This window comes from Myxocyprinus asiaticus, chromosome 39 (assembly GCF_019703515.2).
Source record: "Myxocyprinus asiaticus isolate MX2 ecotype Aquarium Trade chromosome 39, UBuf_Myxa_2, whole genome shotgun sequence".
NCBI lineage: Eukaryota > Metazoa > Chordata > Actinopteri > Cypriniformes > Catostomidae > Myxocyprinus > Myxocyprinus asiaticus.
The window spans coordinates 4,925,670-4,988,193 of NC_059382.1; the positions used below are offsets into that span (position 1 = coordinate 4,925,670).

At 37.6% G+C, this 62,524-nt stretch overlaps 2 protein-coding genes across 4 annotated transcripts; both read left to right on the forward strand.

The window, feature by feature from the left end:
- Nucleotides 1-9,747: 9,747 nt before the first annotated feature.
- Nucleotides 9,748-30,061, forward strand: LOC127430145 (ubiquitin carboxyl-terminal hydrolase 16-like). Of its 3 annotated transcripts, none has more exons than XM_051679667.1 (17): nucleotides 9,748-9,882; nucleotides 10,228-10,310; nucleotides 10,402-10,580; nucleotides 11,088-11,191; nucleotides 11,277-11,392; nucleotides 13,436-13,644; nucleotides 13,740-13,838; nucleotides 13,935-14,065; nucleotides 17,923-18,010; nucleotides 18,247-18,328; nucleotides 18,534-18,679; nucleotides 20,099-20,272; nucleotides 20,630-21,290; nucleotides 26,286-26,380; nucleotides 28,284-28,370; nucleotides 28,551-28,698; nucleotides 29,128-30,061. In XM_051679667.1, the coding sequence occupies exons 2-17, from the start codon at nucleotides 10,250-10,252 to the stop codon at nucleotides 29,247-29,249; spliced, it is 2,502 nt and encodes an 833-aa protein (XP_051535627.1). In that variant the 5' UTR covers nucleotides 9,748-9,882; nucleotides 10,228-10,249; the 3' UTR covers nucleotides 29,250-30,061. The 3 variants fall into 3 exon arrangements, with proteins under 3 accessions (XP_051535627.1, XP_051535625.1, XP_051535626.1); XM_051679665.1 differs by having other exon boundaries at nucleotides 29,125-30,060; XM_051679666.1 differs by having other exon boundaries at nucleotides 9,761-9,882; nucleotides 10,244-10,310; nucleotides 29,125-30,060.
- A 3,091-nt stretch (nucleotides 30,062-33,152) lies between these two features.
- Nucleotides 33,153-56,116, forward strand: ccdc150 (coiled-coil domain containing 150). Its single transcript, XM_051679356.1, has 25 exons — nucleotides 33,153-33,513; nucleotides 33,773-33,951; nucleotides 35,679-35,780; nucleotides 36,084-36,213; nucleotides 36,366-36,409; nucleotides 36,497-36,589; nucleotides 38,378-38,485; nucleotides 41,708-41,832; nucleotides 43,195-43,372; nucleotides 44,078-44,146; nucleotides 44,339-44,431; nucleotides 44,523-44,606; nucleotides 44,802-44,900; nucleotides 45,131-45,193; nucleotides 45,285-45,350; nucleotides 45,482-45,606; nucleotides 47,483-47,567; nucleotides 47,662-47,786; nucleotides 48,154-48,268; nucleotides 48,357-48,527; nucleotides 51,588-51,656; nucleotides 52,420-52,551; nucleotides 53,392-53,478; nucleotides 53,921-54,070; nucleotides 55,018-56,116. Exons 1-25 carry the CDS (start codon nucleotides 33,153-33,155, stop codon nucleotides 55,147-55,149), a joined length of 2,985 nt encoding a protein of 994 aa, XP_051535316.1. The 3' UTR covers nucleotides 55,150-56,116.
- Nucleotides 56,117-62,524: the final 6,408 nt, after the last annotated feature.

Here is a 62,524-nt window from a genome sequence, read left to right on the forward strand (position 1 = left end):
GATAAGTTGATAGGTTGATTGCAGTGGATACTACTGATCAATGGAAACCAAACCTGCTAATGCGTCCTATCGTTTGTCAGTGATGAAGATGGTCTTTCAACACGTGTGCAGTCTGTGAACGACTCGAATCAGAACACACAGCAGCCTACACAAAAACGCATCGAAAATGTACCATGGCATTACCATGTTTTTAGGACATGTACCATTAACTGGGAGCACCATGACAATATATGAATTTGGTAATCATATATCAAAGTACAATGGCAGTACCATGATATTCTTTGAATTACCTTAATGCACCATGTCCTGTAAATACAATGGTATGTGAATATTGTAACCATATGCCAAAATACCATGGTAGTATCATGGTATTATTTGAAGTACACTGAATGATCATGTTAATAGAATATTTTATGAATGGTAACTATATATCAAAATACCATGGTATTACCATCTGATTCAAGTTTTTGTACAGATGTCACCCCACACACAAGAAAGATGGCCTCTGAACATCCATCCATCCATCCATCCATCCATCCATCTATCTATCTATCTATCACTCTTTCTGTCTTTTCTATCTATCCATCCATCTATCCATCCATCATCTGTCCATCCATCCATCCATCCATCCATCCATCCATCTATCTCCCAAACAACTAGACTATCAACACATTTGTGTGCGGGTCAAAAGAAATATACTAATACAATACATTGTTTGTTACAAAACAAAACAGTTTAAATGAATGCATAATTCAGAAGAATGTAATAAATCCTCTACGTTGTTTACATTTCTGTTGAAAACTTTAACCGCTGCATTTTGGCTCTATCTGGTGGCCATGTTAGTGAACCATGGTCTGCATTGCTCTCCTGGTTTTACAAAAGCGTTTTCTGTTTTCTTTGCCTACTACATTTAACTCTTATGCACTGTTAGGTCATTCTGACCAAAATAAATTTTGTTTCTTTAACACATTTTTTTTTTAAAATGGTCTACTTCATTTGAGTGGCTCGAGGCTTGGTTACTTTTCCTACATTTGCCATTTGAACACACTAATTTTTATACAGTACCATGGTTTTGATAAACATCATGTAAATAAGTATTTTAGATGCTTTGTCTATGACATGCTCTGTGCATCTGTCTGAAAAATAAAATTGAAGTAACAAATGTAGCAAGCTACTTTTGGTGTATAGTGTAACTTGCTACTTTTTCTGAAGTGTAGCTTTCAGTTTAGCTTAACTAATTTTTAAGCCAAATATTTAGTAGCTTAGCAATTTTGAGTAGCTTGCCCAACACTACAGTAATGTACTTATTAATTTGTTTAGCATGCAACCATGTCTTTGTTATGACTTTACTGCCAAAGAAACCATTAAGTAAACTGATCAATAACTGGGTTTCCATCAATATGTATATTTTTGCACATTTTAAGATATTACATAAAAACTGCTGAATGGAAACACCAAAATGCACATAACAAACGTATATGCTCACTTGAGGTGGATAAAAATTTTATTCGACAAGAAAAAATGTGCATAAACTCTGATGGAAACACATTTAATGAATAAACTCCTATTTAATTAATTGAGAATGCAAGATGTGCATAAAAAAGTAATGTGACTGAATAACTCATTCATAACTGGACTAATCAGCGGAGCAATCATCACATCTGAAATGTTGCTCTGGTCATTCTGAAATAGCAGTGTCTAGAAAATACAAGGCCTTCATAGAGTTTGCTGAGAAAATAAGTATACAAACTGAATAACAGGTTTATTGATACTTTTTTCAAAAAAAAAAAAAAAAAAAAAAATATATATATATATATATATATATATATATATATATATATATATATATATATATATATATAAATTATAGATCCTCATGGCAAAGACATAAGGAGGAGCGCTCACACATAGTCCTCCCAGAACGCACTGTTGCTCCCAGACAAAGTTCTTTACAGTGTTTTGTCTGCATGCTCGAAACCGCAAGTATTTTATTAATACAAGAGTCACAGTGGCTATAATTTCTCTGGAAGTAACGATTTTGTTCTTTTGACACGTTGGATGGAAACATGGCTTTATTTGCACATTGTTTTTGTGATATTATGTTTTTTGCATAAATTAAATTCACAACTTGGATTGAAACAAAGCTATTATAGTAATTGTTCATTGCTATTGATTTTTTCAATTGATTAATAAATTAAGTATAGTTCATCCCCATCACTGAATTCCCTTTTAGTGTTTTTAAATTACAGTCTTTTCATTTGTAGTGCATAGAACTACTATTGTAGTATTTTGGTTTACTTGCATTGTCCGCTGAGGCTGTATTTTGTAATGTAAAAATAAGTGTCTTTAATTGAACTCAAATCAGCCATATCACGAGTTTCACCTCTTAAATTAATATGTGTAGTAAAATACAAGCATTAAGGTGTAACGGATAAAACACTTGAAACATCATATTAAAATATGTAATAGTGTTGTTTTTCTTCCTCAAAGCATGTAATATCTCAGTTATAAATGTTTAAACAAATAACAATTTCAACAAGAAAATGGCACGTCATGATTGTGGCTTCACTGGTGAAATTCTCACGGTGATCACAGAAAAGCAGGTAACCTATAACCTTAAGATTAATCCGCCCAGTGAGCAGTGCAGAAACACAACTCACGTAAAACATTCCATTGCAAATTGCTTGCAATTTTAGGTTTAAACCATAGATGTCGCTAGAGAACCCAAAGTTCCACAGTGCCGTTTTAATGTTCAGTGCCCTACCCCTGAATGCAAACTTTACACAAACCTCTCTGCATTGTTAGATTTTCATAAAAATATTATTTAGTTTGTTTATTAAGCTGTCTTACTATCCTTATAGGGACATTTGGTCCTGACACGCACACTACAGTGTGTGTTCACTGTGGGGTCATTGTATCTTCAGTCTCTGTTGATTCTGTTGAGAATTCTGTTGAGTATCTGTAGTGGCTCCTTTTTCATCACCATTCAAGTGTTCTAAAATTAACAACACACAGACTGTCACTAATCCAGTATGGGGCATTACTGTCAATCTACTCATTAACATTCACTTTAAGAAAATCCTAAAAACAAACTATTAGCACCATCAGACAAAGATATTAAAGATTATGAATTCTCTCATCATTTACTCACCCTTATGCTGTCTCAAACTCACATGACCTTCTTTCTTCTGTGGAACACAAACACAGTTATTTTGATGGAGATTTGATGTGAAAATGTCCACATAATGCAAATAAACAGCATTTAGTCTGTGAGTAAAACAATATGCCTAATTATCAGGTTCAATGACTGAATGTGTTTACTACGAGTGTGACAAAACGTCATTTTATGGGCATGTGAGGAGCTGCTTTTGACAACAGTCTAGTGTTTGTTAGAAAATCCTCTGAATTGGCAACTTTAAAATGCTATCTCTATGATTGATGTTTCCATCTGTTTTTGTGTAAGCATATGTGTTCTGGTGTGCATGTGTTTGACCGGCCGACATCAATTACGTCTAGATTATTTATATGAGTCACTTCAGATTATAAATTACAGGACCTTTCAGATGATGAAAAAAAAGGTGACTTAAATTCAGAAAAATACGGTAACCTAATGACACTGGCGTTTTGAGGAACGAGGGGGAGATGTGAGCATTTCACCGTGTTTGGAAGGAGGAGCACAAAACTGTTGTCAATTCAACTATACAGAAACAACAACACATAGAGGGGAATTCACTTAAAATGAATGGACTAGGGATGTTTCGTTTGTGAACAAATCAGTCTTTTTTAATAAATCTATCAAAGTGAACAAATCATTTTCATTGGCGAATATAATGAATGAGTCTATCAACTCGTTCGTGAATGAGGATCTGCTGACTGACTGAACGAGAAGAGGCATATCATTCGTATAGTTCGGCAATCTCGTTTAACAAAAAAAATGGGTCGGATGAATTATATATAAAAGTGACTCATGACTATACATTACAATGACATAAGGATGTTATTGAAACTCCTTAATTATTTTCTAGGCAAGTGTAACAGTGGCCAGCTGATAGATAGCTGTGCAATGTGTATAAACCTCACTCTCCTGACCTCAAAAGTTGCACTAGTTACTGCCGTTGGAGGTTGTAGCCTTCAGCCTCCTTGTTAGGGCACCTGCCTCCCATGCCAGAGATGATGGATCGAGTCCCGTATGGAGCAGGTAGAACAGGAGTGTCACAGTGGTGCTGTGACCTGGATGGAGTGAGGTTTAGGGGGGTGAGTGTAACGGGAGCCAGCTGATAGATAGCTGTGCAATGTGTATAAACCTCACTCTCCTGACCTCAAGAGGTGCACTAGCGACTGATGCTAGAGGCTTTAGCCTCCTTGTTAGCACACCCGCCTCCCATGCCGGAGATGCCGGTTCAAGTCCCATACGGAGTTGGTAGAACAGGAGCGTCACAATGGTGCCGTGACCCGGATGGAGTGAGGTTTAGGGGGGTGAGTGTAACGGGAGCCAGCTGATAGATAGCTGTGCAATGTGTATAAACCTCACTCTCCTGACCTCAAAAGGGGCACTAGTTACTAATGCTGGAGGTTGTAGCCTTTAGCCTCCTTGTTAGTGCACCCGCCTTCCATGCTGGAGATGCCGGTTTGAGTCCCGTATGGAGTAGGTAGAACAGGAGCATCACACAAGTATTGTTGTCTTTTTTTTTTTTTTTTTGTATAGGTTGATATAAGGTCATGCTCAGTAGTTCAAAATGCACAAACACAACGTACAAAGTTTACACATGATAACAATATAACATAAATCATTCTATGATCCTTTAGTCTCTTGTAGTCTTGTTTAATTATAGGCCAAGCCCCGAAGGTTTCTCTTCATGTAATCCTAGTCTGACTCAGTGTTCAGTGAAGGGGGCTCTGTGGGGGCCAGGCCATCTGTTGCAGTTGCATCCGTGGCTCCCTGTTCTTCTATTCTATTCTATTCGCAAAAAGAATATTTGGGAGTCTAACATTTATATTTCCTATTGACACACTAAAGCTGAAGATTTAAATAACCATCTTAAGACAAATGTGTTTGTGAAACATCTTATTTGCCTAAGACTTTTGCACAGTACTGTCTATATACTGTGTATAAATCGTGATTAATAATCATAAATAAACCCTAAAATGTAAATCGTTGTGATTAAAGTTTGAGCAAAATTATCATGATTATCATTTTAACCATTATCGAGCAGCCCATCATCTTATAATAAATTACTATGTAAGATGTTACAGAAAATACAATATCATTTATAAAAATCAAAGACATTTTTAGAAGTCTTTTTTTTTTTCAGTTGTTTTAACAAATGTTTACACTAGCAATAGCAAATACATAGCAAGTCAGATAAATTTCTGTATGATAATTTAAAGCTAATTTAAAGAATATTATTAATCATTTATTACTTTTCAGTTGATCACTTTAGAAATCCTGTAGAGCAGGGGTTTTCAAACATTTAGATGCCAAGAACACCCAATATGAAACAGCTCCCTTGCGAGGGACCCCCTTCCTAAAATATAAAACCAGCTTTAGATTTTTATGTATAAAAACCCAATTTTACTGTGTAAGAAAAATAGTAAGTACTAAAGCCAAAAAATGATTAAAATATATTCTGTAAAATATTATCTAGATAAATATATCTTTTGTATTAAGTTTACAGTGTGTGTTTTTCTTATGTTATTTCACTATTAATGTTTGTTTATAAACCCGAATAGAAACATTCAAGTGTATTTGTTTAGTGTATTCACAACAATATTGTTCCAAAGTAGTTTTACTGACAATATGGCCTTATAAACCCCATTGAGCAAGCTAAAGGTTCAAGAAATAATTTTTCCTCATGAACTTACAGAATGCAGATTTTTATTTTTATTTATTTATTACAGTTAAAAACTATGGCTGTCAATAGAATATAATAATCACGATTAATCACATGATTTGTTTTACTAGAGATGCACTGATATGGAAATGCTGGGCTGATAATGATTATTCACAGATCAAGTTTTAATTTTCATCTTTTAACCTGAAACTGATAACTAATAAATTAAAAGCTATTCATTTGAAAAATAGCTGTTATTTAAAAGCTTGTAATCTGGACTTAATCTAATCAACTCTTTACTACAGCTTTTAGACTATTTAAGGTCTGGCGGATGTAACATGATCCAGAAATGTGACTATATTGCAGATGTGTGCTGATGTGTATGACAGATTAAATGACAATACACTTACGTACAACACAATTACATGGAGCCAAAGAATGCTTAATTTAATTCTTGTATGTGCCCATTTATATGAGGATCAACGGTAATCCTGATAAATCGCTAACAGAGAAAGAATAACAAACTTCTAATAGATGTATTAATGCATTAAACCAAAATCAAGCGAAGCATTTAACGAACACTGAACAACAGAATACACAATACAAACACTAATGCTGTAATATGTATGCCTGCAAGCCAGACTGTGTGTTCAGTGGTGGATTGTGTGTGTTTTGTATGTGCATGCATTGCTCCATGATTGCTCAAATGATACAGTCATCTACGTGCATGCAAAGTCAAAACATCAAGCTGCATCTTTAAGTAGCAATGAAAGTTTTTTTGGACTGGATGAATTATTATATATGACTCTGAAAGTCTCTAAAAGAATTTGCATGTATTTTTCTATTAAGAAGAATTATATTACTCCACCTGAGATCATAGGGAAAGGTCACGAGTGGAAGTGGTACAACATTTTTAATATTTAGGTGTGCTTCTTGATGGTATATCTTTGAAAAACATATTTTAAAAAATCACAGGGATTGTAAAATATAATCTTAATCAGTTAAAATTGATCAGGAATCAAATAAGCACTGATGGCAGCAAAATTATGCATGCATTCAAGTCTAATTTGTCTTATTGTGTTACAACTTGGTCTCAGGCTAGCTATACCAATATGAAACCTCTGTATAGATTGTATAAACACTTAAGGTACTTCACAAGAAAATGAATTCTTACCACCATTGTAATATTATTAGAGGTAACTGTATTATTAAATATAGTTTGGTAGATTTGTTTTTTCAGTTAGAGCAGTAGAATATTGGAATTCCCTGCGGATAAATATTAGAGAGTGTAGTACTTTAAAAATGTTTAAATTAGGTATTAAAAATTGGCTGAAAGAAAAACAGTCATGATCATTAGATCGAGCTGGTATGATTGGTGTATATTGATGTGATTGTGAATTGCATTATGTTGTATATATTGTCTGTATATGTGGTATTTTTAGAATGTTTAACTTTGTATAGGGTAATTATTGTTATTGTTATTATTATTATTGATCAATTGTGATTACACATGGCTTTCCAGGGCAGTACTGCAACTGCCACCGAGGGACTGCGGTTGAAATGTAGCTTCTAGCTAATACTGTTACAATACATTTATTGTGAATTGTCCCTAAACAAACAAACATTGTGCAAATACATGTCTCATTCACAGATGCTTGTTACAGCGCTCATCTGTGGCAGTTCCATTTTAGAATTTAGTATATGTTATCATAGTAATCATAATGGAATATGTAAAAAATATCATACAGATTAGTCATGTGTCACTAAGTATGACATACTGGATTACTGTCATGAGTGACTATCAGAGAGAATATCTTACCATAGTTTCTCCAGTTTACAGTGAGGATTCTCCAGGCCAGCAGAGAGCAGCTTCACTCCTGAATCTCCTAGATTATTATGAGACAGATCCAGTTGTCTCAGGTGTGAGGGGTTTGATCTCAGAGCTGAAGCCAGAGCAGCTCTGTAGGTCCATACAATGCAATGAATGGTGGCCAGAACTCTGAAGGTCCAAAATAAGACTCCAGTGGTTTAAAATGTAATTCCTTTTTCAATATAAATCTTGAACGCAGTCTCTTTGGCGATCGTGATTTCAAGCTCGGTTACACGCTCTGTGTGTGCGTCAACCACTAAAAAGTGTAAATGGTCTGCACTTATATAGCCCCTTTTTTAACCTTAGTGGTTCTACAAAGTGCTTTACACTGTGTCTCATTCACCCACTCACACACCAATGACAGCAGAGCTGCCATGCATGGCACTAGCCTGCCACTGGGAACAACTTGAGGTTCAGTGTCTTGCCCAAGGACACTTTGGCATGTGGAGTCATGTGGGCCGGTAATCGAACTGCTAACCCTGTGATTAGTGGACAACCCACTCTACCACCTGAGCCACAGCTGCCCATGTGTAATTGAGCTTGAAATCATGATCGTGCCTAGAGACCTCAGTGGCAACATATACAGTGAAAAAGGAGTTTGTGACGAGGAGGAGGGCATGGATGAGGTGTAAGGATGGACGCCTGGTGATGAATCATCCCAATCAGCCAGGAGAGGGATAAAGAGGAGCCAAAGATGCCAGTTTGAGAGAGAGAGAGAGAGAGAGAGAGAGAGAGAGAGAGAGAGAGAGAGAGAGATGCACACAGAGTTGTGTGTGTGCGTCAGTGTTTGTGTTGTGTCAGATTAAAAGTCTTCGTGTTTGTTCATCCGGTTCCCACCTCCTCCTGTCCAATAAGCAAGAGACCTTTTTGTTACACTGGTGCCAAAACCCGGGACTTTGGAGGAGACCACGCTGTCCTGGAGACCTCGCTGATGGCTCAAGAACGCGACGCCGAGGATACACGATCTGGTGGTACTGGAGCGGTTCATCAGTGGGCTACCAATGTGGTCCACCAAGGGGCGGCGGAAGCCACTGCCGTCCGGCAGGTGTTCCAGCTGGCTGAGGACTGGGGGCGGCGGCATGATCGGGAACAGGAGTTTTTTCTTTCCCTTCTCTCTTTTTCTTTTTTCATCCAGCTCATGTTCCCAGGGGGCGGGGAATGGCCGGAAGGGCAACACCCCCCCTCCAGGAATGGGGTGGGGAGTAAGTCAGGCCAGATGGTTCCCCGGCCTGAATCGGGCATTGCGTGTAGGTGACGAGAAGGAAAGTGTGGTGGTGCCGTAAGGATGGACACCTGGCGCTGAATCATCCCAATCAGCCAGGAGAGGGATAAAGAGGCCGGAGACACCAGTTCGAGAGAGAGAGAGAGAGAGAGATGCACATGGAGTTGTGTGAGCATCAGTGTTTGTGTTGTGTCAAATTAAAAGTCTTCCTGATTGTTCAGCCGGTTCCCGCCTCCTCCTTTCCGATAAGCAAGACACCTTTTTGTCACAGAGATATATTTTGGTCTGTTCTCACCCAAAACCGATTGGAACGCTTCAGAAGACATTGATTAAACCACTGGAGTTATGGATTACTTTTATGTTGCCTTTATGTGATATTTGGACCTTCAGAGTTTTGGCCACCATTCAATTGCATTGTATGGACCTACAGAGCTGAGATGTAGTTCTAAAAATCTTCATTTTTGTTCTACAGAAGAAAGTCATACACATCTGGGATGGCATGAGGGTGAGTAAATGATAAGAGAATTTTCATTTTTGGGTGATCTCTCTCTCTCTCTCTCTCTCTCTCTCTATACATAAACAGTTATGTGTGTTTGGATATTATACAAGTAAAATAAATAGTTCATAAATTCAGCTTAAATACTTGGAGTGCAGCGTTTAGTGGATGTCAGTAATTTTCTGACATTTATTTTTATTACCTGATAATTTATTTACTTACTTAAAATATGCAAAGTAAATGCTGCAGCAGACGTATGTGTCGAGGTTTGTGATTCCACAGGCGCGTCATCAAGTCATCGAGACTTTTATTTTGAAGTTTATTTTAGCGTTTTAGCACGTCACCCGGAAACCCACAGCGCAGTTGGTTGACATGCTTTACACGATATTTTATATTTAGTTATTTTCGCTACAGATTATTTGATTACGAATCTTTAGATGGATGTATTAAAGAGCGCATAATTGTAAGTGATTTTGCTGGCTTCATAAGTTGACTAAAATGTTTTTTTTTGTCATCTTTCTGATTTAAAATAACAGCTTTTGCAGGTCATCTCCATTTTGAATGCTAAATATAACACAATAATTGCTGGATACTGGTCTGGGAATCCCTTAAACTCGTCTTAAACTGAAGTTACGTTTATTGTTTATCATACTATTTTTTTCAAAAAATTTTCATCAAAGCTAACAACCTGCTTCCACCATATTCAGTCCGTCTTTGTCGTTGACTCTTTATAATAAAAGTATAATAAGCTAATATTATGATCGTCTTTGCTGTTAATATGCACATGCTATTTTAAAAACTCATCCAGGTGTTTGTTGTAACAGACCAGAATGGGTAAAAAGAAGGGGAAAGATAGAAGTCCCAGAGGAGACAGTAACACTGACATAGCAGGTATGTGTATGACAGCTTGTCCTGTATAATTCAATGCTTGCAGTAAACAATTGTTAAACCTAACACGTGATTTGATTTGTTGCTTTGTAAGGGATTTCCTGCACTCACATCCGTAAAGGAATAGACCAAAGCTTACTGAAGAAAGCTGGTTTGAATGAACACTGGAGTTTGTGTCAGGACTGTGAACCAGAGAAACCAGATGAGATATCAGAAGATGAACTTCATAAAGAAAGTCCTGCCATGTGGATGTGTCTGAAATGTGGCCACAGAGTGAGTGATCAGATTGGCTGTTTGGAATGGAATACTTGCTTACTGAATGTGTTACATCTGTTTTACGATCTGTTATTCAAAATAAATAAATTAAGTGAAACTGTAGGCATTATTCCACAATAAATGTTTCAATCATTAGTATGCTATTAGTATTATCACATGATACATGACCTCATGCTGTTTGTTTAATTGAGCAAGTGGAGTTCAGTGATCATCTTGGAAGATTTTTATTTTATTTTGCATATTTTAACCCAATTTAATAAAATAAAATAAAATAAATAATAATAATAATAACTTCATAAAAAAAATAATAAATACAAATAATAATAATATGTCTTACATTTTGGCAGTCCAATTAAATGAGTAAAAATAAAGCTGTTAAAAATGACGGCTGTAATTACTGCATTCGTCACACTGGAAATGGATTTAATTTTGGGATACAGTATTCCGCACAATAATTTCCCTTTTATACATTTTGGCGAATTTGCATGTGATGATCTTTGTCAGGGCTGTGGGAGATCTTCAGAGAATCAACATGCGATCAAACACTACGAGACCCCACGATCTGAACCACACTGTTTAGTGCTCAGTCTGGACGTCTGGAGTGTCTGGTAGGCGACACACACCCATCTTACTGAAATATGTCAGCGTTTGTGTATTGAGATCTCTGACTCTCTGCTCTGGTGTGTCACAAAGGTGTTATATCTGTGATGAAGAAGTTCAGTATTCCAGCACGGGGCAGCTGGCACAGTTGGTAACAAACATTAGAAAACAAGCTCTGGCAGATCCCAGCAAGAAAACCACCAACAGGAGTAAGTGCCACTTTTTGTTTTTGCAATTACTTCTGCCTTTGCGTTTTTCACACAGTTTTAGAGATTTTAGAATCAAGTCCAGTCATATACAGTACTGTCAGTAGTGGTACATCAGCCAATATTGATGTTCGAGAAAGCGCTGGCCTGATATAATGCCATTATAAACGTGATATAATTTATTTATAGCAAATGAGACATGTCAAAATAGTTTTTGTATTTTTGCATTTATGTTTATGTTAATAGTGTTAAGTTAAAATTCACTCTGCTGTCGAGTTGTTCCAAACACTTCTGTTAATTGCTTATCAATTGATGTACTGCTATTCTCAAAATGGCCAAATATTGGTGAGGGACGCACTACGATAAAATATTTATTATAAGTGACTTAATATTTAATCAGTCCCTTCAGGATGTTTAATGCAAATTCAACCGCTCTCCGCATTATTTGTGGTAGCTTGCACTATTGAATAATTTGCACACTTTTTTTGCATAAACCGTGAATCTGAGGTAATTAGATCTCCACGTCTGTCAGCAGCAAAACAAATGCTTGAAAAGTTTAATGCAGTCGAGACATCTCCAACAGCGCAGCCGCAATTCCATTACCACGTAGTGTTGCAAACTGTCCCATATTAGCCGAGACATCCAAAATGATGACGGCCCATACAGGGTGCCTGTAGTCCTTGTCTAAACTTTCGTGGGACCACGGATGATGTGTGTACATCACAGCTAGCATTTAATCTTCAATTGCTCTTCAGGAGCTGCTCTAAATGGACCGAGGTGCGGGTTCATTTGGAGTGCTCACATAATGCACTGTTGCACCGGAAAATGAGACACAAAAACATGGCTTTCATGTCATATATTCGCTTAAAATTATTAAAATGTCATTTGAATTTAGGGTGCTCAATAATTGCTGTTATCTCAAATAATCATGGTTAGATGACCACAATCATAAACGCAACAGGTCTAATTTTTTTTTCTTCCCTTTTTTCACCCAATTTGGAATGCCCAATTCCCAGTGCGCTTTTAAGACCTTGTGGTCGCGTAGCGATTCGCCTCAATCCGGGTGGCGGAGGATGAATCCCAGTTTCCTCCGCGTCTGAGACCATAAACCCACGCATCTTATCACGTGGCTTGTTGAGCGCGTTGCTACGGAGACATAGCGCATGGGGCGCGCTCAACTCACCACGCGCCCCACCGAGAACGAACCATATTATAGCGACCACGAGGAGGTTACCCCATGTAACTCTACCCTCCCTAGCAACTGGGCCAATTTGGTTGCTTAGGAGACCTGGCTGGAGTCACTCAGCACGCACTAGCGAACTAGCGAACTCCAGGGGTGGTAGCCAGCGTATTTTACCACTGAGCTACCCAGGCCCCCCAACAGGTGTAATTCTTAACACATCTGTAATTTTAGTTTACATTTTTATTGTAGGTTTACTATTATAACCATACCAAAGTTTACTTGCATTGTCTGAGGCAGACAATTTTAATATAAAAAAAGAACTCGTAATAGTCATATCATGGGTTTCATCTCTTAAATGTGTAGTGTTTTTGTGTGTAATTATATTTTTTTCCCTTGCTAACTGCATATTCAGTTATTATTCACTAAACTATTTTTTTGTGACTTTTCACTGCGAAACATTGCAAAAAATGATGTAAATGGCATCGCAATGTTTGGGAAAGTTAAGAAATAAAGTGCTGGTGGGACTAACATTTGTTTGAATGATTGGAGGGAGTTGAGCCGATACCTCTTTTCACACTTCCTCTGTGTTTGATTCCTGTTTTTGTCCATTTGTATTTACCACCGCAACATGCAAATTATATATCATCATTAGCAGTTCACTCCATTGATTTAAAGCAGATTATGTTCATACCGACTGTAACCCATACTCCAGACTACCTTTTCAAGTGTACCCGGGAACGGTTCGCTGCTGTGCACCAGAGTCTGGAAAACCACACTTGGGCACTAGTTTCTGTTAAAAAAAAAAATAAAATACATTTTTATATTTGCATAATGGAATAATATGCATACTAATTGCTCTACAGAGAATAAGAAGGAAGAGAGTGTATTGGAGAATTCTGTTGAGCAGACACTGGAAGAAGAAAAAGGGAACAAAGAGAACCAAAAGACCAACTCAAAACACGAAGACAGTCCCAAAAAGTTGAAATCAGCTGCTACAGATGGTTCTGGTTTCATGCCTGTCAAGGGTCTCAGTAATCTGGGCAACACCTGTTTCTTCAATGCAGTTGTGCAGGTAAGAAAACCATAAACGCAAGAGTCCAAAACACTGGAACTATTGAAAAAAGTCTACAAATATGTGATGTTTCTCTTTCTCTGTCTAAATGGCAGAATTTATCGCAGACGCAACATTTGAGACATTTGTTGAACCAGATTACAGATGAGAAGAGCTGCCGTCTCACCATCACACCTGCACTGTCCTCTGAGCTGGTACTGATGCCATCACAAGACTCTCAGTGAATTCCTCTCAGTCTCCTTTTCTTAAATTAAAGGGGGAAAATGACTTTGATCACATTACGTTTTCAGGAGCCTCTTCAGATCCAGCTGGAAAGGCCCAGGTCACTCACGCTGGCTTTGTGTCAACTGCTGAATGAAATCCAGGAGACCAAGAAAGGTGTCGTGACCCCTAAAGAACTCTTCACACAAGTGTGTACAAAGTAAGTACCTGCACAAAATTGTGTTCTCATGGTAGATGCCCCATATAACCAGAGGAAGTCTGTGTGTTTTATCACGGAAAACGATATTTATTTATTCATTCGGTATTTATTAGCCTATATGACAATGTTTAGTTTATAGTGTTTATATTGTAATACACTGTAGATGATTGTAAGAGTACATTTTTTTGTTTCCCATATGTGATTGTTTGAGCTGTGAGCAGAGACATTTCAAAAAAGAGTCCCCAGTGTATTTAAGGTTAATTTATTAGTTAAAAGTCCTGCGTTACACACACAATCTTTACATATATACAGTACTGTGCAAATGTTTTAGGCACTTGTGAAAAACTTTCAAAGTGAGGATTTCTTAAAAAAATAATGCCATAAATAGTTTTCATTAATCAACTAACTTCATGCAAAGTTCAGTAAACATAAAAAAGCTAAATCAATATTTGGTGTGAACACTTTTGCCTTCAAAACAGCACCAATTCTCCTACTTACACCTGGACACAGTTTTTCTTGGTTGTTGGCAGATAGGATGTTCCAAGCTTCTTGGAGAATTCGCCACAGTTCTTCTATCTATTTAGGCTGTCTCAGTTACTTCTGTCTCTTCGTGTAATCCCAGTCTGACCCGATGTTCAGTGGGGGGCTCTGTGAGGGCCATGCCATCTGTTGCAGGGCTCCCTGTTCTTCTATTCTAATCCATTTGCAAAAGGAATTTTTGGGAGTCTAAAATGTATATTTCCTATTGACACACTAAAGTAAAAGATATAAATAGACAAATGTTTTTGTGAAATATCTTATGTGCCTAAGACTTTTGCACAGTACTGTATGTGTGTGTGTGTGTGTGTGTGTGTGTATATATATATATATATATATATATATATATATATATATATATATATATATAAAATAAACTGCATCTGGGATTTTATTTATTTTGGACTCTCGTTGCCTCTATGTCAGTGCCTGTCACAGGAAGGAAAGACTGAAAAACTACCTTTAACTTTAAAGTTTAACATTCAACAAATTGATTTTAATCTGCCAATTAATTGGTTGTTGGCCTTTTTCCCAGCTCAGTTCAAATTCCAATATCGGTCGACCTCTATTAACCATATATTTTCTAGAGACCAATGTTTTTATGACCAAAACGATACTGATTATTTTTTGTGTTTAAGGGTCCGATAATAACCAATATGTATAACTGATTTTTAATTCTTGTTTTATTTCTGCTTTAAGGCACATTAGCAACTTAATTTATCATTAACCTCTGGTGAACTATTTTACAAAACTAATACTGCACACTGTCTACAAACCATTAATTGGACTAGTTTTAGTAGCAATATACAGGTGCATCTCAATAAATTAGAATGTCGTGGAAAAGTTCATTTATTTCAGTAATTCAACTTAAATTGTGAAACTCGTGTATTAAATAAATTCAATGCATACAGACTGAAGTAGTTTAAGTCTTTGGTTCTTTTAATTGTGATGATTTTGGCTCACATTTAACAAAAACCCACCAATTCACTATCTCAAAAAATTAGAATACATCATACGACCAATAAAAAAAAACATTTTTAGTGAATTGTTGGCCTTCTGGAAAGTATGTTCATTTACTGTATATGTACTCAATACTTGGTAGGGGCTCCTTTTGCTTTAATTACTGCCTCAATTCGGCGTGGCATGGAGGTGATCAGTTTGTGGCACTGCTGAGGTGATATGGAAGCCCAGGTTTCTTTGACAGTGGCCTTCAGCTCATCTGCATTTTTTGGTCTCTTGTTTCTCATTTTCCTCTTGACAATACCCCATAGATTCTCTATGGGGTTCAGGTCTGGTGAGTTTGCTGGCCAGTCAAGCACACCAACACCATGGTCATTTAACCAACTTTTGGTGCTTTTGGCAGTGTGGGCAGGTGCCAAATCCTGCTGGAAAATGAAATCAGCATCTTTAAAAAGCTGGTCAGCAGAAGGAAGCATGAAGTGCTCCAAAATTTCTTGGTAAACGGGTACAGTGACTTTGGTTTTCAAAAAACACAATGGACCAACACCAGCAGATGACATTGCACCTCAAATCATCACAGACTGTGGAAACTTAACACTGGACTTCAAGCAACTTGGGTTATGAGCTTCTCCACTCTTCCTCCAGACTCTAGGACCTTGGTTTCCAAATGAAATACAAAACTTGCTCTCATCTGAAAAGAGGACTTTGGACCACTGGGCAACAGTCCAGTTCTTCTTCTCCTTAGCCCAGGTAAGACGCCTCTGACGTTGTCTGTGGTTCAGGAGTGGCTTAACAAGAGGAATACGACAACTGTAGCCAAATTCCTTGACACGTCTGTGTGTGGTGGCTCTTGATGCCTTGACCCCAGCCTCAGTCCATTCCTTGTGAAGTTCACCCAAATTCTTGAATCGATTTTGCTGGACAATCATAAGGCTGCGGTACTCTCGGTTGGTTGTGCATCTTTTTCTTCCACACTTTTTCCTTCCACTCAACTTTCTGTTAAAATGCTTGGATACAGCACTCTGTGAACAGCCAGCTTCTTTGGCAATGAATGTTTGTGGCTTACCCTCCTTGTGAAGGGTGTCAATGATTGTCTTCTGGACAACTGTCAGATCAGCAGTCTTCCCCATGATTGTGTAGCCTAGTGAACCAAACTGAGAGACGATTTTGAAGGCTCAGGAAAATTTTGCAGGTGTTTTGAGTTGATTAGCTGATTGGCATGTCAAAATATTCTAATTTTTTGAGATAGTGAATTGGTGGGTTTTTGTTAAATGTGAGCCAAAATCAACACAATTAAAAGAACCAAAGACTTAAACTACTTCAGTCTGTGTGCATTGAATTTATTTAATACACAAGTTTCACAATTTGAGTTGAATTACTGAAATAAATGAACTTTTCCACAACATTCTAATTTATTGAGATGCACCTGTACACTTGTTCAAAGCCCCTCAATTAATATTTAAAATGTAAAGTCTTTTGTGTCCAACTTTATTGGTAAACCAGATATTAAAGAACCGATAACCGATTAAGTGGAAAAATGCAAATATCAGTTAAAAATATCGGTCAAACCGATTATCGGTCGATCTCTAATATTTACTATGGCACACACATTAACTACCTCACATTCCTTATTGAAGATGTCTTTTTTGCATTCGTATATGCTGTTTTGTAATTGTTTTTTTCTATGTAAATATGCGGTAGACGGACATCTTTGATCTTTGCGCTGCATGTTGCAGTTTTTCAGCATCTCGCGCATGAGCGCTGCGTTTTTAAGGCATCCGTTATGTACCGAATTTAAAAACATTGACGGATAATTTAAAACATTTTCTGTCATTTTGACAGATTAAAAAAAACACGAAACTCTGCTTAAACCATCTTTTATGATGTGTGTATATATATATATATGCGGCTTCACTCTCTCTCGGTCTCTGCGTGTGCGCGCAACAGAGAGAGAGCAAAAACAGCACTTTCAATGCAAACATTACTACCGGTAGTATAAATGTACTTTTAAAAAGTATTTTGTATAATAGTGAGTTTTTATTCTAATTAAACTGGATGTTAAAAAAAACTATTTTTGTTCCTTACAGTTCCTTGTGGTTTGTCACTGATTTGTGGATTATAATAAAAATATGTGTTAAAGAATCCTTTGCTGTCTGTTGGAGCTATGGTCTAGCAGTTTAGCACATAGTGGTGTAGCCTGCATTTGTCCTAATCCCATTCTCCCCATTGTTCCCTGTTATCTCTTCTGTCACAATCAAAATATAAGCAAATAGACAAAAAAAAAAAAAATATATATATATATATATATATATATATATATATATATATATATATATATAATGTGCTTATGTTGTTTACAGAGCGGCACGATTTAAAGGCTTTCAGCAGCAGGACAGCCAGGAGTTGCTGCGATACCTTCTGGATGGCATGAGGGCTGAGGAAGTGAAAGTATGCACTTTTAACAGTAAATGATAACATGTATACAAAATAATTTTAAAATTAGTACAATTTAACAGACAAGATTAAATGTGTATCATGGACTTTCACAGCTGTCTCCTTGTTTTTTCCTCCCATTCATCTCAGTGAGGAAACCCTATTAGGAATCTCTTATGGCATATTTTTACTCTAAAACTTATCTGAGACATTTATTCCTAAACAAATGTTAATTTTCATGTATTTTTCAGAGAGTAAATTCAGGAATTTTGGAGGCTTTAAAAAACACTGGCAAAAGCTTGGAAGCTGAGCAGGCGAAAAAGGTTTTAAAAGGTACATTTTTGTTGAATGATAATGAATATGTTTTAACATTATGCTTAAGGACTATTACAGATTGTTTGGCAGTATCTACTGCCTTGATATAGCTGAAATGCTTAGTTAAACTTCTAAATCACTTGTTAATCATAACAGGAGGCTCTGTATTGCAGAAATTAAATCTATGAATTTAACTTACCTTGTTTTACCACGGTTTCACCAGAGTATGAGAAAAATTGTGCACCAAAGAACTTTGTGGACCAGGTTTTTGGTGGAGAGATGACCAGCACGGTGATGTGTAAAGAGTGCAGAACTTTGTCTCTGGTGACTGAGAGTTTTTTGGATCTTTCACTTCCTGTAGCTGATGAGGTAAACCTGTTTCTGTCATGAGCATGTTTAAATTACCATCAAAGATTTTTTTTTAAATATTAAAGTGGTCATGAAATGTGATTTTTTTGAAATAATTTTATTATCTTCACTGAGGTCCATGGATAATGCCGATAAAGTTTTTTTGCACAAAAACTGTTATAGTTTAGTAATTATAATTTTCCACCGTGTCTGTGGCCCTCTGTCTGAAACGCTTGGTTTTGGCCTCAGCGTCTCCTTTAAACTTCAGTGTTAACGCCCACTGTTCTGATTGGCTAACAGCATGCAGCCCCTCAAATTCAGAGTAAACAAGCTCACCACAACATTATAAAACTAAATTTCTGGGTTTACACAACGCACATTCAACACATTGCATCCGAATGTTTTAAAATTCACTCAAGCACATCAGCACCATAACTATCAAACAGTCATGACATTTGAAATATTCAGGAATTAAACTGTTTACTCATGGTTTTGCAGTCAAGTCCAAGTGTTTTTAACTGCCCCATTCTTCAATAACAGTTCCTTTGCAAAGCTTGAATCGTATTAGGACTGGTTCACAAGTAGTCCACGCTAATGTTCGCACATACACAGTCCATAGCATGTTGAACAAGATGCACACGCATTGGTGCACTGAGGTGCAGATCGACAGAAAGGCATCCAAATGGTCGAAGACATCCAGCTAGTGCTTGTTTACATACTCCAACAATTAAAAATAGCGCAGATGGATGCAAGAACAGCAAGACGCAGAGCAGCTGAATGAAGCCGAGCAGAGTCTCCTTTTCTGAGTTGTAACTTGACACCGCGTCTTTTAAAAGTGATGCGATAAACATGGCAACGGTCACAGACATTTGTGTAATGCATGTTATATGCACATAAAACTTCAAAATAGTCCAGATGGGTCCCTTTTGGTGTTGAAGAATAGTTTCGTAACACTAGGCCTGTCTCTCTCCCTCTCTGTTTACGATATGAACTAAGTGCCAGTGGGCGGGGCCAAGGGTGCGATGACACATGTTGTGGGGCGTGTAAATACAACTGAGCAATGTCTCATGACGTCACAAACACACAGTTATGAAAATGAGACATTTCAGCAGGGTGGGAACTATAAATGCTCTTTTTAGACTGGGGAGGAAGATCTGAGTTCTGAAATTTACAGTATGTTTTTTTTTTAAGTACAGTTACCTTTTATATTTCTAAATATCAAGGAAAATTTGAATTTCCATTTGATGACTGCTGTAATGCTTAAAAGCAGTTATTGAGAAGTGCTTATGTGTATTTAATATGTTCCTTCACATGACTTCTTTATCCCTCAAACACTTTGGTTCTTCATGCTAACAAAATGTTCTTAATTTGCCACAAACTTAGTGCTGTAAAGTACCAGCATGTTCTGGGGTGGTAAACTGATTTGACGGTCTCCTTCAGTCTTACAGGAAGAAGAATCAGAAGAAAGTCGTCCAGCATTGCAGCAGTGTCAGTGAGGATAGTGACCAGGTCAACACGACTTCTGTAGTCAATGGGAGTGAAGACATGCCAACTGGAGCAGGAAGCAAGTACCAGCAGAAGAAAGCCAAGAAACAGGCCAAAAAACAAGCCAAGGTAAAGATACAGGTATTTCAGGTTAAATAAAACATAACAAAACCAGAAGTTCATCTGCCTAGAAAAGTAGTCCAACTGCAAAAGGATGATTTAGACTTAAATAACAAACAATTTAACTGCACATTTCTGCTTTAAACACTCTTAAAGCAGAGTTATACGCCCATTAGAAGTACTGCACATGTTTTTCCTCTGACCCATTTCTCTGTTTGTTAAACCAAAGTTATCTTGTATGGGATTTAGGAGATACTTAAGAAAGTTTAAGTTGTTTTAACCTGGAAAGACTTAAGTGAAGTACGAATAATTATGTCTTATGCTTTAATTATATTATTTTCTACTTAAATACTTTTGTTTCCATAGAGTCAGAGACGACAGCAGAAACTGGGCAGTAAGGTCACTCTGGATTCCCTGACCAATCAGAACGCAGACAGCAACACAGATCCAGCGGACGCTCCCGTTCAGAGTGTGTTAGCGAATGGGAGCGCTGATGTAGAAACAGGCGGAAGAACCCAAGAGGATTTGAGCCAATCATCCACTTCGAACACTTCAGCAGAGGAACACGAGAAACCGCCCACGCTCTCACAAAAAGATGACAATGATGAAGAACCTGCAACTTCAGTCAACAACCGCTTTACTGCTTTATCAGAAGACCAAGACTCTGAAGATATGTCTGTGGAAGGAGAAAAAGGGGAGGAAGTGAATGAAGTGGAGGGTGGTGCTGCAGGTGATCGGTTAGTCGAAGAACTGAATACCTTGTCACTAAATGCAACTTCAGAAGGATATCAAAGTGAGATGGAGAATGGAGATGATGCCTTGGAGGATGCTAAGGAATACACAGTGATCAGTCAGGATCCTGAGCTTGCGTTTCACACGATGGCCACCAGGTCGGCGCCAGAGAAGCATGAGTGCTCGGTGGAGTCCTGTCTGTACCAGTTCACTGAGGTGGAACATCTTGCCGAGAAAAACAGGCTGATGTGTGTAACCTGTACAAAACGACAGACTGGACCTAACGCCTCAAACGGTAATATTATTACACTTTTTAAAAAAAAAATTTTTCATCGGTATTAAATCTTGGATAATCCAGTTAGCTGTTTAAACCACATGCCTCAAATGCATCTTCTGTGACAAAATATACTATCAATGTAGTCCATGCAACTTGTACGCTGTATTCAAAAACTTCTGAAGCCATACAATAGCTTTCTGCGAGGAGCAGACTTCTGAAATGTAAATTATTTGCTGAAAATCTTTCCCTCCACCATAGCTCTAAAGTGTAGGGATGGGTATTGATACAGACTGCCCGATTCACAAGCTCATGTTTCAATTCCGACTTCGATTTCATATCTATTCAAATGGGTATACTGTATTTCTAATGCAGCGTCCATTTTGTTTACATATTAAATAAATTCTCTTTCGGCTAATGCTCTTAATTATAAAGGGAACTTCTAACCTTCTAGGTAACCCTTCTTGGTACAATTCGAAAATATTAATTATACAAATTATATTATTAGTTTTTTATCATATTGGTCACATTTTAGCTTTTGAAAAATGTCCAAATTCGGTCAATAAATGTCTTGAAATTGCAAATATTATGTTGCATATATGTTACGTGTTTATTGTTTACTTGCTAATTTGTAATATTTACAAGTATTAAGGACTTTTCACACTGTACGGATTACCCAGGCGACCACCAGGGGTCGCTATGTATGTTTATTTCGTGTCTTTCATTAACATTTACATTTATGCATTTGGCAGACGCTTTTATCCAAAGCGACTTACAGTGCACTTATTACAGGGACAGTCCCCCTGGAGCAACCTGGAGTTAAGTGCCTTGCTCAAGGACACAATGGTGATGGCTGTGGGGATTGAACCAGCAACCTTCTGATTACATGTTATGTGGTTTAGCCCACTACGCCATCACCATCGTTTGGTTATGAGTTTTATAGTTCTTTTTCATGGTCTTTGTTCATTGGTCCTCGTGTTCATTAATGTCAGGTGTCCCTTGTTTCATCATTAGTTCTCTGTGTATTTAATCCCTGTGTTTTCTGTCTGTAATGATGGCAGACTGGAGAAGGCAGGATCCAATTGCAGTTTTTCATAAAAACTCAGAAAAAACACAACACTAGAGACAATGCAAAACTAGAACACAAAGCGCATTACAGACTGAGTTAACAGAACAAGAACCAACAATGAACAGAGGAAAACACAGGGATTAAATACACAGAGATATAATGATGAAACGAGGGACACCTGACACTAATGAACACAAGGACCAATGAAGAAAGACCATGAAAAAGAACTACAAAACCCATAAACAAAAGAAAGACACGAAATGATCAAAAAACATACATAGCGACCCCTGGTGGTCGCCCGGGTAATCCTTACACACACCAAACGCGAGCCATCGATGCGATTTCTCGCCATGATTAACATTTTTTACGGTAACAGTGGATTCCTAACAAGTCTTTCACACCTGGAATAAACGTTCGTGCTGAAGCGCGCACCGGCTAGGCGAATATTTTTATTTTTTTTTTACGGTGAGGCTGCGTTTCCACTGGCACAGAAGAAATCCGCTCCGTGATGCTGTCAATCCCACAATCCAACTTGCGAACGTGGTGCACGACTTCCATTGGAATGAATTAAAAACGCTCACCTTTGCTCAAAACGCGCTAATGGAAACATACCGTGTGTCTAATTTTTTCCCGACCAATAACATTTGAGCTGTGAATCTCATATCAGGAGCTGCTGCAGTTCCCAAAACCAGCTGAACAGGTGGCGCTAAAGCACTGAAAGCTGTTTTGACCACCGACATTAAACGCTGAAGCAGGACGTGTGTTTCATTTGCATTAAATGCCTTAAAAACGGAAACGTTTTTTTTCTCTTATGGGTTCTTTTAACATGTAAATGTTATTGCTGCATCACTGCCTTGCATCCCCTTTAAAAAGCTCTCTGATCTTACATGGACTTTCTTCATATATTGCTGTAATCTTTCTCTATATTTAATCTTTCGTGAGTTCTCTTGTATCTCTAATCGTGGCATATTTGACATCACCTTTCTTAATAAACAACTATACGGATCTTAATTGTTTTTATTCGCCAGATATTAATAAAATGAATGCTGAGACTTTCAGTGCACTGTATGGCTTTGTATCAAAATGCCTTTGTATACCAAAAGCGTGGTATTGTCTCCTTAAAATCGTTATTTCTGTGCAATTGTTAATAGTCGTTAACAGCTGTCATTGGCAAGTGTTAGTATCTGTTAATGGGTCAGACTGTAGATGGTTTTGTTGGGTGAGGTGTTGTATTTCTTGCATTGTATAGACCCTTTGGCTATTTAAATGCAGTCACGTTTAATTAGTAACAGGTTTTGAGCAAATTTAGATACACATGCAATAAGATACAATTAGTAGTTCAAATTGACAACATCTGTTACAACAGTCATATGTGTTCATTATGCTGTGCATAATGTTTTTTTTTTTACTGTACATACATGTGTGGCAGTGGCATATAATCACTCTTATTTCAAATGATAACATGTTTTAACCATTAATACTATTTTTACACTCAATTATTTCTAATTACACTTCAGACTGTGTGCACATGATAATACTGCCAGTCAATTCTTCCAGCAGGTGAACTGAAATAGTTTGTGAAGTGTCTCAAATGTTTTCTTTCTCGTTGAGAACTTTGAACTCAACAACAATCTGTTCATCAGTTCTGCAGCTTGTAGAAAAATCAGTTTTCTTTTTTCGATCTGCTTGTCAAGTACCTCTTCTTCTCATGGAGCGTCATTGGTGGAGGGCAGACCAGCTCAAAGGTTTGCTGAGCCACCTACTGTACCGGGGTAAAATTGCTTGTCGATTAGCGCCACCTATTGTAAAGGTGTGAATGTGCTAACGGTGGTCATTCTCATCGCTTTCTGTGGGGAAGGGCCATTCACCGGCCATTCGCCTCATTGTCGCATTTGGTTGGAAAAGGACTTTAGTATGTAGAACACATGCTAAATCGGTACTCTCTCTTTAAGACTACCGGCATCAGCCAGTGAGCCTGTAGCGCATTCGAATGAAATGTTTCTTTGAATTTACTTGCATTATAGAGGGTTGCCACATGGAGTAGAAGATCGATCTTGGGATTTAAGAATCGATATCGAGATCGTTCAAAGATTGTGATGACAGGGGCCTGTGTAGCTCAGCGAGTAAAGATGCTGACTACCACCCCTGGAGTCGTGAGTTCGAATCCAGGGCGTGCTGAGTGACTCCAGACAGGTCTCCTAAGCAACCAAATTGGCCCGGTTGCTAGGGAGGGTAGAGTCACATGGGGTAACCTCCTCGTGGTCGCTATAATGTGGTTCATTCTCGGTGGGGCGCGTGGTGAGTTGTGCGTGGATGCCGCGGAGAATAGCGTGAAGCTTCCACTTTGATTTACACTGACACCTAGCGGTCTGGATGCAGCATCATTTAAATGTAAAACTTTTCAAATACCAATGCCATTTTAGAAAATCATTATTCCCAGTCACCCATGATTAATCCATGAATGAAAGTGTCCAATGACATGGCAATTACTAAGATTAAGGGAGTAGTATTCTGGTGGTCATGTGATCATAACATGCCATCCCCCATGATGAGACCCTCTCCATGTAGAATAAAACAGCTTTTATATTGTTACTGATATGACTGGAGTCTCCATCTCACCAGGCTAGTGAGTGGTCATGATTATATATAAAAATCTGTGAAAAAGTATTTGCCCCTTTCCTGATTTCATACTAAATTGTTTTAGATCTTCAAACGAGATATTACATAAAGTCAACCTGAGTAAACACAAAATACAGTTTTCAAATAATGTATTTTTTTATTTTATTGAAGCAAAAAAGTTATCCAGCACCTATATCACCCATGTGAAAAACTAACTGCCCCCTAAATTAATGGCTGGTTGTGCCACATTTAGCAGCAACAACTGCAACCAAACAGTTTCACTTTTGACTCATCAGTCCACAGAACATACTCCCAAAAGAATTGAGCATCATCAAGGTGTGTTTTGGAAAAATTCAGACGAGCCTTAATGTTCTTCTGGGTTAGCAGTGGTTTTGGCCTGTGTCTTTCTGATAGTGGAGTCATAAACAGTGACCTTTATTGATGCGAGGGAGGCCTGTAGTTCCTTGGATGTTGTCCTTGGCTTTTTTGTGACTTTCTGGATGAGTCGTCGCTGTGCTCTTGGAGGAATTTTGGAAGGTCGGCCGCTTCTGGGACGGTTCACTACTGTGCCAAGTGTTCTCCATTTGGAGATAATGGCTCTCACTGTGGTTCTTTGGAGTCCCAGAGCCTTTGAAATAAGCTTTGTAACCCTTCCCATACTTATGTATTTCAATCACCTTTTTCCTCATCATTTCTGGAATTTCTTTCGACCTTGGAATAGTGTGCTACTGGGTGAGACATTTTAGCCAACTTCATGCTGCTGAAAAAGTTCTATTTAGGTGTTGATTTGATTGAACAGGGCTGGCAGTAATCAGGCCTGGGTGTGTCTAGTCCAGCTGAACCCCATTATGAATGCAGTTTCATAGATTTGGGGATTTAGGAACTAAGGGGCAAATACTTTTTCATACAGGCACAGTTGGTATTGGATAATTTTTTTGCTTCAATAAATAACATTATCATTTAAAAACTGTATTTTGTGTTTACTCAGATTGCCTTTTTTATGTTAGATTTTGTTTGAATTTTAAAACAATTTAGTATGAGATCCACAAAATCAGAAGACATATGACTTTTTCATAGCACCGTATACAGTATATATGTTTCAAAATTAATATTCATTTCTTTAGGAGTGCAACTTTTTTAATGAGGAAAGAATTACAGAGTGCACCTTTAATACCAGGTTTAAATAGGGCCGTTTTTCTTATGAAACAGGAAACTTGAGGTTTTGCATGTCATGATTAAACCCTCATTGTCAAAGTATGATTCTCTGGACAGTCACATTGCAGCCAAAATGAAACTAAAAGCTTAAAACGAATTTGTTGTTTATTCAGGTTGTAAGAAAGCAGTTTACAGAGATGCACTAAAGCAGATGCTGATCTCCTCTCCTCCGCCAGTGCTTACTCTTCACCTAAAAAGATTCCAACAGGTAAAAAACACCTGGACCCTCTTCTCACAGTCCTCATCACCTGCTCCATACAAAATCTGCACCTGCAAAGAGTTCCGTAGATTTGCGCAGAATTGGAGTTTCCCATCATTCACAAAGTTGAATCCCCTGCTTCGTGCATGTTTACGAATGAAATATTCTGGTTAATTTGATTATGCTTTCAGCTGCCAATAAAAATGGAGTATTCTCAGCTCTGTTTTACACATTTTACAGGTTTTTAATATAAGCACAGAATATGCGGAAAACAAAAAAGTCAGTGTTTTATTTATTTTGTAGATTTAACGTGTTAATTTAGTGTGAATAATTATATAAAAAAATAACATGTTAAAAATATAAATGTAATTAATCAAGGCTACGATCTGTTTGTAAGTTCCGTAATGTTCTTAACATCGTACCAATTTAAGCTTGATGTACCACCTTGATGCAGTAGGGGGCAATCAGCACTCCATCTGTACAGGCAACGCATTTCATCACACCAAAAAGCATGCAGCACAGCCTTCCACAGATGCACTTTTGCACTCAAAGACAGCTTGACTGAGCACAACCGAATGCAGGAATCTCGAGACAAGTTATTCAAAGTTTCAAACTACGTTTAACTTGACACAGGATGCTTAAAACAAAGCTTGTGTGACTGGAGGCACTGAACACTAGCAGGACACGACACAACCAAAGCAAGAAGCTCCAAAAGTGTCCATCTGTCACATACACCGATCAACCACAACATTTCTTAACAAGTTAATTAGAAAGGCCAGTTCTGTTTTGGGATGCTCTCTGCCTCTTATAGATCAAATAGGAGACGAGAGGAGAATAGTTTCTTAGCCATCCTCTTATCTACTATTTGATCACAGAATGGTGCCAAAAACAAAAAAAACATCCAGTGAGTGGCAGTTAAGTGGACGGAAACGCCTTGTTGGTGAGAGAGGTCAACAGAGAATGGCCAGACTGGTTCGAAATGACAAAGTCTACGGTAACTCAGATAACCGCTCTGTACAATTGTGGTGAGAAGAAATGCTATTCTGAGATGCGTGTTGGTGCTATTTTGGCGGCACGAGGGGGACCTAAACAATATTAGGCAGGTGGTTTTAATGTTGTGGCTGATCATTGTAAGTACATAGACTAACAATTAAACATAGCACAGAGGGAAGTAGGGCATAATTAGGGTTATGTTTTATGCTATGGTAATAATATTTTTAATTTTAAGCCACTTTTTGTATTGTCTAAATGCTCTACTTGTCTGCTTCCACAATATATGTATTTGATGTAATGTATTTGAGTTATCGGAATTATAATATTTCATATATATTATTTATAGTTATTTTAATAATAAAGGTACTTAACTATCTTAGATACTAAGATAGGTAAAGATACTATCTTTATTTGCAATAGAGGTAGACCGATATATCGGTTTTACAGATTAATTGGTGCAGAAATTTGCTTTATGGAAGTATCGGTTGCCAACAAAAAGCTATGCTGATTGTTGCTGATTGTTTTTTTTGTTTTTTTTTTATCATTTCAAAATAAGAGTCCTTGGTGTGTTTCGGGCTTGTTTTGTACTTAAAAGTCCCGCGTTATGCATCAAATCTTTTTTTCTGGTTATTATTGGGATTTTGGTTGAACAATAAACTGCATCTGGGATTTGATTAATTTTGGACTCGTTGTCTGCACCCATCGTAGTAAGGAAAGAATAAGACATTTTTTGACATTCTATAAATTTATTTTAAAAACTATCGGCCGATTAATCTGTTATCAGCCTTTCCCACCACCTTAGTCATCGGTATCTGCAAAATCCACTATCAGTCAACCTCTAATATGTGACTAATTGTTTAACTGATTGATAGCTGTAGTTTTTACCTTTTTTATAACTTATTTGCCTGTTCTTCTCTAGGTTGCATACAGTGTTTGTAAGGTGAACCGACACGTTCAGTTCCCTCAAATACTTGATCTGGCGCCATTCTGCTCATTAAACTGCAAGGTGAGCAAATCATCTTTCCATTGACACATCGGCCTAATCATTCCTCCATCTAATCTTTCCGACCTAATCGTTTCACACCATCTATTCTTAATTGATTTTTTCATCAATTTATTAATGGAATATTTAAGTGATACTGAAGTGAGTAATAACAGTAACCCATCCGTGCAATTGTGTTTTTAGGGAGTAAAAGAAGGCGAGACACGAGTGCTGTACAGCCTTTATGGTATAGTTGAACACAGCGGCACAATGCGTTCTGGACACTACACGGCATATGTCAAATCACGACCTTTCACACAGAACTTTGTAGAAAACGGATCCACTGCTATTTGTGAGTATCAGTGCTGTCTAAAATGCTATGACTTATCATAGCCATGGCCTGTGGTTGGTACATGTGCTATGACAAATTCAGCCTTGGTGCTCATGTGGGTGGCACAGGTTTGAGTTTGGCTTGCAGCTGGCTCACTGTTTGCTTTCATTATATGGAAAAGAGCAGTGAATAGTCTTTGGTACATCTCCTTTTGTGTTACACGGAAGAAAAAAGTCAGACACATTTGGAATGACATGAAGTTATTTGTTTAGACGATGGCAGAGTATTCGTTTTTGGGTGAACTTTCATTTAAGTTTCACAAAGATTGACACACGGCCCACATTGTGACTTTAGCATTTTTATAGTCTGATAGTGTTTGCAGGAAACAAAATGAGCCTGTGTTTATGATGTATTGATTATTATTCATTTACAGTCATCTTCTCTTAGCAGGTAACGGTGAGGCCAGTAAAGGATCCTGGTTCCACATAAGCGACAGCAGCGTCCAACAGATTACAGAGGCCAAAGTGCAGAATTCTCAAGCCTACCTCCTGTTCTACGAGAGGATCTCATAACACATGTTAAGAAATCATTTTTCAAAACAAAGGGCTGCTGATGCTGAAATCCAATTCTGCTGCTGGGAAATCATGTCATCATTGACATTTACTCACCCCTCATGTTGTTCCAAATCCATATGTCTTTTTCTTCCGTGGAACACAACATGAGGGTAAGTAAATGATGACAGAATACATTTTTGGGGGGGGTGAACTATCCCTTAAAAAAAGACACTGCTAATGAATTGATAACTTGAATTGAAGTTTTTTTGTATGAGCATCTTCTTTTATCATTGAATTGTCCTCTGTTGTCGTCTTCTGTTCCTATGAAACAGTTTTAATTCTTTCAAACAAGATCCAGAACTTACTTGATGACTTTTTTTTTTTTACTTTTTTTTTATTTTATTAATATGCCATGCAAGGGGTTGGTTTGTTTTTGGTTTGCCTCATACAGCATTCCTCATACAGGTATATCAGAGTATCCTGCACAATCTTACAGACTTGACCAGAACTGTTACCAAGGCTGACAGTCATTTTGGGTGAATCTCATGAAGTAATGTCTTCATGAAATTTCTTCAACTCATATTTCCCCCCAAAATGAAAATAAATTATATATATATATATATATATATATATATATATATATATATATATATATATATATATATATATATATATATATATAAAGAAATACTACCATGTTACCAATACTAACATTTGTTCTTTACCAATGAACTTTACAAATCTTGATCTATTTACAATGTTAATAATATTGCAATGCAAAAATTATCAATGGTCCTAATAATGGTTTTCATTTTCTTTAGGCAAAATATTATTTCTTAAATTTTTTTTTTTTTTTTCAGAAATATGTAATTTGGAACATTTTTATATTGCAATAAATACCTTCCTGTTATCAATAACATTGCAACATTTTTGTGTGGTATGAATTTTCCTCTTATTGAAGTTACATTTGTTCCTATTGTTTATTTTTTATTTATTTTATTTTTTTTTTACAAAAATCAGAAAATGTTTCCTAAAACTTTTAGGACGCTAAACGTGCCCAAAACAAGAGTGGTTGCATCACTTCTTGTCAAAAGAATTAAAACAAGATTATTACTACTAGCAAGTAAATTTTTCTTATGCAATACAAAATCCTTCCTCCTGAGGGCGCTTGACGGCTCAGTAAGCCGAATACCCAATTGAGACGCTTTCAAATCTCGGAAAGGGGTTTCTCCTGTTTGAGACCTTTGTCTATTAAAACAGTATAATATTTTCAATCTGATAAGTACAAGGATTGGCTCGTGAAACAGAAATCAAAATGATTATTCTCTGTCTAATGACTAACCACGTGGAGTCCAGTGATCACAAACGGATGTGATTGGTGCAGCTGGACCAGCGCTAAGAAAAGGAACACATAACACGTGAGATCGAATTTATCTTTTTACTGCTTCAGTAATGGTTCGGAAAGTAATGTTACCATGAATAATAATACTGACAAATGTCCATAGCCACTGAAGTAAAAACACCGTGAAAGGTTAAAATTGAGGACTCTTATACCTGGCCAATCAGAGACAAGTTCCGTGTTGCTAAGCCCCGCCCTTATTTTATTCAATTTCCAATCTGATTTCTATTCTATCTGATTTTCTACTTTTATGGCGGGAGTTTAGAACGGCGCTCGAGAGGATTGCTGTCTCCAAGGTAACGATCTAAGCCGGAAGTGCCAGACTCTCTCAAGGTAAGCAACAGAAAATAACAGTTCAAATTGACTGAATTCGGATGATACAAATAAAACGTGTATTTAATGTCTCTTAACGTGACGGAAATTCCGATGTTTTGCATTTTGCGTCGAGATTCGCTGTTGTCACGAAACGGTGCGTTTTGAAGTGTTTTGCTGTGATTGAAAATATTTTTTTCCTTCATAAAGTCATGCACGATTATCTGGATGATTTGTCTTTTATTTCGTTACACCTGAAGCTGAAGGGACTTTTAAAGCACACGAGTTCGTGATGTTTCTAAAATGTTTAATTCTTGAAGATACAATAAATTAACGACCTGTAATCTTGTTACGCCATTTTTATTTAGTTATTAATTATTGACAGTGTACCATTGTAATAACAATTACAAAAACAAAAATAAATTTTTTTTTTGTTTTTTTTTTTGTTTTTGTTTTTTTTGTATTCTTTGTACTTTCGAATACCTTGGAGTATCGTGTAAATACCATGGTATATGAATATTGTGTATGTAAACGGAAATGAAATTATTATAAGGTACAATTCAAATGGTTATCTGTCTTTCTGTCTATCTGTCTGTCATCTATCTGTCTGTCATCTGTCTGTCTGTCTGTCATCTATCTCATCTGTCTGTCTGTCATCTGTGTGTCTGTCATTTATCTATCTGTCTGTCATCTATCTATCATCTGTCTTTCTGTCATCTATCTATCATCTAACTGTCTGTCATCTATCTATCATCTGTCTGTCTGTCATCTATCTATCTGTCGTCTGTCTGTCTATCTGTCTGTCTGTCATCTGTGTGTCTGTCATTTATCTATCTGTCTGTCTGTCATCTATCTATCATCTATCTGTCTTTCTGTCATCTATCTATCATCTAACTGTCTGTCTGTCTGTCATCTGTCTGTCTGTCATCTGTCTGTCTGTCATTTATCTATCTATCTATCTATCTATCTGTCTGTCATCTATCTATCATCTAACTATCTGTCTGTCATCTGTCTGTCTATCTGTCTGTCTGTCATTTGTGTGTCTGTCATTTATCTATCTATTTATCTGTCTGTCTGTCTGTCATCTATCTATCATCTGTCTGTCTTTCTGTCATCTATCTATCATCTAACTGTCTGTCTGTCTCTCATCTGTCTGTCTATCTGTCTGTCTGTCATCTGTGTGTCTGTCATTTATCTATCTATCTGTCTGTCTGTCTGTCTGTCATCTATCTATCATCTATCTGTCTTTCTGTCATCTAACTATCTGTCTGTCTGTCTCTCATCTGTCTGTCTGTCTGTCATCTGTCTGTCTGTCATTTATCTATCTGTCTGTCATCTATCTATCATCTATCTGTCTTTCTGTCATCTATCATCTAACTATCTGTCTGTCATCTGTCTGTCTGTCTGTCTCTCATCTGTCTGTCTATCTGTCTGTCTGTCATCTGTGTGTCTGTCATTTATCTATCTATCTATCTGTGTCTGTCATCTATCTATCATCTATCTGTCTTTCTGTCATCTAACTATCTGTCTGTCTATCTCTCATCTGTCTGTCTATCTGTCTGTCTGTCATTTATCTGTCCGTCTGTCTGTCATCTACCTATCATCTATTTGTCTTTCTGTCATCTATCTATCATCTAACTGTCTGTCTGTCTGTCTGTCTCTCATCTGTCTATCTATCTGTCTGTCTGTCTGTCTGTCTGTCTGTCTATCTATCTATCATCTATAAGTTCTAGAGTTAGAGGTTCAGTGTTCAGAGTTGAGCGCTTCACTTCACTCGTTAACACTCGAAAACACTCGACTGCAGACAGAGTACTAGAACAATATTAAGGTATCTTTCTCTTTCACCCACACACATTTTCATTCAAGCTGCACTACGGAACTTTGGGCTCTCTAGCGACATCTGTGGTAGAAACCTAAAATACACCTTACGTGAGTTGTGTTTCGGTACTGTTCTTCTGGCATGGTTTGAGGACTCATAAATAGCAGGGGTCATAACGTGGTATTTTCATGTTGATATTATGTTATGTATCTGTCTGTCTGTCATCTATCTATCATCTATCTGTCTTTCTGTCATCTATCTATCTATCATCTAACTATCTGTCTGTCATCTGTCTCTCATCTGTATGTCTATCTGTCTGTCTGTCATCTATCTATCTATCTATCTTTCTATCTATCTATCTATCTATCTATCTATCTATCTATCTTCAGTAATGTCCAGGCCAGTGATATGTCCTGTGAGTGTGGGGGCCACGGCCCCTGAGTCTCTCTCCGTGTTACAGCGGCGTCTCCAGACAGCTGAGGAGCAGACAGAGGAGTTATTGAGGGGTCTGGGCTCTTTAGGACTGTCTGCAGACCAGCTGCTCATGAACTCTTCAGACGGAAACACCTCCAAGCGTCCAGTCAGTCCAGTGAACATTTATCGGGCCTTGGGTGCCAGTGGAGAGGGGTTGTTGTGGAGACAGTGTGAGACTCTCATTGCACGAATGTGCCGATTGGAGAGTCTTTTGCACACTATTAAACTCGCAACCTTCCGACTGGAGACGGACAGAGAACTCAATCCATCCCACACGGGTCAGCGCTCTTCCATTAACCTAATATCTGTGTGCACGTTTTCATCTGGAAAAGAAAATACTATGACTTTGGGGACAACATACTTAACTTACTATAAATGTATTTTAGAATTAAATGACAACTTTAAATGAAATCAACTTATTCTGTTTACTCTATAACTAACATTTATAGTTATGCTAGGCATACCAGAGTAGCTCTTAGAGCAGTTATGAGCTCTACAGGAGACGCATTTATAATTAGTGTATGTGTGTGTGTAAAGCGCGTCTACAGGAGCAGTTATCCACCCTTCAGGGGCAGTATGAAGATGAGCAGCGATCCTCACGACGGGATGTGCTGCATTTGAAGGATCAGCTGCAGCAGGCATGTGAGAAGAAGGAGGAGGCGCAGAGAGAGGTGCTCAGACTCAGAGAGGCGCTGGAGAGCACCAGATCTGCTAAGGTAATATACCCCCTTAAAGGTGCATTGTCATTTTTTTTAATTTTTTATATGTCGTCTTGGACTTACACTGACACCTAGGGGCATGGATGCAGCAATAGCATCATTCAAACACAATTTTAAGTTACCAATGCCACTGTAGAAATGTACTATTCACAGTCAGCCATGTTTAATTTGATCCACGAGTGAAAGTGTCCAATAACAGGGCAGTTACTGAGATTAAAGGAATAGTTCACCCAAAAATGAAAATTCTGTCATCATTTACTCACCCTCATGCCATCCCAGATATGTATGACTTTCTTTCATCTGCTGAACTCAAATGAAGTTTTAAGAAGAATTTCTGAGCTCTTTTGTTCCAATGCAAGTGAATGGGGGCCAAAATGTCGAAGCTCCAAAAATCACATAAATCAGCATAAAAGTAATCCATAAGACTCCAGTGATTAAATCCATGTCTCCAGAAGTGATATGATTGATGCGAGTGAGAAACAGATCAATATTTAAGCCCTTTTTACTATAAATTCTTCTCCCTGCTCAGTCAATCTCCACTTGAACTTTTAATTTCACATTCTTCTTCTTGTAAAAAGAAACATTTCTCTGTTTTCAAATCGCTGGGACCAGATCATCTACACCCGCTGTCGAATAGGTCACTCCAGGATGACACACAAGTTTTTAATATTAGGAGAAGACTCACCAACATGTACCTTCTGCCAGAATCCATTATCCTTGAAACATGTTTTATTATACTGTACTGGTCTTACCCCTGTGAGAAACCTTTTTTATTCAGTCAACACTCTGGAAGAAATTTTTAACAAAGTTAAACCTAATGCAATTTTAGAGTTTTTAGGAAAAATAGATTTTAAAAACCTTATATAGAGTACCTTACACGTTTCTCTCCATGGAAATAGCCATAGAAGCTGGCATGGCGTTAAACAAACAAACAAACAAACAAATCTTCTTCTTGTATTTTTGGTGATTCACATTCTTCATGCATATCGCCCCCTACTGGGCAGGGAGAAGAATTTCTAGCAAAAAAGGACTTAAATATTGATCTGTTTCTCACCCACACCTGTCATATCAATTCTGAATATATGGATTTAAACACTGGAGTCTAATGGATTACTTTTATACTGCCTTTATTTGCTTTTTGGAGCATCAAAAGTTTGGCACCCATTCACTTGCATTGTAAGGACCTACAGAGCTGAGATATTCTTCTAAAAATCTTTATTTGTGTTCTGCAGAAGAAAGAAAGCCATCCACATCTGGGATGGCATGAGGGTGAGTAAATGATGAGAGAATTTTAAATTTTGGGTGAACTATCCCTTTAATCGTGCAGTATTCGGTTGATCATGTGATCCCAACATGGATGCCCCCATAAGGGTGACCTTCTCCATGTAAAATAAAACAGCTTTTATAAGGTTTTCATCTTATGTGAGTGGTCATGATTTTATACATAGGTTTCAAGATTACTATTCATTTCTTTGGGCGTAAAACTTTTTTATGAGGAAAAACCTACTGAGTGCACCTTTAAATTATGAGTTAATTATTCAGTCTCAGAAGATCTGGAGTAAAAACTAAACTCTAGAATAGAAAAAGACTAAAAAGACTAAAAAATTGCTAAAAAATTTGTACATTTTGGGTACAAATTGGTAAAAAGAAACTTGTTTTTGTGTCACAAATGTAATAGTTATTTCACTCTCTTTTGGTACCAATCCACCTGAAACTGCTCCTAGAAGAGAGAGCTGATGTCGCAAGAGACCGTAGAGCTATCCCACAATGCACTGCTGCTCAGAGTGGAGGAGATGGAGCAAGTGGTAGAGAGAGAGAGAGCACAGGTAAACTGACTAAAAGAATAAATAGGACTATGGGTGATTTACAATATGCCATCGTGAGCTCATGTGTAGATTGAGAAAAGAGACGTGCCTGATTGAGACCACTGATCCTTACCTGAAAAAAACTCTCGCCACCAAGGGGCAGTGATGGTAACAACATGTTACATTGATATACACTGTGGTGCTGTCTGCTTTCCATATTCATATGCCATGGTATTTAAAATGGTACCGACTTGTATTTCTAAGGTTTTGCCAAGCCTAATGTACACTTTCTTTTGGTCATTCACTTTTGTTTTGTATTGTTAGGTGGAGGTTCTTCAAGCAGACTGCCACGCACTGCGAGCTGATGGACAGGCAAACAGGGTGGAGCTTAGAAAAAGGGAGGGGCAAATTCTGGGCCTGGAGAGAGAGTGTCAGCAGCTCAGAGAGCATTCAGGTCAGAAACACTGAATTATGGGACATGTATATATATATATATATATATATATATATATATATATATATATATATATATTTTTTTTTTTTTTTTTTTTTTCAAACATAATCTGTTTGTTGATAATCAAACTAGAGTGTTTTGTTTCCTCTTAGGTGTGAAAGACACTCTGATATCACAGCTGACCAAAGAGATAAAGGTACAAGAACGTGTGAGAGAGAGAGGTAGATGGCAAAAGTTTATTAGTCAAGGAACAAACTCGTGATATTAGTGTGTGTGTGTTTAGAGTGTGAAAATGGCTCTGCAAAAACAGCAGCAGGAGAACAGCAGACTTATTAAGGATGGAAAAGACCTCAGAGCAGCTGCAGATGAAGTGCAGGTACACACACACACACACACACACACACACACGTATATTTTTACCTTGATATTTAAAGAGGGACTTCCCATTGACTTCTGTTAATGCTTTTAGTAATGTTGAAACCCAACAATCCTCAAAACATTTTATGAAACTTTTTAGCCCTTCATTAGAACCAGCAAAATATACAGGTGCTGGTCATATAATTAGAATATCATCAAAAAGTTGATTTATTTCACTAATTCCATTCAAAAAGTGAAACTTGTATATTATATTCATTCATTACACACAGACTGATATATTTCAAATGTTTATTTCTTTTAATTTTGATGATTATAACTGACATCTAAGGAAAATCCCAAATTCAGTATCTCAGAAAATTAGAATATTGTGAAAAGGTTCAATATTGAAGACACCTGGTGCCACACTCTAATCAGCTAATTAACTCAAAACACCTGCAAAGGCCTTTAAATGGTCTCTCAGTCTAGTTCTGTACGCTACACAATCATGGGGAAGACTGCTGACTTGACAGTTGTCCAAAAGACGACCATTGACATGTTGCACAAGGAGGGCAAGACACAAAAGGTCATTGCAAAAGAGGCTGGCTGTTCACAGAGCTCTGTGTCCAAGCACATTAATAGAGAGGCGAAGGGAAGGAAAAGATGTGGTAGAAAAAAGTGTACAAGCAATAGGGATAACCGCACCCTGGAGAGGATTGTGAAACAAAACCCATTCAAAAATGTGGGGGAGAACCACTACGCACAGACGTATGCAAGACATGGGTTTCAGCTGTCGCATTCCTTGTGTCAAGCCACTCTTGAACAACAGACAGCGTCTGAAGCGTCTCGCCTGGGCTAAAGACAAAAAGGACTGGACTGCTGCTGAGTGGTCCAAAGTTATGTTCTCTGATGAAAGTAAATTTTGCATTTCCTTTGGAAATCAGGGTCCCAGAGTCTGGAGGAAGAGAGGAGAGGCACACAATCCACGTTGCTTGAGGTCCAGTGTAAAGTTTCCATAGTCAGTGATGGTTTGGGGTGCCATGTCATCTGCTGGTATTGGTCCACTGTGTTTTCTGAGGTCCAAGGCCAACGCAGCCGTATACCAGGAAGTTTTAGAGCACTTCATGCTTCCTGCTGCTGACCAACTTTATGGAGATGCAGATTTCATTTTCCAACAGGACTTGGCACCTGCACACAGTGCCAAAGCAACCAGTATCTGGTTTAAGGACCATGGTATCCCTGTTCTTAATTGGCCAGCAATCTCGTCTGACCTTAACCCTATAGAAAATCTATGGGGTATTGTGAAGAGGAAGATGCGATATGCCAGACCCAACAATGCAGAAGAGCTGAAGGCCACTATCAGAGCAACCTGGGCTCTCATAACACCCGAGCAGTGCCACAGACTGATCGACTCCATGCCACGCCGCATTGCTGCAGTAATTCAGGCAAAAGGAGCCCCAACTAAGTATTGAGTGCTGTACATGCTCATACTTTTCATGTTCATACTTTTCAGTTGGCCAAGATTTCTAAAAATCCTTTCTTTGTATTGGTCTTAAGTAATATTCTAATTTTCTGAGATACTGAATTTGGGATTTTTCCTTAGTTGTCAGTTATAATCATCAAAATTAAAAGAAATAAACATTTGAAATATATCAGTCTGTGTGTAATGAATGAATATAATATACAAGTTTCACTTTTTGAATGGAATTAGTGAAATAAATCAACTTTTTGATGATATTCTAATTATATGACCAGCACCTGTATGGTGTAAGGTTGTTGTTATTAATGAAAGTGTTCAACTCTCTCTTAGGTGTTGAATGATAAGTTAGAGGTTCAGTGTTCAGAGTTGAGCGCTTCACTTCACTCGCTAACACTCGAAAACACTCGACTGCAGACAGTGTACCAGAACAATATTAAGGTATCTTTCTCTTTCACCCACACACATTTTCATTCAAGCTGCACTACGGAACTTTGGGCTCTCTAGCGACATCTGTGGTAGAACCCTAAAATACACCTTACGTGAGTTGTGTTTCGGTACTGTTCTTCTGGCATGCTTTGAGGACTCATAAATAGCAGGGGTCATAACGTGGTATTTTCATGTTGATATTATGTTATACGATTAAACATTTATAAACAAAATATTACTTGGTTTAAGGATGTTAAACAAAACTCTTATTTACATATTTTGAATCAATGATTTTTACACTTATATAGAGCTTTTCTGACACTGCACTCAAAGCGCCTTTACATAGAGAACAGGGTACTCTCCTCAGTCACAACCAGTAACCAGTATATTTTAATATGATTATTCAAGTGTTTTATCTACTACACATTAATGATTGTACAGTATTGTACTACACATCAGTTTAAGAGGTGAAAGTCATGAGCCGATAAGAGTTCAGTGGAACACTTAATTATTTCATCTGATAATGCAAGTAAAACTGTAATACTACAATAGTAGGTCTATGCACTGCACGTAACAACACTGTAAACTAAAAACATAAAACTAGGATTCAATAATGATGGGGATAAAATATACTTCATTAAACATGAAAATAATATGCAGAAATATGCGATATAACATTTACAATAATACGTTTCCTTAAATGATTGTTTAGCAGTAAACTTATAATAGAGAGATGGTAACACTCAAATTAATATAACAGTGCTATGGAATCGGTACATCATAAACAATTAGAAGTGATAATACATTTCATGAGGAACAACCTTGTAGTAACTTGTACCTTTAGTGGCTTTTAAACAGACATTTATTTGTTAAAAGAACAGTGAAATTGATAACTTTTGCATCTCTGCGACTGGGGTAAATGAAATAAGAAAACAGCAGCACACACACTGTTAGAGACACAAAGGAAATCTCAAAACTGAAGCGATATTATAAAATAATCATGAGTCATGAATATTACTAAACATGTTACTTTAAATTCACCAGAAAAACAAAACTTATTCCACATTATAATCGGTAAACACATGAGTACTGTTAGATTCTTTAAAGCATGACAAGTAATATAAGCTTAAACAACCCTACCAGAAAACAAATCCAAGCAGTATAGCAAATAAACAAATTCACCAAACATTTAACAGATAAACATCCATCCAGACTGCAGTGATGCTGTCCTGAACTGTGTGAATGACTGAACACAGCGTAGCATTCCTAGATGGAACACGTGATAGCCAGTACTTCTTTTCTGTGTTTATGTACATGACGTGAAGATGCAAGGACGAATGATGTATAGTTGAAGTCAAAAGTTTACATACACTTAGGTTAAAGTCATTAAAACTAATTTTTTAACCACTCCACAGATTTAATATTAGCAAACTGTAGTTTTGGCAAGTCATTTATCATCTACTTTTAAAAGTAACTTTTCCAACAATTGTTTACAGACAGATTGTTTCACTTTTAATTGACTATATCACAATTCCAGTGGGTCAGAAATTTACATACACTAAGTTAACTGTGCCTTTAAGCAGCTTGACCAATTTCAGAAAATAATGTCAAGCCTTTAGACAATTAGCCAATTAGCTTCTGATAGTAGGTGTACTCAATTGGAGGTGTACCTGTGGATGTATTTTAAGGCTTACCTTCAAACTCAGTGCCTCTTTGCTTGACATCATGGGGAAATCTAAATAAATCAGCCAAGACCTCAGAAAAAAAACTGTAGACCTCCATAAGTCTGGTTCCTCCTTGGGAGTAATTTCCAAACGCCTGAAGATACCATGTTCATCTGTACAAACAATAGTATGCAAGTATATACGCCATGGGACCACGCAACCATTATACCGCTCAGAAAGGAGACGCATTCTGTCTCCTAGAGATGAACGTAGTTTGGTGTGAAAAGTGCATATCAATCCCAGAACAACAGCAAAGGACCTTGTGAAGATGCTGGAGAAAACAGGTAGACAAGTATCTATATCCACAGTAAAACAAGTCCTATATCAACATAACCTGAAAGGCTGCTCGGCAAGGAAGAAGCCACTGCTCCAAAACTGCCATAAAAAAGCCAGACTACAGTTTGCAAGTGCACATGGGGACAAAGATCTTACTTTCTGCAGAAATGTCCTCTGCTCTGATGAAACAAAAATGGAACTTTTTGGCCATAATGGCCATTGTTATGTTTGGAGGAAAAAGGGTGAGACTTGGAAGCCGAAGAACACCATCCCAACTGTGAAGCATGGGGGTGGCAGCATCATGTTGTGAGGGTTCTTTGCTGCAGGAGGGACTGGTGCACTTCACAAAATAGATAGAATCATGAGGAAGGAAAATGATGTGGATATATTGAAGCAACATATCAAGACATCAGCCATGAATTTAAAGCTTGATCGCAAATGGATCTTCCAAATGGACAATGACCCCAAGCATACCTCCAAAGTTGTGGCAAAATGTCACAACAAAGTCAAGGTATTGGAGTGGGCATTACAAAGCCCTGATCTCAATCTGATTTGTGGGAAGAACTGAAAAAGTGAATGCGAGCAAGGAAGCCTACAAACCTGACTCAGTTACACCAGTTCTGTCAGGAGGAATGGGCCAATATTCCAGCAACTTATTGTGAGAAGCTTGTGGAAGGCTTCCCAAAACTTTTGACCCAAGTTAAACAGTTTAAGGCAATGCTACCAAATACTAACAAGTGTATGTAAACTTCTGACCCACTGGGAATGTGATGAAAAAAATAAAAGCTGAAATAAATCATTCTCTCTACTATTATTCTGACATTTCACATTCTTAAAATAAAGTAGTGATCCTAACTGACCTAAGACAGGCAATGTTTTCTACAATTAAATGTCAGGAATTGTGAAAAACTGAGTTTAAATGTATTTGTGTAAGGTGTATGTAAACATCTGACTTCAACTGTAAGCCTGCAATTTCGCGCCAAATCCGACCGACAGCTCAAAATACAAATCAAGTTTGTAGGCTTACCGTAGTGAATTTGGGTAAGGTAAGGACATTGTTTTGGACTCTGATTTTTATGTACTCGCTAAATAATGCCATATTGTTCATTTTTAACCAAAAAATCTTCCGTAGTGCAGCTTTAAGACCTATTTAGAATGATTTTAAAGTGATAGTTCACATTGCTGAATTGAGGTTTTACACTCAACACACACTGTGTTTGTGTTCTTTATTCAGGTGGAGCGAGATCGTGTGTCTAAACACCTTCAGGGGCAGAATCTGCTTTTAGACACAGCCAGGAGGAATATTCAGGCTGAACTACAGGGCACAATATCAGACAAACTCATCCTACAGAGAGAACTGTGAGTCACTACACATCATTTACAACACTGACAGAGTCTTGAAACCTAGTGAGCTGCCTACCTAGACTGTATTTTTGGGAATCATTAGTGCATTTGAAAAGTTAAAATGCCTATGATGCTCAAAAGTTATGTATAGGTAGGCCGCTCACTACATTTTTGGATATAACCACTGTAACAGTGTTTACATGCGCAGTTATAATCGAACTACAGCGAGTGTTTGCGTATTTAAGACTAGAAGTAGACCGATATATCGGTTTTACAGATTATTCGGTGCAGATAGTTGCTTTTTGGAACTAATACTTGTAGGCAAACATATATGCCGAAAGTTGGTGATAGTTTTTTCATCATTTCGTCATTTTCAAATGTATAGTTCTGGGCTTGTTTATAATTAACAGTCCTGTGTTATGCACCAAACCTTCATTTTTTTTCTGGTTATTATTGAGATTTTGGTTGAACAATAAGCTGCATCAATGATTTTATTCATTTTGGACTCTTTGTTTGTGCCCATCATAGTAAGGAAAGAATAAGAATTTTTTTGACATTCTATAAATCGATTCTGAAAACTATCGGCCGATTAATTGGTTATCGGCCTTTCTTACCAACTTTCTTACCAGTTATCGGTATCGGCAAAATCCACTTATAATGGAAGTGAATGGGGGCCAACTTTTTTACGTTAAAATACTCACTATTTCAAAATTATAGCCAAAAAATATAAACAATATGCATGTAAACATGATTTTAGTGCAAAAAAAGCACTTACTAACATTTTCTGTGTAAAGTTATAGCCAATTTTACAACTTCGTTGCCATGACGATGTAATGTCAATAAAGAATAAAAAACAACTGTAAAAACAATTATATAAACAACTTTACAGCTCAAATAATACATGAATTTAAACAGAATTAATGCAACTGCTGTTATAAAATTATATGCTTCAAATTTATACCTTTTAACCCTCCAAAAATTGTCCCCATTCACTTCCATTGAATGTGCCTCACTGTAACCTTGATTTTTTGCTTTTTTGGGGGGGGGGAATGAGGGATGAGCCGAAATACATTTTTGTGGTAATTAACATTATGCCACAAATGCTGTCAATTGAGCTTAACTTGTATTGAACCTGGGATATTCCTTTAAGGTGTATACATGCTGGACGAACTCGAGCTACAACCGCATTATCAAGGTCTTTAGTCAGACTTCGGACTGGTATGATTTCAGTCGGACTAAAGTATTTACATGACAAATTATTGCTTTAGTCAGACTGAAATTGAACTTTTTAAGTGCATGTAAATGTACTCTATTCACCTATTGTACAGAATGACTGACATGAGTATGAACAAATCGGATCTTTCGTTTCCCACCAAGTGAGTCCCTGAAGGCGGAGCATGCCAAACTGCAGCAGAGTTCCACTGTTGCCCAGGAGACAGCTGTCACTCATCAGCAGATGTTGGAACAAACCACTGAAAGCCTGCAGGGGGAGCTCACCTGTGTCGTAAGAGAGAAAGAGACCATGAGGAAAGAGAGGGATCAGATAAAGAGTGAAGTGAGTTGAACTGTATTGTTATTTGTGTTGGAGTAACTAAACACTTTTATATATTCCAAACAGAAAAGGGCTCAACTCTTGTTGTTTATATACAATTTTGTAATTAACATTTTTTTTTTTTTTTTTCATTTTTATTATGTTGTTTCATAGAACAAACAGTAGCTCTGACCTTGATACATGATTGGATGCACCGCATTTATAACTTCAAATCTGTTGTAAAACAGCAGATATACGGAAATTATGCTGTAATAGAGAAATAGTATCCTAAGTATGCTGTACAAGAGAGCATTTTTTAAAGTTCCAGTGTGGATGAGTTTTCAAATGAAAACTAGTTAGTGTGGAAGTGGCTTTGGGCTAAAGAGCTACAGTATATTACTTTTTATCTGTCTGATGGTTTATCTAACTATCTATTTATCGACAGTAGCTAGCAGGTGGTTTGTTTTACCGTAATGTCTGAATAACCATTAAACTACAAACTTCTAAAAACTAGTTTAGACTTTCAGACAACGCTATGTCAAGCCAATATCAAAGTTTAACATTAGTGTATTCTATAATATTGTTGTTGTTGCTTATTTACAAAAGCAATAAGTCACTTAAAGCCACACGTTACATTGAGCCTATGAAAACCCCTTAACCATGGTAAAATCACAGTAATGCACGCCTGTTGTAGCTTATTGCTTTTAACTACTTTTTTCTGGATCTTAGATGAGTTCAGCCATGATTTTGCTACAAAAAGAGAAGAACGTTCTAGAAACACAGCTTTCAGAGATGCAGGTACTGATTTCCTGTGTTTTCCAGCACATTAAGATTATTTCAGTTCCTGCTAAAATCAACTTCATTTGAACTTTAGCTCTTGTTGTGTATTTGCTGGATGGAGCAGATCTCACCTATGTTACTGATGCCGATATAACACCGGCCATTACCATAAACATCTCCTCTCCTGGTGTGAATGGCGGTGATTGACAGGTGGAGTTGACCACATTGAACTCAACGCTGCAGAAACAGCAGGAGGAGAACAAGGAGCTGATGAAGAGTCTGACAGCCATGGAGCATCAGCAGGTTTGAGATCAAAAGATCACAGAGTCAGAGTGCACGTCACAAGACAAGTGTGCATGTAACTTCAGTCTCTCTCTCTCTCTCTCTCTCACAGGTAACTCATCGTCAGGTAGAACAGATGCTCTGGGAGTTGACAGACAGCAAGAACATACTGGCCTACGAGAAGGGCAAGTTGCAGGTCTGTTTCACACACATACACACACACACACACACTATTATGTATATGTATCTATGTATTTATTACACACATTTTGCACAGTGTGACATGCAATAATGCTCACTTGTCATATTGTAAGTGAACACAGTGTGTTTTAATATTATATGCATATATGGCAGAAACGCATACCAGGCTTGTGTGCATGTGTTTGTGCAGGCACGAGTGCAGCAGATGGGAGATGACATGAAGACATTAAAAGCAGAATGTACTCATCACTGTCAGACAAATACTGCACTGCAGAACACTTACACACAGGTAAACACACACACACGTGCCTCTCTTTAGCAAACTTTCACTCCATAGAGCACAACAGTAAAAAATTCCCATTCATGCGGCAAACTCGGTTCAACTAAATTGTGTTTCACTTGTAAAAGGCTGGAATGACAGTGAGCCAAATTTAAACTTAAAACTTAAACTTCAGTTTTTTAGAATCTCTCTCTCTCTCTCTCTCTCTCTCTCTCTCTCTCTCTCTCTCTTTTTCCCAGGTGAGCTCAGAGCTCAGGTGTGTGAAACTGAACTGTATGAATCTGGAAGAGCAACTCAAACAGGTAAAACCCTCTCTTTATTAGATTTACAAGACCGGTCATTGATTCAGAACTGAATGAATTATGTAACATTACTTTTCTCTCTCATTCACAGACACAAAGGAAGAACCATACACTCAAAGAGCAACTCAACACACTACAGCAACAGCACAGATACACGGTGTGTGTGTGTGTGTGTGTGTGTGTGTGTGTGTGTGTGTGTATGTATGTGTTTGCAAACATGAACACTATTGGAGTATAATTGGAATGAACAATTCAATTTATGTTTGTGTATGTGTTTGTGTGTAAAAGAATGAAGTAACGCAGACACTGGAGAATGTCCTGTCATCCCATACTCGTCTACAACAGAACACACAAACACTGCATGCAGAACTGGGAGAAAAAGCACTGGAGCTACATACACTCAAGGGAGAGAGGTGTGTGTGTGTGTGTGTGTGTGTGTGTGTGAGAGAGAGAGAGTATAAATGAATGTTAAGACATTAATTTATAAAAATGTTTGGCTCTATTGACATAATCTGTGATATACTGTCCATTACCACAGACTATACTTTCCATCTGACCCTCAGTTTGTAAAAACAAGCAAAAATCTTGTTTGCAGTAATACACTTACAATGGAAGTCTATGGGTGAAGACTGCAGTGGGGTATACAAAAATGGTGTTTCTTCAACTTCGGGCACTTTCATGTCGCAGGGGTTGATTTTTATTAAAACGAACAGATTTATATATTTTTATTTTTCGTTATATTAAGGTGTAATAGGGGTTAAAATGGGAAAGGAAGAAGGCAGGAACCGGCTGAACAGTCAAAGTAATATTTAATGTAAAATTAAAACATATAGACAAAAACATAAACAACACAAAAAACATAAAGCTGCTGCGTGTGGCTCTCTCTCTCCCGAACTGCTGCATCCGGCTGCCCTTATCCCTCCCCTCGGCTGATTCACATAGGGTTACATTAAAACTGAACTGGAAACTTTTTACAAGGCCTGAATAATTTATTTTTGGTAATTTGCAAATGTCTTTTATAGATTTTATTGTTTTAGCTTTTTCCAGACCCAGACTTTTTAATATTAAATGATAAAAATTATTTATAACAAAACAGATTATTATATGTTTAAATCTAGGATCAACTGAACAAAGAGTGAAAACCATTTCAATATTTATTGTGTGATAACATATATAAAGTGTTCAAAAAGTCTGACATTTTTGTGTTTATTTATTTATTTATTTTTTTTCAAAAGTTAGTGTACTTATTAACCAAGTTGACAAAAGTGTCAGTGAAGAGCATGCTTGAAATGAACTTTGGGGGGGGGCTGGGTAGCTCAGTGGTAAAGACGCTGGCCACCACCCCTGGAGTTCGCGAGTTTGAATCCCAGGGAGTGCTGATTGACTCCAGCCAGGTCTCCTAAGCAACCAAATTGTCCTGGTTGCTAGGGAGGGTAAAGTCACACGGGGTAACCTCCTCGTGATCGCTATAATGTATCGGTGGGGTGCGTGGTGAGTTGTGTGTAGCTGCCACAGTGGATGGCGTGAAGCCTCCACACACGCTATGTCTCCGTGGTAACGCGCGCAATGAGCCACGTGATAAGATGCGCGGGTTGACGGTCTCAAATGTGGAGGCAGCTGAGATTCATCTTCCGCCACCCGGATTGAGGCGAGTCACTACGCCACCACGAGGACTTAGAGCAAACTGGGAATTGGACATTCCAAATTGGGAGAAAACGGGAAAATCCACAAAAAAAAGAAATGAACTGTGGTGGCAATTTTCATGACTTTCAGAAAACATTTCCACAATTACATAAATCTCCTGTGGTGCATGTTACAATATTACAGTTTTACTTTCTAAAAGTCAACACTGCTAAAAGATGAAGAAACACTCTAAAATACACAGTTTTGAAAGTATTCTCACCACTAAAAGGACAATTTAGATAACTTTACAGCTCAAACACATTTCTGTTGAAAAACTTATATAAACACTTCAACAAAAATACGAGCTGGACATTTCTGCTTTTAAACCCTCCAAAATGCCTGCCCCATAAACTTCGATTGTAAGTGCATTTCTGTAAACGCAATCTGAGTTTGTTTTAACAAACTGTGGCATGACGAGCCTTACCACTTTCCCTCTCCCGCAGACAAACACATGACCACGCCCCCTATGCCACACAAACTGAGGGATAATTCATATTTATTTTCTATGGCAATCTACAGCAGGCCATATATGCTGTCCATAGAGCACTGTAACAGTGTCCTAAATGAGTGTGTGCATGTGTGTGTGCGTATGTGCATGTGTGTCAGACTGCAGGCTATGAAAGAGATTCAGAGGCTTAAAACTGAAGTGGAAAGTCTACACATGTTGACACAAACAATGAACACTGAGAAGGTAAAACCCCTGTACATTAATGACTGCTGTAAATGTGAAATAAATAAGAGCTATTGTAAGAGAGCTTAACAGTTTACACACTCACATGTTGAAGGTTGAATCTTTGCAAAAAGCCCTTGATGAAGCTCAACTGGACAACAAGAAACTTGCCCAGAGTTTACAGCAGGCCTTACACGGAAACCACTCAGGACAAGAGACACTAAAGACACTCAGCGAGAGGTGAGGAATGCTCTTACTGTGTTCCATACAGTACTGTATTTCAATTAGCTTCATGAATTTCACATGAATATTGGATTTTAGTTTTTTTTTACATTGACTATCTGTGTTGATTTATGTATGTATGCATATGCCAAGGGTCCCATTCTTTATTTTTCCCAGAAGTCTACTTCAGGTTTATTGCACTAACAAACAGTCATAATTTGTTGGGTTTTTTTATGGCCGTTTTCCACCTTCTCTCTAACCCTTAGAATTTAACAGGTTGTTTTTGCTACTGTATCTTTAAGACTTCTATTTTTAAATAAGCTCAGTTATGATGTTTTGTGCTTGCATGTTACCATGTGTACATTATACATACTTGCATTATCAGGGAGGCGGAGCTTATAGAAGCGAGGGCAGAAATTCATAGATTGACAGAAAATGTGGATTCCCTCAAGAATCTACTCAAAAGAGAAAAAGACTCCGGGAGGAAGTCAACACAGCGGGTAATATTAAAGGAACACCGTGATTGGCAAGAACATTTCGGACATCTTTCTCGTTTATTCACCCAGTCCTGGTTTCTTTTTTTCTCAGCTGAAGAAGGCACTAAATGATGCATCAGTGAAGTTAGGTGACCTTTCACAAGCCAATCAGGAGCTTGAAGAAAAGGTGTCTGAGCTAGAGAACCTCGTGTCCAATCAGAAAGCTCAGATGAAGCAGTATTTGGACAACAAAACAGCTCTGAACAACTCACTGAGAATCAAGGTGTGTCACTTTACTCATAGTTTACACTTGTAGATGAACTAAGTGCCTCAAACAAACAAACAAAAAAGTATCTTCCAAAATTTTGAAACCACTAACCTGGTAAACAGTGATCAGTTTGTCCCTAGATATTTATAATATCAACATGGTACCTTTTAAACATGATTTAGTTTCTTGCCTGATTGGAGCTTGCAATTTTTGTACTTTCCAGTTTTGTGTCTTCTGTACCAAATATGATGATATCCTTGCGAGGGACCCCCTTCCTATAATATAAAAGCTGCTTTATACTCCATTTTACTTTGTGAGAAAAATAGTGTGATATTATAAAAATAATATGTTAGTGAAATTTAATAATTGGCTTTTACATTGTCATTGTACTAAAGCCAAAAGATATGATTAAAATATTATCTCCAAAAATATTTATTTTGGATTTACAGTGTATCTTTTTTTTCTTATCATCTTATTTTCACTATTAATGTTTGTATGTAAACCTGAAGAGAAAAATGTTCAATTAAATTCAAAATGTATATTACATTTATATATAAACATATGCATATATAATATATATATATATATATATATATACTCACTGAGCGCTTTATTAGGAACATCTTTACACCTACTTATTAATGCGATAATCTTATCAGCCAATTTTGTGGCAGCAGTAAAATGCATAAAGCATAAGACAGGAGCATCAGTTAATGTTCACATCAACCATCAGTATGGGGAAAAAAACGTGATCTCAGTGATTTTGACTGTGGCACGAGGCAGCCTATTTGAGTATTGTTGCTAACCATGTGCATCCCTTCATGGCCACAATTGACCCACCTTCTAATGGTTATTTTCAGCATGATAATGCACCATGTCACAAAGCAAAAGTCATCTCAAACTGGTTTCATAACAATAAGTTCACTGTTCGTCAGTAGCCTTCCCAGTCACCGGGTCTGAATCCAGTAGAACACCTTTGGGATATTGTAGAACATGAGATTCGCAGCATGAATGTGCAGCTGACAAATCAGCAGAAATTGTATGATGCAATCATGTCAATATGGACCAGAATCTCAAAGGAATGTTTCCAACATCTTGTGGAATACATGCCACGAAGAATTGAGGCTGTATTGAGAGCAAAGGGAGGTCCTACCCAGTATAAGTATAGTGTTCCTAATAAAGTGCTCAGTGAGTGCAGTGTGTGTGTGTGTGTGTGTGTATATATATATATATATACACAATACTGTGCAAAAGTTTTAGGCACTTAAGATTTTTCACAAAAACATTTGTCATAAGATGATTTTATCTTCAGCTTTAGTGTGTCAGTAGGAAAAATACATTTTAGACTCCCAAACATTACTTTTGTAAATAGAAAAGATTAGAATAGAAGAACAGGGCACTCTGCAACAGATGTCATAGCCCCCACTGAACATCATGTCAGTCTGAGATTATATAAAGAGACAGAAGCAATTGAGACAGCCTAAACAGATAGAAGAACTGTGGTGAATTCTCCAAGAAGCTTGGAACGTCCTATCTGCCAACAACCAAGAAAAACTGTGTCCAGGTGTAAGTAGGAGAATTGGGGCTGTTTTAAAGGCAAAGGTGGTCATACCAAATATTGATTTAGCTTTTTAATGATTACTGGACTTTGTATGATAACTAATAAATGAAAACTATTTATGTCATTATTTTTGAAGACATCCTCACTATGCAACATTTTTCACAAGTGCCTAAAACTTTTGCACAGTACTGTATATATACGATCAGCCACAACATTAAAACCACCTGCCTAATATTGTGTAGGTCCCCCTCGTCAACAGCGCCAACCCGCATCTCAGAATAGCATTTCTTCTCACCACAATTGAACAGAGGGTTTATCTGAGTTACCGTAGACTTTGTCAGTTTGAACCAGTCTGGCCATTCTCTGTTGACCTCTCTCATAAACATGGTGTTTCTGTCCGCAGAACTGCCGCTCACTGGACATTTTTTTGTTTTTGGCACAATTCTGAGTAAATTCTAGAGACTGTTGTGTGTGAAAATCCCAGGAGATCAGCAGTTACAGAAATACGCAAGCCAGCCGTCTGGCACCAACAACCATCCATGCGATTATTTAATCAGCCAATCGTGTGGCAGCAGTGCAGTGCATAAAATCATGCAGATATGGGTCAGGAGCTTCAGTTAATAAACCATCAACCATCAGAATGGGGAAAAAATGTGATCTCAGTGATTTGGACCATGGCATGATTGTTGGTGCCAGATGGGACAAATAAATATATATATATATATATATATATATATATATATATATATATATATATATTATATATATATACAGCTCTGGAAAAAAATTATCAGTTACTCTGGATTTACTATTTATAGGTATGTGTTTGAGTAAAATTAACATTTTAGTTTTATTCTATAAAATACTGACAACATTTCTCCCAAATTCCAAATAAAAATAGTCATTTAGAGGATGGTCAAGAAAATGGTCAAAATAACAAAAAAGATGCAATGTTTTCTGACCTCGAATAATGGAAATAAAACAAGTTCATATTAATTTTTAAACAACACAATACTAATGTTTTAACTTAGGAAGAGTTCAGAAATCAATATTTGGTGGAATAACCCTGATTTTCAATCACAGCTTTCATGCGTCTTGGCATGCTCTCTGCCAGTCTTTCGCATTGCTGTCGGGTGACTTTATGCCACTCCTGGAGCAATTCTTTGCATTATCTGAGGTCTGAAAACACTGCTTCTTTTTTATTTTCACCATTTTGTCATTTTCTGCAAATAAATGCTCTAAATGACAATAGTTTTATTTGGAATTTGGGAGAAATGTTGTCAGTACTTTATAGAATAAAACAGAAATGTTCATTTTACTCAAACACATGCCTATAAATAGTAAATCCAGAGAAACTGATCATTTTGCAGTGATCTCTTAATTTTTTCCAGAGCTGTTTATAGTATATAGAGTATCGATACTATATACTGTACATACAATATACAGTATACTGTTTATAAGTACATACAGAGGGAATTTGATGGGAATTGTGTTTTTGTTGCCCTTCCCAACAGGATTTGGAAGCAGAAATCGAAAGTCTTGAAGAAGCAAAGGATGAATATAAGAGGAGAAGTTATGAACAGGTATAAATTCAAATTTATAAAGTTTATATAATGTTATGCACACACTTAAAGGAATGTTCCGGGTTCAATACAAATTAAAGTCAATCGACAGCATTTGTGGCATAATGTTGATTACCACAAAAGTTTATTTCAACTCGTCCCTCCTTTTCTTTAAAAAAAGCAAAAATCTGGGTCACAGTGAGCCACTTACAGTGGAAGTGAATGGAGCCAAATTTTGGAGGGTTTAAACAGAAATTTGAAGCTTATAATTGTATAAAGCACTTGCATTAATTCTTCTGTTAAAACGTGTGTATTATTTGAGCTGTTAGGTTGTTTAAATGGTCATTTTTACAGTCATTTAGGGTTTTGGGGTTTGTTGACATTACATCGTCATGGTAACGGAGTTGTAAAATTGACTATAACTTTACACAGAGAAGGTTAGTAAGTGGTTTTATCACACTAAAATCATGTTTACATGTATATCCTTTATGTCTTGTGGCTATACTTTTGAAACAGTAATTATTGTAATGTTCAAAAATTGGCCCCCCAATTTACTTCCATTGTAAGTGCCTCACTGTAACCTCGATTTTTGCTTTTTTTAAATAAAAGGAGGAACGAGTCTAAATTAATTTTGTGGTAGTCAACATTATGCCACAAATACTGTCAATCGAGCTCAACTTGTATTGAACCCGGAACATTCCTTTAAAACACATTAAATTGACACATGATCTACAAAAGATTGTTATAGCTCATAGGTTGTTTTGTGTGTTTGTGTGTGTGTCAGTCTCAGTGTTTGCTGCAGCTGCATTCTGAGATGGCTTCTCTCCAGACTGAGCTGCAGTGTCTGGCCTCCACCCAGCAGGGGGAGCTACAGGACGAGAGAGTTCTCAACCGTACGCTACAGGAGAAATGCCGGGTCAGCACTCTCTTTCTCTCACCTCTGAATCTGTGGCTCTGCCCCAAATCGTAGACTTCACTGTCTTGTGCAAATGAAGGCAACGAGACCGCAAGTCCCTGTCAGGTGCGTCATTTGGGACATGATCTCTCTTGTCTTAAATCTGTTTAACTTAATGTGGACTTGCTGTCTCATTGCCTTAATTTGGATCGTAGAGTGTCCCGATTTGTCCTTTAATGGTTTAAAATGATACTCTCAATTACCCCCTAAGTTTCCTCGATTTGCCTTTGTGGGAAGTTGCCCTGGTGCAGACTTCGGTCTACTATCCAACAGTCCAGGATACATAACATCACAAAGAGAACCACAAGGGCTGAGGGCGCCATTTGGCACAGTGTCCATCCTTCTTTATTTTATTTTATTTTGTTATTTTTTTGGCAGACGCTTTTATCCAAAGTGACTTACAGTGCACTTATTATAGGGACAATCCCCCTGGAGCAAACTGGAGTTAAGTGCCTTGCTCAAGGACACAATGGTGATGGCTGTGGGGATTGAACCAACAACCTGATTACCAGTTATGTGCTTTAGCCCACTACACCACCACCACACCCATTCTTTCATCTCCTCTTTCTCTATCTTTCTCTATCTCTATTCGCATTTGGATTATCTCTGCATACTTCTCTTTCTCCTTTCTCCGTGCGGTATCAGCAGTCTACAGTTCCCTTTATCTTCCTGTGTGTCTGTTATGCCCTGCAGGCATCAATACTGCAACACCAACAAACTGCTGGAGAAATGCCATTATGTAAATGAATAATCAGGGACTTTTGTGCTGAACCGTGCTATTGTCCTTGTGTGTGAGTGTAGCATCTAGAGGAGAGTTTGAAACGACTCCAGGACGAGAGAGATGAGACAGAAGTGAGACTGAGGGAGGTCTGTCTAGAGTCACAGCAGGTAAACAAACACCATCGCCATCCACCATTATGTATGAGCCTTGTTCTGCACTGTTTATGATATAAACTTCCTTTTGCAAAATGTTTTGATTGAAAAGTGTGCTTATGCTATCTTTCTTTCAAATAATTTGGTTTGATTCTGATAGATTGTTAAAACATGCATACATTTTTTTAAGTGTGACTTAAGTGTCCAAATAGTTTTTAGGGCCTCTGCATTGTATAACTTATGTGTGAAATCGTTTACATTATTCATTTTAAGCATCCATCCTCTGTTTTGTTCCAACATCCTGAAATTGATGCTTAAAAGCATGTCCAAATTTAGGCCACCACCACCTGCTCTGATCACAGTCAGTGTTGAAAACATGCGAGCTCTCAGTTTCTTTTGACTCAGTTTTGCCTTTGATTTGATTCCTTGGTTTCCTTCCCCTCTCTCTGTTCCTCAGATCACAGAGATCATGGACGAGGACCACAAAGATCTGTGCTCTAAATCGGAGAGCTTTAATAATGAGGTCGAGCTACAGAAACCCAACGAGAGCTCATGGAGGACCGGAGAAGATTGCACACTGTCTACTCTGGCTCAGGACAGAGGCAAGGTGCTTATCGCAAATGAGCAGATGAGATGTACACAAAATCTACCATTTTCAAAATTCACCCAACATATTTGAAAAGAAAAAAGTGCATCCTGAAGATCAGACTGGACCTAAAAATTCAGTTGATTGGTTGCTGCCACGTAATCATTTGTCCAGTCGCATTTTTTTAAAGGGACAGTTCACCCAAAAATTATATACTCACCCTTATGCCATCCTAGATGTTAATGACTTTCATTCTTCTGCAGAACACAAATGAAGATTTTCAGAGGAATATCTCAGCTCCGCAGGTCCATACAGTGCAAGTGAATGGTGACCAGAAATTTGTAGCTCCAAAAATCATATAAAGGAAACATAAAAGTTATCCTTATGATGAGCAAATTTTTATTTTTGGGTGAACTATCCCTTTAAACTAGATTAGCAAATTGATAAAGAAAAACATTAAACAAATTCTTTTTTAACCTGCGATTTTAAAGTTGCATTTAAACATGAATTAAGCCATTTTAAATGTCTGTTTATTTGTCAGTATGAAATGGGATTTATTCATTTACATTAACATTATTTTTATTAAAAAAGACAAATCTTTAGAACTTTCTTTTACTGCTTTACAACTTTTCTGTACTACTGTAGCTACTATCGAAACTAAGCAGTGTGACACTGAAGATATTGTTGGCTTATGTATGATAAATTGCTTTATAAGTCACTCTGATAAAAGTGTCTACTAAATCTAAAATGTAAGTTAACATGTAAAATGTAGTTAAAATGTACATTTTCAAATATTGGCTTGAGATTTCAGTCTGCCATGAGCAGTGTTAGTAGTAGTTTCTGGTTTGAATCACAATTCTTTTTACAGATGGAGGTGGCAGTGGCCTTCAATGTGTAATGCATATTCTGACTCTAAAAATAACATCTGGTCCTGCTTGTGACCAGTTTGACTTTGTCCTCTTTTCCAGACTCACGTTTACTTTTTTGACCCGGAACTGGAGCCGTGGGCCTCCACACTACAGCGCTGGGAAACCAAGAAAGAGCTGGCACGTATAGCTGCCGGTTACAAACCCACGAGGCGCGTACACACACTGACATAGTGCTGTCTAATTACACACACCAGCTCATTTGAATCACTATGAAGTGCCTTAAGAACATAAAGATCATGGAGAAGTACCTCAGTGTGTAAACTACATGAAAAGAAATATCTTTATGTTTGTATGCAGTAAAATTTGGGTAAATATCAAGAATATATGCAATCAAATTTCAAGCATTTTTGGTGCTTTTGTAATTACTTGAAACTAAAAAGTGCATTTTTGAAAACACATTAAATTACCAAAAATTAGGGACATGTTCTTTCCCCCATGTCACAACCCACAGTAAGTTTCAATTGCAGTAAAACAAATTCAAATCTCCATCTTGCATACAACTATTCTCATACTAGCTGAAATCCTAGGAAGTGCACACTTAGCTGCAAGGCATGTTAATGCTGAATTGTGTAGTTTTTTCTGTGTTCAGATATTTTCTCCTATCCCCACTAAATATGCAGAGACAACTGTAAGTAAGCCATTCATAGGTTAATTTTCTCAAAAACTGTAAACACTGTGTCTCTGCTGCTACAATTTGCTATAAAAATGCATTTTTTGTTTGAGTGGCCCGATACAACAACAACAACACTGACTCAGCCAATGGTGTAAGTTGGGGGCGGGACTATCTGTTTGTTTAATTAACAGAAGATGGCAGGTGTAGTCGGAAGGCTGTTTGGAAACAATGTTTATTATTGCAGTTCTATTCGGTGGTGCTAGCAGTGCAACACACTGCAGCTTTAAGTCTTGCCATAAGAAATGGGCAACCACTAGGACAAGGGTGGGGATCCTTTTTCCTATTAAGGGCCATTTGAGTATCTACAAAATTATTTTTTATACGGCTCTGAGGCCAGACGTTACCCACCCCTGCACTGGGGCATAATCATCAGACTGAAAATGATTTGCACACAGTTCGACAGACATAAATTACTTCTAAACACTTGTGTGCATAGTATAACTTGTGTGTACATCTGGCTATGTTTGTATTTACACCTGTGTTACTCCTATGTGTAGTTTAAGCTTATTTATTATGAGAATTATTGTAATTTAAGAGATTAAAAAAAGTTTTTGCGAAATATTTTAGTTGAAAAGTGTGTTTATAGTAACGTTTTCTAAAAATAAATGCCTCTTGGTTTGATATTTAGTTACATTCATACAGTTTTAAGTGTTAAAATAATTTTTGGGGCCAATCATGTGGCTCCCTTCTGGTCTTCTCCGTCTCTTTGCCTCCCCCTGTCGGCAGTGAGGAGTCACTCCAGCTGGGTTTATTTTTCTCTCACCTCCTTCCTTTCGCTCGCGCCTCCTCTTCGGCCTCCCACGGCGCGCGAGGCTCCAGTACTGCCACGTAATCCCGGTGTCGAAACCCCGCTCACACACTCACTCAACCACGGAGAGCAGAGCCTCCGGGAACCGTGACAGCGACTGCGGAAAATTAAAAACATACCATACGAAACACCTTGAGGGCGGTGCGCGCGGGTTCGGCGGAACACGCACTGCAGTGGTAAGCAAAAAGTGAGTGGAACTGTCCCCACGCGCGCAGCGCAAGTGCACGAGACCGAGTCTAGATTTAGTTGCTTTTTACAGCGCGATCGGCGCGTTTGAAGTGAAGTGAAGACGGAGACTTGAAGTTATTTGCGTGCAACAGGTCTATGATTTGTTGTCGGGTTTGACACATTGTAACAACTTGGTTCATTGTAAACATTGGCATACAACTTCTGTGCAGAAGGGGAAACTGGTGCTCATGCAATAGATTTCTAGTATGTTACTACTGCATTGTCTGTGAATTTGACTGAATGTGTGATCCTCAGTTGGGAAGTTCATGTTTCGAGCAGTGGTTGTTAGTTTTTGAATGACGTCATAAGAACGGCACAACAAAATTGAAACTTTTGTATTCAGTGCAAACCTGTTAAACACAATAGGGGCCGTCATACCCACATGTAGAGCAGTTCTTCCATAATATCACATGCATCTACAGTAAATAACAGCGTGGGATGTCATACATGTTATTTGGCTGTTTCGTGTTATATTTTGATTTGGTTTGTGATGTGTAAATGTATATGTTTTGTTGTAGGTTTTGTTTTAAATATTAAGTTATTTATATTGGCTTTTTTTTTTTTTTTTTTTTTTTTTTTTTTTTTTTTTGTGCACTTTTTCGATTGATGTAATTTACTGTTGATCTCCTAGCACGTTGGACTAACAAATTACATTTTACCACCGGACAACCCATCTAGACAATGGAAATGTTTACTGATGAGCCGATTTATCATCCTGGCCAATAGATTTATCGACATTGGCTGATTTAAATTTTTTTTTTTTTTTTTAAATAAAATTATACACATTTGTACATTTGTTTTGCCAAAGCATATGCAGTATAAATGCTTATAATGGGAACATTTTCAAATTAAATAATAGTGCAAATTAACAAGCAACATTAGCAATTAAAATGAAAACTGTCTTTGTTTGGCCAATTAAAAGTGTTAAGTTAATTAACAATTAACTTACCCATTTGTCAAATTACAGACAGCTTTGTCAATAGATAATAAAGATGATAATTTTTCAATATTGCTCCCTGCTCTCTAGATATCAGCATTGCTCATTTAAAAACCCATATATGTCTACCACTGGTAATGTAATTGTAGATTTGCTTGAGATCATGCGGTAAGAAATGAGCTTAGGCACCCTATGTTACCCAATGTCCCAGATTACCCTAATTACACCCTTGTTGATTTGCTAGATACTGCAGTTGAGAGAAAGGAAAATTGTCGGTCTGTTTGATTTAATGATGTATGTATGGGTGCACATTTAGTTTATTTAGTGTGATCACAACTTCACAGAATCACACAATCTTAAGGTTCAGGATATAACACCCAGTTCCTGTTTGCCTGAGCGGGAATTGTGGCCCAGGCTGCTGTTCTGTGTTCATTGTGTGTGTGTGTGTGTGTGTGTGTGTTCACGTTGAGATTTCTTAGTGCTGGCCTTTGCTTTGTTGCCATGACTACGGGGGGAAGTTACTACAGGTGTAAAGCCACAGATGGAGAAAGTCTTCATGTATATTTTTATATAAAGGCAATTTTTTTCAGATTTGTTATGCATTACATGGGGAATACTGTACATTTAAAAATGTATTTGTCTCACAGCATTTGAGAATGTGAAAAAAAAAACAACAACTTGTACCCAACATGTACTTAAAATTAACCCTATTTTCTTTCTTAATATGTGTTCCTGTTCTTATTGTAAACAAATCATCAGTAAACATTATTATAAAGAAAATAAATCTTTGCCTTCACATCTTTGTCTTTCATCAAAATGGGATAGCTTGTTTAATTTTTTTAGCTGAAGTCACAATCCGCAAAAATTTCATCCCTCCCATCCAACTACCTTCATTCTGGTGTGAAGCACTTACATTTTTCACAATCCAATCAATTCCTAATGGATAAAATGGATATGGATTAAATCTGGCCCAATTGTTTATTTTTATTTTCTCATTGAACATCCTGTTTCACTGGGAAATACAATGATCAGCCACAGCATTAAAACCACCTGCTTAATATCGTGTAGATCCCCCTCGTCCCGCCAAAACAATGCCAACCCACACCCCAGAATAGCATTCTGACATGCTATTCTTCTCACCACAATTGTACAGAGCGGTTATCTGAGTTACCGTAGACTTTGTCAGTTCAAACCAGTCTGGCCGTTCTCCGTTGACCTCTCTCATCAACAAGTCATTTCCGTCCACAGAACTGCCGCTCACTGGATTTTTTTTTTTTTTTTTTTTTTTTTTTGGCACCATTGTGTGTAAATTCAGACTGTTGTGTGTGAAAATCCCAGGAGATCAGCAGTTACAGAAATACTCAGACCAGCCCATCTGGCACCAATAATCATCCATGCGATTATGTAATCAGCCAATCGTGTGGCAGCAGTGCAGTGCATAAAATCATGCAGATACGGGTCAGGAGCTTCAGTTAATGTTCACATCAACCATCAGAATGGGGAAAAAATTTGATATCAATGATTTGGACCATGGCATGATTGTTGGTGCCAGACAGCTGGCTTGAGTATTTCTGTAACTGCTGATCTCCTGGGATTTTCACGCACAACAGTCTCTAGAATTTACTCCGAATGGTGCCAAAAACAAAAAACGTCCAGTGAGGAGCAGTTCTGTGGATGGAAACGCCTTGTTGATGAGAGAGGTCAGCATGGCCAGACTGGTTTGAACTGACAGATTCTACGGTAACTCAGATAACCCCTCTGTACAATTGTGGTGAGAGGAATATCATCTCAGAATGCTATTTCTGAGATGTATCTCTGATTTTATTTCCGTACAACATTTTGAGTTTTCCGGGAAAAACAGAACAAAACAAAAACGACTCTTTCGAACTCTGTTTCGAACTGTTAGTCCAATTTACATTAAATTCTGCATTACATGAATTGTGTGGGAGATTTGGGACCATCCTGACAAATTTGGTGTCTCTAGGACTTACAGTTTTCATTGCCCATGGGCAGACAGACACTTTTAGTGCAGAAAAAGAATAATGGTAATAATACGAAGAAAATCATATACAAAAGGTTTCTAGCACCTTAGGTTATATAACTATTCTTAAAAAAGCCATCAAGCGCTGCTGTCGTGAAAAAAGTGAAGCAAACCTTTTAAGAACTCTTCAACTTTTGATGTCTTTTCACAGGAGGGGCATCTTTCAGCTTTGCCTTCAGGATCACTGGCAAACCACTGTGTGAGTTAGCAAACAGCTGTCGGAGCGCTTGAGTACGCACGGAGCCATGCGACAGCTGAAGGGCAAGCCAAAGAAGGAGTCGTGGAAGGATAAAAAGGAGCGCAAACAGGCCATGCAAGAGGCACGAGAGCAGGTGGCGACCATCGTCCTACCGACGCTCGCCGTACTCATACTCCTCATCGTACTCTTCGTCTACGTGGCGACCAGACCTGGAGCCATCGAGTAAACAGATTCGCCAAATGTCCCCTGTCTTTGTCTTTTTCCTTCGTTTTCCCTCATTCTTTCCCAATGCCTTTTTGTAGATGAATTAGACACAATCGTAAGGATGAATGGATTGATCGATGAAAAACAGTAGAGTGGTTTCCCGTGCCACATATGGAGTATGTTGAAGGAGTCTTCCATTTTGGCTTCGGACAGAGCACTTCTCCCAGCCAGCAACATTTGTACCTGTTGTCAGTAGGGGCCATGTTGGCTCCAACTGCATTTACAGGGTTCCAGTTTCATGCCAAAGCACCCAAGACACAGCAGAACTCAGGCTGACCAGATGCCTGATGCCTCTGTGCTCAGATTTACAAAGTCAGTACAAATGAGAAGAACACAGTTACTGTAGCATGCACAATCATCACACACATACACGTTGCCTCACATTTGCTCTGTTACACATCCATTGATGGATTCCTGTGAATACGTCAAAAATGAACATTGATGGGTTAACAAAGAAATGAATGTTTCTTAGAATGTATATTTCTGAATGCTCATTACCGAATGCCTCTCAAGTCAGTTGCTGTTTTTTTTGGTTAAACCGTGTATGTGTGCAAGCAAATGCACCATGAAGTGCATGTTTATATGACACATCTGAGATATACAATTCCCAGTGACAAACATACACTTATTTTAAATTGTATTCCAGCAGGACTTGGATCTAAAAATGTGCCTTAAATCTTTTAACAACATACAGTGGTTAAAGTATTAATAAAGAAATACAAAGCCATGCAGACTGCTTCAATTATGCTTATCAGACCCTGTGTTATGGCATTTCACGCTATGTCTGAGAAGACCCGGGCTTGGGAGTTCGATCTCAATTCAGTGTGGTTTTGCTCAAGAGCACTACAGACCCTAAAGGGCTATCATGCATTTTTTAAATTAATTGTACCCCCTAAGGTCCATTTATAATATTATAATTTTTTCATCATGTCTTGTGGCTGCATTTGTAGACAGACCCTTCTGTCTTTCTGTCTGCTGGAAAAGAAGAGGCATAGAAAAGAACTCGTAGGCACATATGCAACTTGGTGCAATGTCTGAGGAAGTGCCACCCAATTTATAAATTGAGCTTAGTGTTATTACTTTCTATTAAGAGCAGTGGCCTCTTGTGGTGCGTAGTTAATGCTTCCTGCTACATCTCTGATTCTATTACAAAATGTTTCAAACTAAATGGCACCCTTTGGTATTTGCTCTTAAATGTATAACTAAGTGGGCTGGCCCAAATATTCTGTTGTGCTAAATTATGGTGTGTGGTTATTGTGGCTGGAAGCACTGTTTTAAAAGAAGAAGCATTATTAAAACATTCTTGCTGCTGGTAACTTGGAGCTTGCCACTTAATTTCATAAATCAAACATCTTAAATATGAATGGAGGGCTGCAGTGCATGAGATTCTGTTGCGCCCTCTAATGGTTTTCTCATAGCCCACACATCACCATTTCTACATCATGTAAAAGGTCAGGGAACATTTTGAGAGTTAAGCTATCTCCATCTTATTTAACTTAAAAGGGGAACTCTATTTACAAATGTAAATGTTAAATCTGCCTGTAAGGTCTTCATGACACTCTTCAAAGTGCACACAGGTTTCAAGTTATTTAATGTTAAGATATGTTTGGAAGCTAGAGCTGAATTCACACAAAATATGAAACTGTTTTCTTTTAGACATTGGTCTACTGTCTCAAATTGCTTTACTTTAGGTTTTAAGACACTTACTTGGGGGAAAGTTAAATGGAGGAAAGAAAGAGTTTCTTGTTTTATTGCCCTATATTTTCATGGCATGTTTGTGTAGTAGGCCTAATTTATACCACACAATTTAAATATAACAAATGTACCTTATATTTATGCCTTAAAAATGAATTATATTGAATGCACAATTAGTCTTGTGACATCACATGCACTATCTTCCAAGGAACCAGAATGGACCTTACTCAGAGTCGCACGATATTTGATTTTTGACTGGCATGAAAATGAGACTGTCTGTTCAATGGGTTGTACATATATATATATATTCAGTTGACAAAAACTACAAAAAACACAAGTTTAAACTAGATGTGATCTAGGACCTTTATACAGTGCATACATCAATGTGTATGTATATAGCTCTCACAGCCTAGTTTTCATTCCAGTCAAAAATTATACATAGTCCTTATTTACAAATGAGCCATCTTTGATTTTTGACAGGAATGACAACGAGGCTGTGAGGGATAACTTACAGTCTAATGGCACTGTATACCTTAAAGGTTTTTTTTTTTTTTTTTTTTTTTAATTTAATTTTTTTTTATTTATGTTTTTTTATTAAATATGTTCATCACAATGTTTTGTCAGCAGAACGATCCAAAACAATTTAAACAACTAAACAACCCAATGAAGAGACTGCAAGTCTGATTGACAGCCTCGTTTTC

Coding starts and splice junctions, on each gene's coding strand:
- LOC127430145 (XM_051679665.1), top strand. CDS start 10,250: ATGGGTAAAAAGAAGGGGAAAGATAGAAGTCCCAGAGGAGACAGTAAC. Junction 20,273..20,629: donor AGGCCAAAAAACAAGCCAAG/GTAAAGATACAG, acceptor TTGTTTCCATAG/AGTCAGAGACGACAGCAGAA. Junction 26,381..28,283: donor ACCTAAAAAGATTCCAACAG/GTAAAAAACACC, acceptor GTTCTTCTCTAG/GTTGCATACAGTGTTTGTAA.
- ccdc150 (XM_051679356.1), top strand. CDS start 33,153: ATGTCCAGGCCAGTGATATGTCCTGTGAGTGTGGGGGCCACGGCCCCT. Junction 36,214..36,365: donor GCAGCTCAGAGAGCATTCAG/GTCAGAAACACT, acceptor GTTTCCTCTTAG/GTGTGAAAGACACTCTGATA. Junction 51,657..52,419: donor AGAGGAGAAGTTATGAACAG/GTATAAATTCAA, acceptor TGTGTGTGTCAG/TCTCAGTGTTTGCTGCAGCT.